The following is a 69,992-nucleotide window of genomic DNA, read 5'->3' on the forward strand; positions in this document are numbered from 1 at the left end:
ATAATGCAGATAAAACGTAAAAGCCTGCCGTGTCTATAAATGTCACACTGGGAATGGCACAGAAACTGAGGAAACATTCTTCCAATATTTGGAAACTATTACCTGGTTCAGCAAAGCAGTCACTCACATCACTGGTGAACAAACGGAGTTCCAGCATATGCTCTTGTTGTTTCACTTCCATCTTGCTTGTTAGTGTGAAAGAGAATATCAGCCAATATCCACGTCACCATTCACCAATTGCTTCCTTGGGTTGGCTGTAGATACAAACGCTAAGGAACAATCAATGAAAGCATTCTGCAAGAATCAATTGGCTGTACAGAATTTATAAGAAATAGTGTCGCATATTATTTGCAAATCACATGCTACACATCCTTTACATCAGTAGAATTTTAGCAAACATATGCATATGTGTACAGTACGCACCTACCTTTTTGAGAGCTGATTATTGAGTGTTGACCAGCACATCTCTCATTGTCTCCCAAACCAAAGCGGAGGAATGAGCATAAGAGGTCACTGGGTCCAAATCAATGACATCGATAGTATTGCAGAAAGACATGCCAATGGGAGGAAGCTGAGCTTCACAGATCCCGAGATGATACTGTGAAGGGGGATTCCACTCTCTAGCCAGTCCTGTCTAAGTGAGGGGACACACGCAGGCTGGCAGCAGCAAGCTTTAGAGAACAAAGGCTTCCTCAGATCTGAGTCTATACCGCACTTTCTTAACCTTAGCATGATTTTGGGTCAGAATACTCTTAGTTGTGAAGGGCTATCCCATGCACTGCATGGTGTTTAGCAGCCTCCCCCGCCTGTACCCACTAGATGCCAGCAGCACCTCCCTGGTTGTGGCAACCAAAATGTCTGCAGACCTTGGCCCTCGGGGTAAAATTGCCCCCTGGTTGAAAATCACTGGCTTTGATCAAATATCACTTCCATGCCAGTCAACTCAACAAGTAGTTATGGTCACCTGCTATGTGTGAGGCACTGTTCTAGGTTCATGGGATGCAGAAGTGAACAAGCCAACAAGGAGGCTTGCTCTTGCAGAGTTTCCAGTCTTCATGCCTTTGAAGATCCACTGGGTTGATTTTCTCTACCCCGCAGTGGGCTCTTGGAGAGCAGAAATTGGGTCTCTGGCTCTCCAGCCTATTTCAGTACAAGGCCTAGTGCCCAGGTCCTCAGTAAATGTTGAGCTGGACTGACCTGAACACTGCAGCTGGGTGAACACACTGCCTGCCTCTACCACCCCACGCCTCTATGCACCACTGAGCCCCAGCAGCCGAGACCTAGTGCAGTTAGCACCCCAATGTCCTCATGCCCTCTTTCTCTTCAATATCTTTAAGGTCGCCCACTGGGTGTGTTGGTTTTCTGTTGGTGCGCAACAACCTACTACAAACACAGCAACTTAAAACAACACCCGTTGATTACCTGACAATTTCCACAGGTCAGAAACCTAGGCACACCACGCCTGGGTTCTCTGCTCAGATTCTCACAAGTCTAAAATCAAGGTGTCGGCTGACTGAATGCTCATCAGGACTTTGGGGCTCTTCTCCTAAGTTCATTCAAGTTGTTAGCACAGTTCAGTTCCTTGCTGGCTGTGCGGGGGCTCTGGGGAACTGCACTCGGCCCTGGAAGTCCAGTCTTCTGTCCTTGTTACATAAGCCACTCCGTCTTCCAAGCCAGCAGTAGAGAACTTGTCGTGCATCAGATCCTCCTCATGCTTTGAATCTGACTCTGATCTCTTTCTCCGGAAAGGGCCTCGTGACTTTTAAGGGCTCACGTGAGTAGGTCAGGCTCACTGGGGATCATCTCCCTTCCTTCATCCAGGTGCCCTGTAATATCACCTAATCATGGAAGCAGCATCCCACCATTTTCACAGGTACCTCTCTCCTCCAGAAAGGGGGTTCCACAAGGGCAGGGGCCTTGAGGATTGTCTTAGAATTCAGTGTAGATGTCACTAATGACATTAGTTTCCTTTTTTAAAAAATTTTTTATTTATTTGAGAGAGAGAGAGAGAGAGCATGAGCAGGGGCAGAGGGAGAGGGAGAAGCAGACTTCCCACTAAGCAGGGAGGCCAATGTGGGTTTGGATCCCAGAATCCTGAGATCATGACCTGAGCTGAAGGCAGACACTTAACTGGGCCACCCAGGTGCCCCGACAATAGTTTCATCTTAATGAGTCATCTCTAAAAGCTGCACGCCGCCCTTTACCTAACAGTATTCGATTTACTTTTGGAACAGCCCTGTGAGGTAGGCACTGTTTTGTGCTCAGAGTTCCCCCGGCCTAAAATCTTCCAGATAATCTTCGTGTTCATTCCTTCACTCCTCTCTGGTCTCCACTCAAATATCACCTCCTTGGAGAAGCCTTCCCTGATGACCCCATCTAAAAACAGTTGGTAGTAGGATAGCAACTAATGAATGCAGAAGGAGTGGTGGGAGGAGAAACTCGCCACTTGGCAACCATCATATTAGTAAGTGATTCAGGCAGGAATCATCAGTGGTTGCTAAACCTGATGAGTAGCAGCTTGATGAGGAGCAGGATAATTACACGGGCTTGGAGTATCTCCCCACAAAATACGTATTAATTATAAAGGAAGGAATAGTGACTTTATGATGGAGAAAGCTGGCAAACACCACCTTAACTAAATGAGTAGAGTTAATATCACCAGTAATTACACAAAGCTACCTTGCGTGCCTCTTAGTACGATGCGCTGAGGATGCGTTACTTCTGTGGTTTTCCTGTATTACCAGATTTGCCCAAACTGAGGAATCATGCTACAGAATAACTAGGCTGTATTCCTCAAAAATGCCAAGACCAAGAAAAGCTGAGCAGCAGCTATTCCTAATTAACCGAGATTAAAGAGATGTGACAACTAGGTGGAACATGTGATTGATCCTGGGTTGGGTCCTGGACTAGAAAAGAGAAGCTTGTTTTGTGTGTGTTTTTTTGTTTTGTTTTGTTTTTTGCTTTTTGTTTTTCAGTATGAAGGATATTATTGGTACAAATGTTAAAATTTTAATAAGGGCTGTAGAATAGATAAACAACATTGTTAATTTTCTGATTTTGATAATTATACTGTGGCTATATATACATATATATATATATATAAACTTAGAAACTATAAAGTAGTTAAGGGTTAAGGGGCATCCTATCTACAACTTGCTGTACTGAATGGTTCTGAAAATAAATTTAAAAAATAATGATAAAGCAGGGGCGCGTGGGTGGCTCAGTCAGTTAAGCATCCCGCTCTTGATTTCAGCTCCGCTCATGATCTCACGGTTGTGAGAGGCTCCTGCAGCGCTCATGTGCTCATGTTCTCTCTCTCTCTCACATAAATAAATAAGAAGCAAAATGTAGTAAAATGTTAACTGCTAGGGCATCTGGGTGAAAGACTTATGGGAGCCCCTTGTACTCTTCTTGCAATTTTCTTGTATATTTGAAATTGCTTCAAAATAAAATTTACCAAAAGAGAGGGAAATAGAAGAATAGCTCACTGCCCCATTCTTCATGCCTTACTCTGCGTTGCTTCTCTGCATGGCTCTTACGACCACTGGCTGGAGCATGTACTTCGGTGCACTTCGACAACACCGTACGAGGCGGGTACTGTTATCATACTTTGCCTTTGTGACCCCCTCGGCCCGGACTGCCCTCTTCCCCGGGTCTCCACAGGTCACTCCCTCACCTCCTTCTGGCCTCTGCTCAGGTGTCACTGGTGAGAGCAGCGATGCTAACATTTCTTCCTTCACTAGACTGCAAACCCCAGGAGAGCAGGAGCTTTGTTACTGATCCTCATCTCCTTCCACGGTAGTTGGCACATGGTAGGTATTCAATAAATACGCATTGAAAGGAACAGCTCCATTTTAAAGAAGGGACTTAGGACAGATCATAGGTGTTGAATCCAGGCTTTGAATTCAGGCAAGGTGATTCTAGAATTACCGTTAGCTGCTCTGGTTCCAGGAAGCCCCCGAGCCTCCCTTACTCCCTTGCTCTTGAGTGGGGCCTAGACCCTGTAATTCACTTTTAATGAACAAAATATGGCCCAAGTGACAGGATGCCACCTCCATGATTAGGTGCGTTGCAAAAAGTCTGCGACTTCCATCTTGCTGGCATTTTTTCTTGCTTTCTTGCTTGTTTGCTGCCATGTTGTGAGCTGATCTATAGAGCCGCCCATTTGGTGAGAAACCAAAGAAGGGCCTCTCACCAACAGCCAGTCTTGCCAACAGACGCATGAGTTTTCACTTTGGATGGGGATTTTCCCCAGTCGGGTCTTCTGATGGCAAGGTAGCTCCAGCAGATGCTCGGGCTGCATCCTGTCTGAGATCCTGAAGCAGGGGACCAAGTGAGCCAAACTCAAGTTCCTGACCCACAGAAACGATGAGTCATTAAATACTGTTTTTAAGCCCCTACCTTTTGGAGTAATTTCTTAACCTGCACTAGAAAACTCACACTACAGCCCTCTGTATCTCCAGAGCTATGTTCCACTATTCCAGGGGCATTTTGCGTGATATTTACCTATATTTTCCACCCTCCCAGCACCTGCCATATAAGGTCTTTATGCACATGGACTGTGGCTAGTTTTATCATTTTATCTCCGTGTCATAGCACATTGCCTGTTTCATACCTGGCACTCAATAAATGATTGTCAAAAATTATTGAGAAGTCCTGCATTAGAAATAAATTATAGTTAGGTTTATACATCAACCTATGCATTTCATCAGATTGAAGGACCCCCCAGTAATGGTCTTGAATTTTCAAAGCTCAAAAGCACAGCCTCAACTATGGGCATTTACCAGGTCTCTCTCCCTTCCTCCACAAAAGGCCCCATCTGGGTGGCCAGCTGGTCCCCTAGCTGGTGTCTCTCTCACCTTCTTTAGGACCATAATTCTCAAAACTGGTATTTGTAATACTAAACCATATAAGAGGACAAAGTGACCTGCCCATCCACCTATTCTGATTGAAACACATTTAAACTCCTCAAGAAAAAACCGTTTCTCCTCCTTTCTTTACACCAAACAAAGATTTAGCCATAAAATTTCGGTTTAGAGTAATCACATCCTGAATCAATGGCTTCTGTTCCGAGTTAAGGAAAAAAAAAAAAAGAGCCCTCTAACATGTTCATTTTAATTTTAAAAATGCTATTTTAAATGGTAGGGAGCCTTTTAATTCTCCACTCTGGGTGATAAAAAAAATAATAGATAGGCAGAAATGTGTTATTAAAGCTATTTTTCTTGGCGTTCTGGTAATTTAATAAACTGCTGAAGCTAAGCCTTGAGACTTTATGATGCAGCAAGAAGACGACTTGTCTGTTGATTAATAGTTTCTGATCATCCCCCACCAAACCCCCCTGCCTCCTGGGGTGATTCCTGAAGGACAACGGGTGTTTTCTGAGGAGTGGAGATGTGGAGAAACGTTGTGCAAAAATGTCTCGTTCAAGGAAGTTTAATCTCCAGGAGCACCCACATACCCTCCTCTAGGACTAGGGTGCTAGGGACCTGGCTGAGGCGAGTCCCACAAGGTAAGTCTTAGGGTGGTCACTCCCATCTATGACAACTTCAGAGCATTTCATCGATGTCAAGGTCGCTGGGGAACATCTGAATCAGCTTGAGTGGCCATGACAAAATACCCCAGACTGGGTGACTTAAATAACAGATCTTTATTTTTCACAGTTCTTGGGGCTGGGAAGCCCAAGGTCAAGGTCACAGAAAGGTGGGTTTTATTCTGAGGCCTCTTCCTTCGGGTGGTAGGCGGCAGCCATCTCGATGTGGGCTCACACGACTTCTTCTTCGTGTGCACGTGGAGAAAAAGAGCAAGTTCTCTGGAGTCTCTTCAAACACGTGTACTAATCTCATCATGGGGGGGGGGGGCTCACCTTCCTGACCTCATCTGACCTTAACTACCTCCCAAAGGCTTCATTTCCAAACAGCACGTTGGGGTTGGGGCTTCAACATATGGATTTGTGGGGGATGCAAACATTCAGTCCATAACAGGAGGTGTTGAGTTATTAAGACTTCATTACTTGGCTTCGAACCCACTCCTAAAGATCCTGAAGCCCCCCTCTGCAGATCACTTTTCCGTTTTGTCTGCTGGCCCTCAGGTTCTGTGGAGAAGGGTATTCGAGGGAGCCCCGAGGCTGGAAGAGACAGAAAGGCCCTGTTCATTCTGGTCTGGATCCTGTTCTGGTCCGCGTCACCTAGCAATGCCCATGTTTTCCAATAGCAGCCATATACCTAGGGTGCCGTTGTCCTCACGCTGGTAGAACCAGCCTCACTGTGCCTTCCTGGACCCCAACACTGGTGGGCTGACGCCTCCTCCTGAGAGGTCTGTGTTTCCACACCAAGGACCCCTTCCTCTGAACCCAGACACCAATACCAGCCAAACAGTCCCTGTTCCCCAGACCCAAATGCCCAAGCCTCAACTCCTCAGGGCTCCTCCTCTGGGCTCCCAACTTTTAATAATTCCACCCTCTTCTCTTGGGATAATATCTGCTTCCTGCAGTTGCTACTTCTGTGCTACCCTTCAGTCCTTTTTTTCTTCTCTTTTTTAGTTTTTTAATAGAGAGCTGATAATTATTTATATTAAACCCTATTAAAATAACTGAAGTGGCTCTGTCTCCTGTCTGGGCTGGGCCCTGACTGATAGTAGGGACTTGGCCTCATTCATTCGGTAAAAAGATGCAATCCCCTAAAATGTAGAATGACTACTTTTGCGTTGTCTAGGCCTGCTTCTTTCCTTGTAAAGTGGAGCAACTGGTGAATACATTTCATGTATTCAGTCATGAGACCGACCTTCTCCTCCTTTTGGGAACCGCGAGGTTGTATGATTATGATAAGGAAAACCTTCCTTGTTGGAAAGTTTTCTTTAATTATAGTCAACTAGCTCTGTTATGGCAGATAATACGATTGTCCAGGTATGTAACTCAGCCCCTCGCCCAATGCCCAATGTACTGGGGAGGGAGTCATTAAAGTGACTAAGTCAATAAAGTCACTAAATGATGAACGAACGAATGAATGAATGAATGAATGAATGAATGAATGAATGAACAGGAAGATGGATGATGGATTGACGGATGGATGGATAGATGGGTGGGTGAATGGGTGGAAAGATGACATTACCTGATCTCAAAAACATTTAATAGCAGGGGAAAAAAGCCTTTTTGAAGAAATGGTGTTACTTCATTTTTGAGTGTGTGAATTAGGATTAGATTAGGCTATGTGGGGGAAAAAAAAACTTAAATAACAGTGGCTTTTCAAAGGTGTTCGCTTTCCTCTCACATAAGCAAAGTCTTTGGACAGACACTCCAGGGCTGGCCTGGCACCCCCCACTGTTACAGGCTCCCTCCTTCCGTCTTCTTGCTCTTCCTACCAGTTTCATACTGTAGCTTTGACCTCCAGAAATCACGCAAGCACTTTGCCTGCATCTCATTCCGTTAGAACTCAGTCACATATTCCAGGTGGCCAAGTGCCGACCTGAAAAATGAGGTTCTATAACTAAGGAATAAGGGGGAGACGTGTGCTTGGTGCCAAATGGAAATCCCGTCATACAAAGGAATGAATAACACAAAGCTGAGGGTGCCTTCCCCAAGGAGGGAGCCTTGGAGGACCTCAAGTCCTGGAGGAGGAGTTTCAGGGCTGAAACTTCATCTTGGGACCTACCTCCACATTTCTAGATAACTATGGGAATCCCATTCTCTGAAATCATCCATTTTGCATACCACATACCGGCTTTCTCTTGCAGCAAGTGAGGAGCTTAGCTTTAGCTGCACCTCTCTCTTCACCTCCATCCTTCCACGGCAGTTATAACACAAGTTTTGGTAAGGTCTATATTTGGGCTTTTTATTGTTTATGACCGTGTAAATATCGTCCGCTGCCAAGTTAACAGTTGTTGCATTTTTCACTTGAATTTACAGCTAAAGTCTTCCCACCCCCACCAACCACTATAAAACAACTCTCAGTACAAGTTTCTACGCAGTCAACTCCGTTGGGATAATCTGTTTTCTTTTCCTCCAGCCGCTGGGCCCCCGTGGATATACCTGCTGTCTTAGGTCTCCAGCTTCCTGCTGCTACCTGGCCTGGCAGTGGTGGTGGTGGTTTCCCCAGTTCTGAGCTGAGCCCTTCCTCTCTCACAGCCTCTGATGCCTCCTTAGCCTCCCTCCTGCTCACGTTCTGTTGAATATCTGCTTCCAGATTCCGGATCCTCTTTCTTGGCCTACCTGCTCGTCTTAGCTGAGCACACCCTCCCTTAATTTGTTGACAAGCATGCAAGGAGGCAACATTTTTTTGAGACTTTGCATGTCTAAAAACACCTCCATTCTATACCCGTACAGATAAAAATTGAGTTTTAAAATTCCAGGTCAAAAATCATTTCCAATCAAAGTGATGACAGCTTTGTCCTGGGATCCTTTATGTTCACCGGGTTACTGTTGAGAAATCTGATGCCTTCCTGATTCTTGCACATTTGTGAGTGAGGTTCTCTGCAGTTATTAGCATCCTGCCTTGATCCCTAATATTCTGAAATTTTACAGGGAAATGTCTTGGGAGAGATTCTTTTTTTAATTCATTTTTTTTTCAGCACTGGTCTGGGACCATTATATTTGGGAAATTTCCCTGTTTATTTTGTGTGTGTGTGTGTGTGTGTGTGTGTGTGTGTGTGTTTAGTACTACCCTCCCCTTATTGTTGCTATTGTGCCTAGAACTCTTGTTAGGTGGATAGCTGGTGTCCTGGACTGATCCTCTCATTTTCCCATGTTTTATCTCCTATAATCCATCCTGTGTCTTTTTTTAGTTCTCTTTTCCATGAGATCTCTCTGATGTTAGCTTCCAACTCTCTTCACTGAAAAACATCAACTATCACTGTTTTAATTTCAAAAGCACTTTCTTGTTTGGATTTTTAAAAATAAGTGTATGGCATATTGTCTTATTTTTTTAAATGTACTATCTTATCTCCTGAGAGTATTATGGTCTTTTTTTTTTTTTGGTTCCTTTTTTACCTTTGTTTTGATCCATTTCTTTCTTATTGGAGTTTGTCCATTCCTGTTAAGACTCAGGTCTTTGAAAGTTGATTGGCAGCTCTTTGTAATGGGCATAATCATAGGGTAATTTTCACTGGTACCCTCAAATGCCTTTGGGGCAGTTCAGTTTTTCCAGAGGACCCTCCAGACTCCTGCCTCTTGGTTAAAACTTAGCGGTGCCACTGGATGTATACGTGTATTTCACTTAATCCCCATTTTCAACCTGGACTCTCAGCTCCACGATCCTTGTGCATGTTCTCCAAGTGTTCCCCGGCCTTCTGTCTTCTATAGAACTGCCCGTGGCCCCTCACTGTGTGGGGCCAGGATAGAATCTACCTCTTACCTCATGGCCTCCTTTTGAACCATCTCCTTCCATGGCGTCCAGCACGGGCACCTCCTGAGACCTTTAGGACTTGGCAGGAGGAAATTGTTTGCTCCTTGTTGATCGTTCTCCTTCAGTGGGCTCGTCAGCACAATCCTCCCCTGCTCCACTGAGGCGCTTACTCTTCCTCCATCCCGTTTCTGCCTTCCTATATAGTGGATGGGGGTGGGAGGGTTGCTGGCTTCTCCTAGTTTCACTGAGAAAGGAGTTTGCATAGGTTTTCTTGCTCTCCTTGCTATTTGAGGGCCAATTTTAAGAGGGACAGAAACATCTTCACTTCACCATTGTAGAACCACAAGTCTGCATTAAGTAGAGATTAAACCTATATTAAGCCCACATGATCTTTTAATCCTCTCAACTCTTAACATTACCATTAATAAAGCCTAAGTTGAAAGAGGTTAAGTTCTCGACCCAAGGTCAGTGTTGGAAAGTGGCTTAGAACCCAGGTCTGGCCAAAGAAAAAAAAAATCAATGTTTTTTTCTCTTACTCTCTCCTGCCTCCAAAAAGCCTGAGATCAAGAGAAAGTAGTAAGGTATGGTCCAGCCTGGGGTTCATACCTGGAGATACAATGTGAGGAAGCCCCTCAGGAAAGAAAAGTGCTCCTGAATTTGTCAGAATCCTAGGGGACTAATGTTTCTTAGAGTCCATGGAGAATCTAGATTGTTAGTCAAATAAAAAAAAAAAGATATACTAGAAACAGGGTCCGGCCTTAGGGGCAGGGGCTGAAGAACTTGGGGAGCATCCCAGACTTAGACCGTGGAGAAAGGAAGAGGGCCTGAGTCTTAAGAGAACTTAGAAGAGAAACTAATTTCCAGGTTCCCAGGAGAGGCCAGTGAGGCCAATGGCCTCATGATGTGAGGGCAGGAGAAAGGCTCTCGTGGGCACGGAGCCACAGCCTGTCCTGGAACATCAGGGATTTCCAGCCCCCAGCCTGTCACTGCTACCAGGATCGGACTCAGCCAGGGTAGGCAGTGAGCCGTCACATAACTAATCGGATCAGCAATAGAGCAACTTAGAACTGATAGTGTCGGTCTATCTTTTCTGTGCATAGCTCATTTTTTTTCCCCCAAGAGTAGGTCCTTACAGTAACCTGTTTAATTTGAACTTGTTGGAGTCTGCTGAAGGATGGCACGCGGGTGTCGCTTCCCGGACCACCCTGGTCAGTGATGGCTGGTGGGACCACCATGGGGAGAGCCACTCTGGCTTTGTCCCGGCTCTGGGCAGCTGCAGGGGTACAGGGGAGTTCAGTACATGCGCAGTCCCCACCGAGGTGACTCCTGTCCCCAGATTTGTGTTCTCTATGCATGTGGTCAGGAGGCTCCCAACGCCCTTAGTCAAGTCGCTGGTAAAAGCTAATCGAGATGGATGCATGAGCAGTGCCAGCTCATGTGGCTTGGAGGCTGGCCCGGAGCTGGGCACCAGCGCACCGTCCCTGCCCTGGGTCTACCACAGGCACACTTGCTTCCAGAATGGATTTCCAGGTCACGTTTCCCCATCTCGCGTGCAAGAGAGGCTTTTCCTGTAAAACAACCGCCTGAGGAGGGTGCTCTGCTCAGTCCGCTCCTAAGATGCATGAACCCAGAGGTTGAGAAGCGAGTGGGAGAGAGAGCAGCTCTCACAGGAGAGAGCAGCTCAGCCCTGGCGGTTATGGCCTCCCCCCACCCCCACCCTGGGGGCTCATATTTAGACAGCAGCGCCACAAGGGCTCCAGCCCGTGGTCTCCTGTCACGTCCTGGGTCAACGCTGTATGTCGTGTGTGGGGAAACGAGCAGTGAAGATGACACAAAGCGTGACAAAAATACACAGGCACATTCCGTTTCAAGCAGCTCACACTTTTATCATAAAATACAAACTTTCTAAAATTAAGCGTCTTACTTCTATTTTACCAACAACAACAGAAACAAAAATCACTCATGTCAGCTAAATACAGGTTCATATGTGGTCAAGTAGGGGGCGGGGGTACGGATGCGAGGGAGGCGTGTGTGTGGGGTGCGGGGTGTGTGACACAGGTGGTCAAGAGATGAGCCCAGTCTTGCCGTTTTCTGTCTGTGACCTGGTCGGAACTTTGGTTTTCCAAACCCCCGGCCACGCGATTACAGAACCCGGAGTTCCAGAGCCCTCAGCCCCGATCTGAGGGCTAAGGTAAGAGGAGGGAGGAGAGAAGATCATCTAAAAGTTTATGCCATTCCCACTGGAGGAAAAATAGGGGCTGTTCACCAGGGGCCCGCCAGCCGTCGAGCCGAACCTGGAAGAGAAAGAAGACGGACCTCATGACGGGACTCCTGGGGTTGGCGGAGATATTGGGAGAAGAAGTGTGTTGTCTTATGGCTGTCGGGGACCGGGAAGGCTGTGACAGGCTTGGAGGCTAAATGCTCAGCATCATTAAAAAAAAAAAAAAAAAAAAAAGCTTTGGCTCTGGGAAAATAAAATACTGCAAGGATACAACTGGAGGATAATTAAGAGCTTCCAGGGCCACTTCCTTAGATCCGGGAGGGCCTAGCGGGCTGCAGGGACTGCCTCCTTGGGCCCAGCGCTGTCCCCATCTCCAGGACCGCACAACAGGGGGCCTGTCTGCACCTGAGCACCTCGCCGGCCCTTCGACCTGCCCGGGAAGACCCGTGGGTCCCCCAGGGGGTCCCCAGCATCACGGGACTCAGAGTCGGGTCCCAGGGTGAGCCCCAGAGTCTGCATGGTCCCGGGGCTGCCTGTCCCCTTATGGGTGCCAAGCTGAACTTGGTTCCCTATTTTAGCACCTGAACCCAAGCACCCTGACCCCTGCCAGGCCCCCCAGGGAACACATTTGAGCGGCGCACCTTCCCGCAGGGAAAGATGACACCCCCTGGGCTCCAGGGCTGCTCACGCCCCAGGGGGGCCCCAACGGCGGCTCCCCGTGACCCGGCCTGACCTTGCCCCATGGTACCAGCTATTCGCACGGCCCTACAGGGATTTCGTCCTGTCCCATCTGCAGGGGAGCCAGGCTCTGTACACACCGCAGCAGGTTACCCGGCCACACGGAGTCTGACCCCAGGGTTCTCGGGCCTTCCTGCAGCTGGTGCACAGAGCAGGAGACAGTCTGAATTAATGAAAGAAAAAAGAAAAAAAGGGGGGGGGGAGAAAGGGCGGGGGAGGGAAGAAGCGATGGGAACAAACCGGCGCCCTAAGGGGCTGGGGCAAGCTGGGCTTCGGGTTAGTTTGATTCACTTTTCATTAAGTAAATCCCAAGAGAGCGGGGACGATAACCGCCCGTTGTGCAGCCCGGGACCTGGCACGAGGAGGGGCCTCTGCTGGCGCCCCCCTCCTCGCTCCCACCCCTTCCTCCCTCTGCCCCAAGCTCACACTCAAAGGGACTGATGGAGACTCAGGTCGGGCCAGGACGCCCCGGATTCTGTGCTGGTTTATGAAACAAAAACTGGAACCCGCACCTCAGCCTAATAACCATCGGTAATGAGTCACTGGGGACACGCCTGACTGCTGATGCCATGTCCCCATGCAGCCAGGCCACCCGGCGGGGGGGGGATGCTCTGGGGGGCTCACCTGCCTGGGGCCTGGTCTGCACACGACACTCGCCAGAGTGTCAGAGGGAGCCGGGGGTCCTGGGGGCGAGGGGCATCAGGGAGGGCTTCCTGGAGGAAGAGCACCAGCGCCCTGGCCTGGGGCATGGTTTCCGGCAGCAGCCTCCCCACTGGCGCTGCCTGTGCCACTAGGACCTGTGCTCCTTTCACCCTCGAGCTTGTTATGTGTGGGAGGTAACGTGCTAATGGATGGAGCAGGGAGGGGGGAAGATAAGTGGGAAGGGAGGGGGTACGGAGGGGGCAGGGGAGAGGCCAGGGAGGGAAGGGGACAGGAGGAGCAAGGGGGGAAGGAGGGGAGAGGAGGGATGGGAGAGGAGAAGGGGGAGGGAGGGGAGAGGAGGAGGGGGAGGGATGGGAGAGGAGGAGCTGGAGGGAGTGGGGGAGGAGGAGCTGGAGGGAGTGGGGGAGGAGGGAATAGGGGGGCAATACTCCTATGGGAGCAGGGGTAGGGGGTAGGGAGGGGTAGGGGGTAAGGAGGGGTAGGGGAGCCACCTCGTCCCTGGAACCCTGCTCCTCCAGCCGGCCTCTCCCCTGCCCGTCCCCCCGCCACGCCATCCCCGACGCCCTCGTCCCTCCAATGGCCTCCCGTGCTTCCCCCAGCCCTGCTCCCCCCACATCCTCCAGGAAATGTCTCCTCCTCTGCCCCCCCCCGTGCCCCGCCCCCCTACAGCAGCCAGTGTGGCCTGCGCCCCTGCCCGAGCCCCGCTCCTGGTGCAGACTCCGTGCAGGCCACCTCACCTCCACCCGGGGAAGTTTCACCAGCTCCCCAGGGCCTGACCCAATGCCTGGCCGTGTCCCCCAGGCCCTGCTGCCCCCGCCCCCAGCGGCCACTACCCCCCCCCCCCCCCCCCCCCCCCGGCGCACAGCGCCCCTATGTACACTGTCGCTTCATTCAGACCCGGCTCCGGAGGTGGCCCTCCCTCATTCTCCGTCCTCCCCCCTTCCTTTCCTGCTGCCTTATTGCTCCCAGTGAAGGAGACAAGGAAGGCCTTTTGCCTCGTTCCTTCCTTCCCTCCAGGAAGCGCTGCCCACGACCAGTCATGCTCTTGGGGGGACTCGGGCCTGCACCGCGCCCCTTCCCTGGCATCCCCAGCCCCTTCGGCCACCGCCCCCCCATGGCACCATCCTCCAGCGCCCAGTGCCTCCGCTGGCAGCCAGGGCCTGGGTGGGGACCCACCTCCCCTCCTTCCCCATGGTGGTGCTCGTCGTGCACCAGGCTGCAGGCCCCAGGCCTCCCAGTCAGAGCCTTTAACACCCAAACCCAACCTCCCTTTCTAATCCTATTTTCCACCTTTTTTAGGGGTAAATCAAATACTTCAAGCACGCACCTCTGCTGCCCCGGCCTCACGCTTGTGTCCGTCTGTGTGAGGGCTGCACCCCCTCCCCTCCTCCCATGGCTGCTCCCTGGGGCCTCGCAGGCCCACACACACACACACACACACACCCCGACAGCAGGTCATGCCACCACCCCGGGCCCCGGGATGCTCCCCACATCTCAGCCACTCAGTCTCTGAAGGGAGGAACCGCGTCCTCATCTGCTGTGGGTCCCCTGCAGGCTACATTCCCATCAACCACAGGACCCGACACAGAGCTTGGGGGGCAGGGGGTTCAGATGACATGCACCCTCGTCTGTGGTAGGAGAAGCAGAAAAGATGGGGAGGGAGGAAGGAGGGAGGAAAACGAGAAAAGGAGAAAGAAAATGGGCTGTGGATTTGGGGCTCAGGTGAGGCCACCGACCCCACGCCAGGAACATTTCCCAGGTACTTCAGCAATGAAGCTATCTGAGGGCCCCGACGGGTAAGAAACCCGTTCACCTGTGTTTCCCTCAGCTCTTCCCAAGCATCCTGACCACAGAAACCTCTCGCTAACGTGTCGTCCTTTTATAAAACACAGGACTGAGAGGGTGAGGGTCTGGGGCCACCCGGGGGGCACCACAGTGGGGGTCTGTGTGGGGACGTGGAAGGCTGGGGACCGACGGCCCTAATCCCGGCAGCGGAGTTTCCCAAGCTCAGACGTGGCTCCCCAGGGTGTGTGGGGACTGGGGTCCCCAGGGGGACCCCAGGCCCCACCCTCCTCCCAGCCTCAAATATGAGCTGAAGGTTTGCAGGTGCGAGTGGGTGACCGCCAGTCCTTTCATTTAGGACAACGGCCATCGTGGAAAGTGTGTGTCCAGGTTTGCATCACCTGCGAAGCCCTGCCCCCGCCGCCGGGCCTGCTACACCCTCTGCAGGACGTGGGGGCGACTGGCCTGCGAGGGAGCTCAGGGTCCCCCGCACCGTGGGGAGCCCAGCAAACGGGCCTCGGCAGATGGGTCCTGCTCCACTGCTGGCCCCGCTGCAGGCCGAGTGCCCACGTCCACGGCCGCATGGCTAGGATCCCGTGGGCCTGCGGCCCTGAGCAGCCTGACCTGCGCACCAGCTCCCTCCAGCGCCCACAGGGCCGGGGACAGGCCAGGGCCCCTCCCTCCCCAGGACTCCTGCAATGCGAGAACCAGCTCCCCCCCGGGGTCCTGCAGCTTCCAGCGAACAAGGTGCGCCCGAGGAGGGGGCTGAGGACTCACCCGTACGCCTGGGAGACCACGTACTGTGGCCCGTCTCCCGCCATCGGGGAAGGGTCGCGGGGATGGCTGCACAGCTTTGGAGGTGTCCTCTGAGGGTGCGGGTAGCCGGGCTGGATGAAGGGGATGTAGCTCAGCAGGGGGGCGTAGGAAGAGCGGAACACCTGCTGTCCCACCTGCTGTGGGCTGTACGGCGTCACCTGCAGGTCACAGACGAGAGGGGCCACGTCCACCAGAGCCTGCTGCTTCCGAACCTCCAGGGCCTCGCTCGGACCCCAACCTTAACCCCGGTGCGGCGGGCATGTGGGAGGCCCCGCGAGGACTGTGGCAAAGCCTGAGCCTCCCCCCTGCGCCTGGCTGCCAAAGTGCCCAGGTCACCCAGGCCTCAGTTTCCCCGTTGGCAGGAGGGCGAACGCTCCCTCCGCGGCATGGACACCGAGTCAGCTGACAGCAGCCTGATGAACAGCAAATGGACTTTATTTCTGTTCTCTGCGCTGCCCTCCCCACCCCATCCCCTGCCAATAGCTGCCCCTGAGAGCCCTCGTTCATTTTTAGCTAAAAAAAAAAAAAAAAGGCCTGTTGAGATTTCTACGGCCCCGGCTTCAACCTGGGGCGTCTGGGACAGGGTGGCTCCGCGGGGACGTCGGCACCCAGCCCCCTGGTACGTGGGCCACCACCCGCCCGCGGCAACTTGCAGCCACTTGAGCTGCGCCTGCCTCGAAGGGTGAGGAGCTGAAGCTGCACGCTCACTGTAACCGGTGTGGGTTGAGGTGGCCGCCCGGGGCCGGTGGCAGCGTCATGCAGCGGGATCCAGGCTCCGTAGAGCTCAGCACCCCCCACCCCCGGATCCAACCTCCACCAAGAGCCAGGGCCCCGACGGTCTCATCAAGCGTCGTCTTCTCGGCCCTGTGACGGGGCCTGGCCCACAGCAGCTGCTCCATAAACATGCGTTAAATGAAGGAGCGCAAGACAAAAAAGAGGGGAGAGGGCAAAGAAGAGGCCACTCGGGGTCCGCTTGAATCCCTGCAATGATGGGGAGCTCATTACATTGCAGGCACTGTATTCTACAAACGTCAGAAGACCCTCTCCTGTACGGGGTGACGTCCGTCCTCCTGCACGCTGAAGGGAGCTGCAATCAAAGCGAGGGAAACTTTTGGACGTCGTCTTTAAAAGCAAGAGTCCAGCGTCCAAGCCGCCCGGGGACCCAACACAGCGACAGCCCTCTCTCACCCTGCGGATCCTTCTCTAATTAAAACAAAACAAAAAAAAAAATGGATCGCAAAGGCTGGGACTTCCAGAGGGCTCAGGCCGTGCCAGGCCCGTGCGGCTTCTCTCCTTCCAGCCCCGGAGCTTGGGCGGCAGGAGCACGAGCCAGAGACGGAGGAGGCGGCTCAGGAGCTCGGACCTTGCAGGTAAACGCTCCACGGGCTCCACTGGCGTGACTTCCTAAGGCCCACGCGGGCCCGGGGCCTGTGCGCTTGCTCCCCCTGAGCCCCCTCCTACCCCAGGCTGCAGGTAGGACTCGCGGATGCTGGACGTGGGCCCCCAAACGCCCAAGATGATGCAGGGACCGTGACAAAGAGCCAAGAACTCAGAGAGAGAGGCCAGGACGGCCCCCCCCCCGGGACGGGTGCCTTGGCGGACGCACAGGGAGGCCCCCCCGGGTCTCCTGGGAGGTGGGACGGTCCAAGGCCCACGCAGGGGGATGCCCGGGGGCTCCCGCGGGCCTCCTAGGGGACGTGTCCCCAACCGCACACGACGGGTGAACCCCGTGACGCAGCGTGCATGGCTCTGGAATCGTCTCCAGGATGCGCTTCGCCGGCAACGGCAGTGACAGAGCCGCGTGCCCAGAAAGCCACATTCGTGTAAAGTGTGTGTAGATAGATTCGGCCGGAAGGACCCTGTGGGAACCGGCGATGGGGCTGCCTCTCCGGGGTGGTTTGTCTCTGTTTGGAACCAAGGGCCTCCAGCACTTTCTCAGACAGACGCGGGCACCTGCGTGGGGCCATCGGCCCCGCTCCCCGAGCCGGGGTCACTCTCTGTGGGCCGGGTAGGGGTGCCCACTGAGGCTCCCCGGGCCAGGCTGGGCCTCAGCTCCGCGCTCCCGGACAGCTCCGCACTCCCCGAGGACGCAGAGCCCCCACTGCGACACGAGCAGCCCCGGGCCTCCGGGCTCTTCTCTGCTTTCTGGAACATTCCAACACAGCTCAGGTCAGAGGTGCGGTTTGCTCCCTGCCGGGCAGGAGGAGGCCCCCAGACGGTGAGTCTGAGTGTGGGGGTCCGTCCATCTGCGGTGGAGCCACGCTGGCTGGGGCCCCGCAGCCGGACCCGAGGCCGCCCCCCATCCTGCAGTTTCCGAGCTGGAGTCCACTCCTAGATGTGGGGGGGGGGGGCGCCCGGCTGAGCAGCCCACAGACAAGACGTGCGTGCGATCAAGTCTCAGTTGCAGATGAACCAGCCAGTAATTTGATTTTTACTGCGCTTCCGGCCTGGGCGCTGCTTGGGGCCCACATGCACCGGGACTGCCTCTGCGGCCTGCCTGTGACTTCGGTATATCCAGACGGCTTGTATTTGAACAACACGCTGACGGGAAAGGGGGTGACTGCAGCCGACCGCAGCTGGGCCACACCGTGCGGCTTTCCTGGGCCACGGAAGGCGGGTGCGGGTTGCCAGGCGCTAGCCCCAAGCCCAGACCCCAGCAGCAGGGCGTCTGCTCCACCACCACCCCCACCCACACTCCTGTCTACACGGCAGGAGCAACAGCTGCCGTGGGTCCAGCAAGCTCCCCGAGGGGGGACACATGACACAGCCTCGAACCCAATCCCAGCCCAGCGCAACCAGCCCAGGGAGCTGTGGCTGAAAACCTCTCATTTATTGTTGGAAGTCCCTGAGACGCCGAGGCCGCCGATGGCCACCGCACAAGCTGGCTCCTACGGTGACTCGGTGGCCCTGACAAGGCCTCCGTCTCCCTAGGCCCTGTGCCGTGAGCGCCTAGCCGCCCCCTAAGGGGGGCTGGGACGTTCGCGTGGGTGGAGCCCCGACACGGGTGGGCACCCGGGGGGGGGCTCCGAGGGGCAGCCCCGAGCCCCAGGGACGCCATCGATGGGGGGCCCAGGGCAGGCGGCGAGCACAGAGAGTGGCCCGCGGGCCCGTAGCAGGACACAGTGTCCTCTGGGCGCAAGGCCATGTGGAGCCGGGCAGGGCTGGGGACGCGGCCTACTCACCTGCTGGGAGGAGCAGCCCAGCGGGGGCTGCAGGGGCTGCTGACAGGGCATCCTGGCTGCGCGCGGCGGGTACAGGCCCTGCGGAGAGAGGCGCGCTCAGCACGGCCGGCCCCACGCTGCTCCAGGGCCCGTGGCCGGGGCAGGGGGGCGGCCGCACGATGGGCAAGCACGGCCCGGGCCCCCGAGGCCCGCGGAGCAGCTCCCCCAGCCACCGGGCGGAGCCTTCTCTGTGCCCCCCACCTCGAGAGTCCCAGCTCTGCCCTCTGGGCGGCCCGTCACCTCAGGAAGGCCCCCTCGCATCTCTGCGCCTCTCTCCCCGCGGCTACAGATTTACCTGCGTCCCCACCGTGAGGCCCGCGAAGGGGCAAGTTCTCTCGGCCGCTGCCTAGACCTAAGGGCCTTGCCCCAAACTCCATCCTTGGGCATCACGTGGGCATCAATGCACGTCTGTGTGTGTGCACGGGAGTGTGGGTCGCCATCCACGTGCTTGTAAGCACGTCGGCCCGAGCGCTCCCAGGTGTCCGCGGCTCCCTGTCCTCGTGTGCGCACCCACTCCAGGCTGTACCCGCAGCTCCGTGTCCAGGTGTGCACACCCACCCCAGCTGCACCCGCGTCTCCGTGTCCAGGTGTGTGCACCCACCCCGACTGTACCCGCGGCTCCATGTCCAGGCGTGCACACCCACCCTGGGCTGTACCTCCTGACAAGCCCAGGCAGGAAGGTAGAGGAGTCCGCGTGTCCCCAGGGCCCCAAGCAGCGCCTGGCGTGGAGTCAGGATCCTGCTAATGATCCCGCTGCTCCCCCACTCTAGGCACCGGCTGCCGCGCAGCCAAATGGGAAGTTGCACTTCTGGTCAGCGCTCCTTGGCGCTGCAGACTTAGTCTTCCGTGGCTCCGCATCACTCCACAGGGGAGCTCTGAGTAAATTGGATTTGGGCCCTCATCTTTATTCCTGATGCCACGCACGAAAAGGGGCGAGGAGGGACTGCTCTCTGTTTCTCCTCTCTGTCTGCTCAAGGTCTGCAGAGCTCCCTGACCCCGTTTCCTAGGAAGATCAGGGTTGAATGATAATAAAAACCAACGTCTGCATCCTACTTTAGGTTTCTCAAAGGCCTTTCTCACCCACGGACTCCATTAGCCTTACAGCCGAGTCAGGTAGAGGCGGCTGCTGATTGTTATGAGCCCATTTCACAGGTGAGGAAACCAGGGCTTGGGGCATTTAGCGGACTTCGGCTTGCCCACGGCCACACAGCTTGAAAACAGTGGATTTCTGTAAGGTCAGGTCTGCCAATTCCAAAACCTGCCTTCTTCTTATTGTGTCAGGCCTCCCGATGAGCTATCCCGAAGCTGGATGATGAAATCACTAGACGCTGAGAGGAGGTAAACTACCCTGGTCTCCATCACAGCCCGGGAGGCGTCAGGGGGCAGCCTTTGTGCCCAGATACGTTGGAGCCTCACTCCCTCTGCAAAGCCAAGTCACAAGCAGTGGACGGAGCCATCGTGAACGGCTTCACACGCTGAGCCCCGAGCACAACAAGAGTGGATCGGTTCACACTGCACAAAATCCTATGCTCGCTTCTCTTCCAGAGGTGGGGTGCACGCAGCGCCCGGCTCTGATCTGCACCCAACGTGTGCCAGGCGCTGAGCGTCCTCCCTGAACGCCCTCACCTGGCCAGTGCCCGGCCTGTGGTCAGGGCGGAGCCAAGGTTCTTAAAATTGCTTAAGCGAATGAGTCAAAATGTGCATAAGAAGAAGGGAACGTGGCAGCGGCGAGGAGGTGAATAAAGGACCGAAGAGCAAAGGGGCAGATGCAGAAACGCAGGAGCAAGGAGTGCGAGAGGAGAGGGCGGCGGATGGACGAGGGCACTTCTCTGAGGACCCGGGTAAGGGCGGGACAGATTCCGGACGGACGCGCTCTGGCCTCCCCGTCCGTCCGTCCGTCCGTCGTCGGGCTTCCTTACAGCCCCACAGGGAGGCTTTCTGTCCTGCAGGAGGTGAGGGAGGGCGCTCATCCTTTTTAGCAAACAAACAAAAAGGCTTGGAACAAAACATGAGAGGGAAAGGGAGGGAGGCTCTGCTTAACTCCCTTAGCTTCTGTTTATGCTCCCGGATGGCTAAGTCTGGTGGATCAGCTCAGAGAGGCTCTGTATGGGGTCGAGAAGATCCACCCTCTGCGCACGGGGCTTCTGGGCCGCAGGCTTTGCCGCCTGGTTGTAGAAGAGGAGGTGACCCAGGGTCCCCAGAACAGCGGCAAGGGCAGGAGCACAGAGGAGCGACTACGGATTGCAGGTGTATTGTCCTCTCCAGGCCTTGCCGGGCCAGCCGGGCAGCAGGCTCCCGAGGACCCGGCTGTACAGGTTGGGGTGTCCGGCCCGCACACCTGTGTGCCATTCTGGAGAGGAGCCGGGGCAGAGGCCAGGGGACCTCAGATGCTGAGCCCCCCCTCTCCTGGAGAAACAGAACACCACCCGAAGGGCCTGCTGAAGCCGTTGAGTTGGACTAAGGCTTAAACCAGAGTGGACGTTGATTTGATTTTTTCCCCTCCTTCCGCCCAGCAGGAGGCAGCTCGTAAGGGAGACCGACTTTAAATAGACAAACTAAAGAAACTGCATGTTTTCCTGCATAAGGAAGCTCCGTGAGTAGAATTTCCAGCCCTGCTACTCGTGTTTCACCGTCCCTTTGTGTCTGGTCACGGATGCCCCCGGAGCATAGAGCCCAAGGCTGAGAATGTGCACTGAGACCAGCTAAGGCTCCTCAGATGCTATTACATCTGAAATAAGGTGGCCACGTAGTTTGGCATCCGCACCAGGACGCTGGACGGTGAAAAGGGGGGTGCTTTTGATAATTATGCTGGGATAAAAACTAAACTGGGACTGTCCTGACTGCTCTAGGACACACATCATCCAACTCTAAAGGAAGTCCTAGCAGGTGGATCAGAAATGAGGACAAGGCCATCAGCCTACGTTGGGAGCCCAAGGACCAGCTGTTGCCCTGCGCCAGGAGTCCAAGGAGCAGACACCACCCTGTGCTGGGAGCCCAGGGAGCCCAAGGGCCAGCCATCACCCTGTGCCGGGGGCCCAAGACCAGCCATTGCCCTGTACCAGGAGCTCAAACAAGCCATCACCCTGTGCCAGGAGCCCAGGGAGCCTAAGGGCCAGCCATCAACCTGTGCCAGGAGCCCAAAGAGCAGCCATCGCCCTGTGCTGGGAGCCCAGGGAGCCCAAAGACCACCATTACCCTGTTCCTGGAGCCTAAGCAGCCCAAGAACCAGCCCTTGCTCTGTTCCTGGAGCCCAAGGACCACCCATCACCCTATGCCAGGAGCCCAAGGAGCAGCCATTACCCTGTGCCAGGAGCCCAAGCAGCCCAAGAACCAGCCCTTGCTCTGTTCCTAGAGCCCAAGGACCACCCATCACCCTGTTCCCGGAGCCCAAGGACCAGCCTTCACCCTGTGCCAGGAACCCAAGGAGCCCAAGAACCACCATCACCCTGTTCCCGGAGCCCAAGGACCAGCCATTGCCCTGTGCCAGGAGCCCAAGGAACAGCCATCACCCCATACCGGGACCCCAAGGAGCAGCCATCACTCTGTGCCAGGAGCCCAGGGAGCCCAAGAACCACCATCACCCTGTTCCTGGAGCCCAAGGACCACCCGTCACCCCAGAGCCCAAGGACCAGCATTGCCCTGTGCTGGGACCCCAAGGAGCAGCCATTGCCCTGTGCTGGGAGCCCAGGGAGCCCAAGGACCACCATCACCCTGTTCCTGGAGCCCAAGGACCACCCATCACCGGAGCCCAAGGACCAGCCATCGCCCTGTGCCAGGAGCAGATCTGGAATACACAGCACAGTTGAGCTGGCTTTCAGACAACGGAAAATTCAAGAGTGCGTGTGTGTGCGTGCCCACGTGCCCGTGTGTAAAGCACGTAGCTGATCTGACGTGGCCACAGTGAGGAAAACAGGCAGTCTGAGCCTCTTTGTGATTTCAGCGCCCTGCAGGGCACACTCCTGGGTGGCTGGGAGCTGGGAGCTGGGATCCAGGCCCGGGACCCACTCGCTCACCTGATACTGTGGGAAGGTGGAGTGATTTGTGAACACGGGCGGAGGCGGGTAGCTCAGGTTGAGCCAGAGTGGCTGGTTCAGGGTGGCCGAGGTCAGGGCCGTGGCAAAGCGTGGGGTGAAAACGTTCCCTGTATACTTGAGGTTGCTCTTGTCGGCCATGGTCCCCGGCGGGTTAACTGTGAGTCACAGAAGGGGTGGAATGTTTCAGGGACTGCGGAAGGGAGAGGCCAGCACCCCCCCCCCCCCGCCCCCTGCGCCGTGACTACCCCGGGATTCATGTTCTCAGATGTCAGGTCTTTGAGCTCCAAAAGGGTTCTTCAAAGTTTGGGTGGCTTTCTAACTACGGGAAAACATCGTTAGCACACACCTGGCCAATTGGGAAGAGGTGCGAGTCCCTGCGTGGCCTGGCTGGGAGCACTTTCTCCATCCCTCACTAGGACAGGAGGCGGCTTAGCAAGGGACAACCATAAACCAGGTGGCCAGGGCCACAGCTGACCTACGTGGAAAACCAGATTCTTCTCTGTGCTTTACGAAAATCCAGTTCTTTAGCAATAACTGCTGTGCCTTTGGGATCCGCTCCTACCAAATTATTAAAGCACCCCCTGCGGACATTTACACGGCAACACTGAGGCTCTTGCACCGGCTAGTGTATATATATATATATATATTTTTTTTTTTTATCTTAAACATTATATAATTGACACAACGTGACCCCCACATTAGTCTGAATGAAGGTTTGGCTGAGTTGTCCTGGGAGATGAATCCTAGATGCTCTCCCCATGTAGTACACCCCGTGGGCTCACGGAGTCAGAGATGGGACCTCAATTTCCCCTTTTTTTGGGGGTGGTGGGGGAAGGACGTTTGAATGGAACACTCGTAAGGAGAGAAAGCAGGGCCGTTGAATCATATTAGGGTAGAAGTCATGTGAAGCGTGGATTTCCCTGTTGTTCGAGCAATCTGGGGCGCTGCCGTGGACCTGGCTCAGGGCCGTACTCAAGCTGACCGCCGAGGATGCCCATGGGGCCCCGAAAGCCACCTGCATCTCTCTAGCACTTGCATTCCTGATACAGGACGTGGGATAAGGTCATTTCCCCGATTTCGTGAGTCGGAGGATGTCACCGGGGAAACCCCGTGAGCTGCCCGTGGCTGAGGCAGCCGTTTGGAGGCAAAGCCATCACAGGCCCGTGAGAGTTTCTGGAATCCCTTCCCCTACAGACTCTCCCCTTGGGCAGGGTCAGCTTACCTTTCAGCTCCAGTCCTTCCACCTCCACTTTGCTGTGAAGCTTTAGCGGCCCGCTTGGGTTCTTGGCGACCCCAAGAAACTCATAGAGCAGGTTCTTCTCGGCAGGCCACGTGGACTTCTTGGCCGGCAGGGCCACGGACACGGAGCCCCCGGGGTCACTGCAGCCCTCCTTGCCGCAGGTGTCCTTCCGGGTCTGGGGCCACTGACTGAGAAAGAGGCTCTCTCGTCCCTTTGTCGGCTCCTTGGTGCCAGGGTTCCATTCTACATCAGGGGGAAACTGAGTCAACGACTCCGGGAGGCCACGTGCTAAATGTGGGGAGCACTTTCTTGTAGACAAAGTGATAGGTCCTCCCTGGAACACGCCTGGGGCTCCAACCACTCTGGGGTCTCCCTCCCAGTCCAAGCCAGGCCTAGTGTCCTCGCTGAAGCTCTTTGCAGACCACTGCCCATTGCAGTCTTCCCCTCCCACCCACGTGAACCCACTCACCCACCCATCCACCCATCATACCTGGACCCACCACTCATCCATTGTATCTGGACCCACCCACCTGTCCATCGTACCTGGACCCATGACCCATCCATCATACCTGGACCCATGACCCATCCATCATACCTGGACCCACCCATCTATCCATCCATCCATCCATCATACCTGGACCCACCACTCATCCATTGTACCTGGACCCACCCACATGTCCATCGTACCTGGACCCATGACCCATCCATCATACCTGGACCCACAACCCATCCATCATACCTGGACCCACTACCCATCCATCATACCTGGACCCACCCACCTGTCCATCGTACCTGGACCCATGACCCATCCATCATACCTGGACCCACCCATCCATATCCCCCCATCCATCCACCCATCCTCCCTTCCTTCCATCCAAACTTCTTTCCTCCCAATTACCTTTGTTTTCGTCTCTCTTCCTTCCTTCCCTCTTCCTCCTTCCCCTTTGCCCTGCTTTCTTTCCTTGCTACCTTTCCCCCTGTCCATCCACAGGGCCAAGCTTGGGAATGCAGAGCTGCCTCCAGGGCACCCCTCCCCGCTCCTCCGTGGGGGGACCTGTGCACCTATAGAGCATGTGGCCTCACTGAGGTCCGGCCCCGCACCACGGACACGACTCCTGCTTCGTCGCTTATGGGGGATCCAGCCCGGTCGCCAGTGCCAGGCCCTGACCTGAGTCCTGAGGACACTGTGATGAGTCAGAGCCAGACTCAGCCCTGCAGGAGCTCACAACAAGAAGGGAGAGAGAGACAGACCCAGAAATAGCTCCAGGACAAGGCAGATGGGGACCGCGAGGTGACAGAGGGACACAGTGGGAGAAGACGGTGGCTGGGGCGGCTTCTATCTGAGAGGGTCAGAGCGTTTCCAGAAGGAAGTGGGCCTACAGTGAGGCCCTATATCCAGGAGTACGGGGAGACGGCGCAGGGGCGCTGGCGTCGCAGGCACAGCGAGGGCCTGTGCTCACGGTGAGCGTGGTTGGGCCAGGCCCGGGGCTCTCTCCAGACAGATGGAGTGGCCCCGGGTGCGAGGGCACCACCTGGACCCCCCAGAGCCCCCTTCAGCCGTGGTTTTTTACCTTGATTTCCCTTTGAGCAAAGGGACTCATTCTTCAAACTGAATGAACTATGGGCAGGATCGCATTCATGTGGGTCTGTTTCGAGGAAGGACCCCTCGCCCCCTCTCAGCCTGGAGGCTTTGCAGGTGTCCCCGGGCCTTAGCTGGGAAGTGCCCTGGGTCACTCCGTGGCGGCTGGACCCTGCTGGGCGTGGGTCTGCTCCCACCCGCTGTTGCCCCAGTGAAGTCCAGGGGTCCCACCGCTGGGTCTGGACGGGCCTGGGCCGGGCCTCCTCATACCAGCAGCACAGGACCGACTGCACCAGCGCCCGCCAGTTCAGACGACAACGACATTTTTAGCAAAACATGTCCCGAGAGTCTCTTGCAAGAGCGTCTCTGGTTGCTGAGTTTAGCCCGCGGCCGGGGCGCTGGAACGACGGTGGCCGCTAATTATAGCCCTTCCCCTGGGACCCACACACCTGCAGGCGCTCGCACACCTCCTGCCGCCTGGAACACTCCTGCCACTCACGCACCCCAAAGCTCCCTTTCCTGGCGCCCGTGACGCAGACGGACACACAGACACGCGCATGCGCTCCCGCCTGTCGCTGCCCCGCCTCACGGGACAGACACCCCCACACCCACATTGCCTCTTACAAACACTCACACCTGGAAAGCTCCCTTGGCCACACGTCTACGCAGACACACACACGGGGTGGGACGGGGGGATGAGGCCACCTCCAGCCCAGCAGCCCCCCCACCCTGCCCCGTCGGAGAGCTATCCGTGCATCCTTCCTGGAGGAGGTGGCGGGAACGTCCCTCGTGGGCACAGCTCCCAAGAGCCCGCTGGGTGCCAGAAGCCATCCCGGGACCTGGAGTCGGGCCAGCGTCCCCGAGCTCTGACGCCTCGGCCTCCCCACCAGGTTCAGCCGTCCCCTCAAGGTCATGGGTCGGGCCCTCCCCACCCGGCGCTGCATCATCTGTCCACGCTCCTCCATCCGTCTGCCCTGGGGCCGTCCAGTCTGAGCGGCTGGGTCAGGACGGGTGCCCAACACGCGGAGCCTAGGAGTGGGGTTCCTGGGGCACCCTGGGGTGGGGTGTGGGCTCTCGGGAGCCCCAGGGAGCCCATCCTGGGCTGCACGCCAGGGCCTGGCACCTTCACCCCCAGAGCCCGGACGGAGGACGCGTCCCCTGTCCAAGCGTATGGGGCTCAAGGCCCCTGTGTTTGCTCCCCAGGCTGCCCCCCCCCGGCACCCATCACGGGGCCAGCGCTCCCCTCGGCATGCAGACGCTGTGCACCTGTGCTGCCCCGACCGGCTGTCCGCCGGTGCCTCCCCACGGGCCTCACTCACCCACGAGCGGATGCCCCTCTGTGGCCACGTCAGCCTCGGGCTGGGAGCAGATCTTGGCAAACACCGGGAGCTGCCTCTTCTGAGTGGGGAGCTCGGGGAGCTTGTCAGGGGGCGCGGACGACGGGGGGGCCGGCGGGGGGGCCGGCGGAAGCAGCAGGAGCGGGCCGAGTGCCAGGGCATCCCTGGGCCCCGGGTCGCCGAGCGTGCCGTTCTGCAGGAAGCCCTCCTTGATGGCCCTCGTGTGCTCCTGCACCGCCCCGGTGTCGGGGGCCTGGCTGGCAGCCGACGGCTTCAGCGGGAGCTGCACCAGGAGCCTGCCGACCTCCGAGTTGGGGGCCCCCGGCGTGCGGCCCCCAGCGTCCGCCCCCTTGACGCTCTTGACCTTGGCAGCGCGCAGAATGCCCGTCACCGTGGACACAACCGAGTCACAGTCCGGCCGGCCGCTGAGGACAGACACGGCCACCTTTGGCTCCCGGAGCGTGTCGCCAGCCGCAATGGGGGCTCCCGGGCCCTCGGTGCTGCCTGTCCCCCGGGGAGGCACGGGCAGGCAGGGAGCCAGCCGTCGGGGCCCCGTGGGCGGCGGGCTCTCTGTGACGAGGATGAGGTGCTCCTGGGTCAGGCTCAAGAACTCCTGCTCCACCAACAGGGAGATCTCGTCTTTGCCATGGCAGGGCTCCGGGGCTCTGCAAACAGGTCAGAGAGGGGCGGCTGGAGCGCAGGCTCACTGTGGTGGCTCCCCGGTGGGGCCCGGGCCCCCAGAAGGTGACGGGGAAGGCACATCGCCACCCGGGGACAGAGGCCTAGTGCTTTCTCGGGGAGGAGCCAGCCGGGCAGTGGGTTCCCAAGGCCCGCAAACGCCAAGCCCGCCCTGGGAGCCCCGATCCAGGAAGCAGGACTTCAGGGTCCCCCCCAGGGAGCCTTCCTTTCAGCTCACCCCCCCACCACCATGTGGAAGGGCAGCCCCACAGGGGTCAGGAGGGAGCCTGCAGCTCTGAGCACGGAGGCCGAGTCCGGGGAGCCCCAGGCCCACGGCCGAGGCTGGGAGACTCGGGGAGAGACCCACACGCTCCTGGGCAGGCGCCTGTCTCCTCATCCGCTTAACGGCAATAGCGCAGGTGCATGCGCGCCCAGCACGTGGGGCGGGGTCAGCACGGAGTCAAAGATCCCAGGTGTCTACACCTGTGTCAGCCGGGCTGCAGCCTGGAGTTTGCATCGTGGCCCCGCCCCTGCCCAGTGCGGCCCCTGACCAGACCTCGGCCTCTGGCGGAGCCCCAGCATCTCCCCGGCCCACGGTCAGCTTCCACCTGTACCCCAAGCCCCAGGCCCCCGTTGGACCCCTGATGGTCAACACCAGCCTGGTGGGGCTGTTGGACCCATAAAGCCCGGGCTTCTGCTGCCCTGCTCCCGCTAGGTGTGGGAGAGGAAGGCAGCCCTGCTGGCCTGGCCCAGGGCCCAGCTGCCCCACGGGTGGCATTGGCAAGGGGCGCCTTCAGCCCGGCACTGCCACGAGGACCTGGCCCCATCCTCTCTGCTGTCCGTGTAGACGAGGTGGTCTACAAGGAGCCTTCTGGAAGCTGCTCCATGCCCCCCCCCGGGGGGGGGCACCAAGGCCCATGGAGAAGGGGCTGGGCGAGAATTGAGGTGCCCATGGGGAGGCCCAGGGTGCACTCCCACCTTGGTCCTTCCCCATGCCGCCCCCCGTGTGGAAGCCCACACCCGCCCCCCCACCCGCGCACAGGAACAAGCGTGCACACGTGGGGGTGGGTCTGGGGCCATCCCAGATGCGGGGAGAAGGCACAGGCCCCGCCCCAGGGGCTTCCAGCGGCACCGGGCTCCCCCCAGCTGCGGGGTCCTCAGAGGCCCGGGGTCCTGGGAAAGCAGCTGGGAGGCCAGGGCTTCCGGGAAACACGGGGACAGGCCTGGCACTGGCCTCACGCCTAAGCCACCCACGCCCCCTCATCGCCGGCCCCGCGTTGTAGCCACAGGGTCGGGAAGAAGCAGACCCCAGCCAACCGGACCAGGGCCCCGGGGCCCCAGCACCCACTTCGTGTCTTGGCCTCCCCGGCCACGGGAAGGCACTGGAAGTGCCGTGTGACCCGGTGTGAGGCTGCGGGGAGGCTCCCCAGGGGTGCCTCTCCTCTTGCCTCCCCTGCTCCCGGCCCTCTCCATCCCATGTCTAGACGGCAGCTATAAATAGGACCCACTCTCACGCGCTGTCCCTGCCGACAGTCAGAATAAAGGGAAGCCCCCCCTTGTCACTCGTCCTCCTCCTCCTCCAAGGGAGCAGGTGAGGCTCAGGCCACAGACGCCGGCGCGGGAAGCACCAGGTTTGGACTCGGCCCTCTACAAAAACACGTGCAAAGCGAACCATGTACCGATAGTTTTTTTTTGTTTGTTTTTTTTTTTTTTTAGGGAGACCCACTACAATTACATCTACCTCAGGACATCGTGGTCGCGGTATTGTGGTTTATACGCAGATAACAGCTACAGCAAGATGAGTCCTTATCTCTTGGACGTACATCCGAGTGTGCCTGAGAGTTGCTGCAGGGGGAAGACGTGGGGCGCGGATGGGGCAACAGGCCGGACGCCGACCACCACTGGGACTGCGTGTTGGCAAGTACGTGGGCTCATTGCCGACAGTTCGCTCTACTTCAGGCTATGGTTTTGCATTTTTTTTTGGTTTTGCATTTTTTTGTGTGTGTTTGTTTTGTTGTTTTTTTTAAATACAGACGTTACACGGTAGCTGCGCACGGAAACCGTGTCGCCGCGGAAACTGCAAGGACAGGTCCAGGTAGATTCTAAAAGACCCTCAGGACCCCGGGGTCCCTGTATCCAAAACCATCCACAGGCGGTTCCTTGTCAGCGTGGGAGACCGTCCAACCCCATCCCCGACCCGGGGTGCAGCAGACACTGAGCGGGAATCCCTGTTCTTACTGCTCTGGACGCATCCCTGCGTCCCAGAGACTGCCGTCCCCAGAGAGGTAGGTGAAGCAGCAAGGACAGAGGGTCCCAGGGGCCCAGGGCGCCTGGCCCTCCCTCCGGCCAGCCTCTGCAGCCCCCTCTTGCCCTTGCATCGCTCACAAATGCAAGAGGAAGAGTCTAGGCACCCCCACACACGCCGGCCCCTCATCCTCTCCACACCTCCGGGCAGTGGACGCCCTCATCCCCAGGTACAGGCGGGCAACACGAGCCTGGAGGAGGCCCGAGAGCCTGCCCCCTAGAGAGCGGGGGGGGGGGGGGAGGCGGGGGGGGGGAGGCGGGTGGGCCCAGCTGCCTTCACCACCTCCTCGGACCCCACCCGGCTTCCTTTCCAGGACTAACCGCTCCCTGGCCCCTGGCTGGGCTCCGTTCTGCAATTTGAATGCAGGCAGGGCCGTTGCTAGCCCCATCCCATCACCCCATCCTATCACCCCAGGCTCTGGAGGCCCGTCCCGGTGAATCCCGAGCCGTCATCCGCAGCATCAGCTCCACATCGGCTGCACATCCCATGAGTGCATCTTCTGGATCATCCTCCAATTTACGGACAGAAATGTTGAAAGGAACGAGCCCAGGCCCGAGCTTTGGAGATGCTGCCAGAGCCTCCCCCGCAAACACCACACACACACACACACACACACACACACACACACACACACACACGGGGTCGGCCTGGCCGTCATCCTACATCCACGGTCCGGGGAATGAATCAGTCCGGTGGCTATCAGCCCACGCCCTCTTCTCCAACGACAGCCTCCATCAAGCACCTCGCCACGGTCAAGACTCCTTGCCCGGGGGTCCCTCATCAAGGGTGTCCCTACCTGCCTGCCACCACCCCACCCGCCAGACAACCAGATTCCTTTGTCCTTGTCTGTTCTAGAGAACCACACGCCTGCAGAGTCAGGGCGTCCTCAGGACTCACATCAATCCATCCATCGCTCTGCTGAAGTCCTCGGGTGGACTCTGACTACGCGCAGGGTACAAATCCAGGCTCCGTTCTGACCGTCAGGGCAGTAGGCAAAGTGGCCCCGTCGCCCCTCCTGCTTTGACCCCGTCATTCATCCAAGCCATGTAGGCCTGAAAAATACTCCTTGGTGTAGTAGGCAGGGTCATTCCCGCCCCAGGGGCTTTGCGTCTCCTACAGAATGCGAGATGGTCCCCTGACTGCTTCTCCTTATCATTCGGGCCTCAGTTCACGGGTCTGACTCCCAAAGTAGCCTTTTCTGCCTGTTTTTGACGTGCACCTCCCCCCCCGCCCCTACTAGGCATGCCGAGCCCCACAAGTCTGCTTCCCCTCCTCGGCCGTGAGCCATCGCAGCGCCTTTCTCTCCACAACAGCAGCGCCTCCCCGTTGGCCGGGGCTCTACTGCTCAGCACAGAGCCCAGGGTCCAGGGCAGGGCCCGGCGTGTGGCTCCAGCCCAGGTGGGCCCGTCGAGTCCATGAGCGCAGAGGCTCATGAAGCCGTCTTCCCCGCGTGGTCCGTCTGTCGCGTCGTGGCATCGAGGGTTCTGTTGCCTGAGGCTGCTCAGCTCCGCTCCTTCCCTGGGCTGCAAAGTGGCCCCGCTTCCGCTTTCCGGCTCCCGCCTGAGGCCTGGCACTGCCTGGGTCAGACGATACCTGCATCGCCCGCCCGGGGAGCTCCCCAGCTCTGCACAGCGGGCTCCATGCGGAGCCCTCCCGACCTTCGCAACCCCCCCCCGGGGGGCTCCCAGCAAGATGCTTTTGTTCTTCCTACGACTTCACCGGGTTCCATGTCTGCTCCCCTGCGTTTCCTGGAATCTGCCTTTTCTTCTCTCTTCCTAAGAAGTTTTGCCGATCCTGGAGCCTCTCCCATGCTATTTGCTTTCTCCTTTGAGTTGGTTAAAAAAAAGAACAACAACAACAACAAAAAAAAAACACCGTAAAATCTGCCACAGTGAATCATTCAGGAGGTTTACCCCAGCTCCCAGATGCGGACAAAGGAAGAGGCCGGGATGGGTGCTGTGACCGCAGCAGCTGCCCCCACCTCCAGGAGTGACAGTTGCCCCACGGCCGCTCCGGACGCGAGCGCTGCGCGTGGTTTCTGCATTTGCCGCGGACGAGGTCGTGTAAAAATAAAGGCTATTGACTGGTTGGCACCCCTTCCCAGAAATAATGACTAAGCAAGCGCACTGCGAGCTCCCAGCAGTGGTTCTGTGTACACGATAACGCAGAGCAAAGATGAAAACTGCTATTCATCAGAGCCAGACAACAGAAAGATGCGGGCGGAGAATCGTCAGCGCCGCAAGAGGACACCCAAAACAAATAGTTTTCTCCCCGCCGTGGCATTCCAGACCGACGGCAAACGCGGTACCCGCACCAGGTGTCCGTGCAACGTGGCTCAATGTGAAGGTCCCCAGGCCCCGCACAGACCGGGCCTGAGTGGTGGGCGCTCTGCAGACGGACCTCCTGGCCGAGGCTGAGCTCCTGACCCGCGTGGCCAGAGCAGCAGGGGGTAGCGGCCAAGAGCTCAGTCCCTGGCACGGGGCAGAGGCAGACGGACACCCCTGCGGGTTAACGGGGACGACTCATCACGCACGTTGGCTGACTGGTCCAAGCTGCAGGTCCCGGGTCACCAAATAATAAGGCTGATTACCAGTTAGCTCTCCACGAGCTAACTCACCGGCCCGGCCCCACGCTACGTGCCGTCCACGCCAAAGTCTCCTTGTAATCCCCACAACAGCCCCAGTGAGGCCGACCGATCGTACTAACAGCCCCCGTCTAATCACGCCTTCCTGTGCCCGGGCCCTTTGGCAGCTTTCACCTGCCTTGACCCAGGAATAAGCAGAGATAACGAGGGATAAACGTAATCAAGGAGGTGGAAGACCTGTGCTCTGAAAACCATAAGATGCTGTTGAAACAGATTGCAGGTGACACGAACAAATGGAAAGATACACCGTGCTCGTGGATTAGAGGGATTAATGTCATTAAAAAGTCCGTAGGACCCAGAGCAGCTGGTAGCCAGTGTGACTCCTGCTGAAATAATATGACGCGGAGACAAAAACAGCCCTAAAAGTCCGAATGGGACGGGATGAGCGCTGGGTGTTATTCTGTATGTTGGCAAATTGAACACCAATAAAAAATAAATTTATGAAAAAAAATCCGTATGGAACCACTGAGGACCCCAAATAGCCGAGCAATCTTGAGAAAAAAAAAAAAAAGGAGGAAGCTGGGGGTATCATGCTCCCAAATTTCAGACCATACAGCCCCGAGCCATCGTGACCAAAACAGTACGGACACACGGGCCAGTGGAACAGGATGGAGAGCCCAGAGAAAAAGTCACGCTTGCGTGGTCCATCAATCTGCAGAAAGGAGGCGACAGTGGACAACGGAGAAAAGACCGTCTTTTCGATAAATGCTGGTGGGAAAACTGGACAGATACGTGCAGAAGGGTGAAACCGGACCACGTTCTTATACCGTCTGCAAGAATAGGCTCGAGATGAATTAAAGACCCTCATGGGGATGTCTGCATGGCTCAGCGGTTGAGCACCCGCCTTCGGCCCAGGGCGTGACCCTAGGGTCCCGGGATCGAGTCTCGCATCGGGCTCCCCGCAGGGAGCCTGCTTCTCCCTCTGCCTGTGTCTCTGCCTCTCTCATGAATAAATAAATAAAATCTTAAAAAAAAAAGTGCTGGGGAGGACCCGGGGAAAGGGGGGGCCTTGCACATGGCTGCTGGAACGCAAAGGGGCGAGGCCACTTTGGAGAACAGTGCGCAGGCTCCTCGAGAAGCAGACCAAATAGCTGGTGCCTGGCAATGCTAGTACCGGGCACTTACTGGAAGAAAGTGAGGATGCTGATTTGGAAAGATGTGCACGTGCCCGTGTTGACTGCAGCATTCTTTACGACCCCAAGATAGGGACACCGTACAGGTGTGCACCAGCAGATGGATAAAGATGTGGGCCACGCACAGGGCTATCGCTCGGCCGTGAAAGAGAATGGGATCTTGCCATCTGTGGCCCCACGGGTGGGACTCCAGAGACTTCCGCTAAGGCACGTCGGGGAGACAAACACCAACGCCGTCTGATTTCACGCAAAATCCAAAAAACAAAATGAAGGAACAAACCAGACAACCTGGAAACGGGCTCAGACGCCCGGAGGCTGCCAGAGGCGGGGAGGCAACGGGCAACATCGTGGAGGGGGGATTAAGAGGCATGAAGTCTCCGTCATGAAATACGCGAGTCACAGGGGTGCAAAGTGCAGCGTGGGGAACGCCGGCCGTGCTGTGCGTGGTGACCTGGCGTGGCGACAGGTGGTGATGGGATTCTGGGCTGCCGTTTTGTGGCGTCCGTGGGTGTGGAAGTCCCTAGGTCGTACCAGCCGAGGCTCGCGTGGCATGGAGTGTCGACTACATCGCAATAGGAATATAATCCGCATCCAAAAATACATTAAATACAGCAAAGAAAAAGCAACGAGCAGAGACTCATAAAGCACGTGGACGGCGGGGCTTCCCGGCTGGTGTGACCTGGTAGGCACCTCCGGTGGGAAGGAGCGAGCAGAGGCTGCCAGAGGAGAGCGCACGGGAGCCTCAAGGGAGTGGAAAAAGCCTCTGACAAGTGACAAGCATCGGGAAAGCTGTGGGGGAAGGCGCAGAAGGAGCCCCGGGGGCAGGCGGGGAGCAGCTCTCCAGACACGCAGATGTGGCCAGGGCTCTGCTGCATGGGCGGGCCTGCTGCTCAAGCACGTGGGGCGTGGGGCGACCTTGCAGGTGGGGGCAGGGGCGCTGGGGTGATGCTCCAGGACTGGACTCTAAAGGCACAGACATGTCAGCAGGGAAGCGCCAGGCCCTGGTGTCCACGGAAGAGGGAACTTCCTCCAGGGAGCAGCCCCTGGGGCCTGAGCCATGACCGGCGCGGGTCTTCGAGGTGCCGCATCCGTGCCGCACACTTGTCCTCACAACCACTGTGACGCGCGGGTGGCATCTTTGTTCCCGGCTTAGGACAAGGAAACAAAGGCTCTGGAAGTCCCGGGGTAGAGTCAAGGTCCCCCAAGCGTCCGGTGTTGTAGCAGGAAGGGACCCGAGGCCCCACGGCGGCAGGCCTCACCCATAACCACGACCCTAAAAGGGCTGGAGACGTGGGCGCGGCGGCTGGGCCTTTGCAGTCAGGCCTGTGCCCGGGGCAGGAGCCAGGCAGGACGTAGGAGCGTGGGCACGGGGTAGGACCTGGGGGGGGGTGCAGGGGGGTGGGGGGGGCCCAAGGGCCCCAGACCAGGGGAGGCCCTCGTCGCAGGGGCAGAGGCTCGGGCTTGGCCGAGGGTGCTGGACACTTGGGGTCTTCCTGGCGCCGTCACCCACTCAGGGCGCCCGGCCGGAAGGGACGGCATGTCCGTGCACGCTGCCTGTGTCCTCCTCAGCCTCGCCTGTCCTCCTCTCCTCCTGTGGGACTCACCCAGCTGCCCCGGGTGTCCCTCCCTGCACACACGGCGCAGCACCCCTTGCGCCCCATGCACACACACCGCCACAGCCTCATGCACAACCTGCAGGAAGGAAGGAATGAGGGTGGATTCACCGCGCACGCCGGGCCTGGGCTCCCAGCGTGTTCAGGTTTGGGGCCAGAGCACCTGGGGACCCGCCTGGCTCCGGCGGCAGAGGGGCCTTCAGAAGGCTTGACCTGCTGCCCGCCTCCGTCCTCGGGCTGGAGAGGATTAAGTGAGGCGCCACCGAGGCAGTGGGTAAACTGTGAGGAGCGCTATGCAAATGTTAGCAGCTCGAGGAGAGCGTGTGGGGGGAGCTGTGGGGAGCGGCTGCAGGCCTGGAGCCCTGCCGACCCTCCACCGCCCAGCCCCACCCCTCGCCCCAGGCGCCTCAGGGTGCAGGGGGGGGGGCGGGGGAGGCCTCAGGACCTCGGTCTTCTTGCGCGCTCGGCGGAGGAGGCCACCCTGCGACATCCCCCAGCTACCCCAGGCCGAGGCCCGCGTCCCGCTCCCGCCTGAGCAAAAGCCCATGCCCTGCGTAGACCCCACGCTGCACCACGTCCTTGGCATAGCCGGCAGCTTGCTCAGGGACCTTCGGGCTCCTGCCTCGGGCTCCTCGGAAAGCTGTGTCCCTTTTAAACCTGAGCTTCCATCCTCTTTGACCCCAAAGCCCCGGGGGACTTGCGTGTACGCGCACAGGAGTCTCGTGGGGCGACTGTTCCAAACGCAGACCCCAGGCCCTCCCGGGAGGCCCAGTCCCCTTTTGAGCAGGTGACCCTCCTCCACCCCCATCCCTCGCGGCCTTGAGGCAGGTGAGACACCCAGACAGGTGCAAACTGCCCCGAGGTCGGGGGGGGGGGGGGGGGGGGAGTGGTGCAGAGGGGAGCCACACCTGCCACCGCCGCCCGCCCCTCGTCCTGCCCCCCCTCGCTCCAGGGTTTCAGGGCAATGCTGTGCACTGCGACTGCAGGTGCCGGGGCGAGAACATGGCAGGAAGGGAGCTCCGGCGGCAGCGGCGCAGCGACAGAGTGATTCGTATTGTTCAAATTATCTTTAAAACTTTTCATTTGAATCTGTTTAATAAGAGAAGGCTTACCCTTAGGAAGACATATATATTTTTATTTATTTATTTTTTTTTTAATGTGACTTGGGAGCTGAATTGGAAAGAACGTTACAACAAAGATATTAAAAAGGGGATTAAACCAAACCACCAGTGGCCCATCTCCGCAGGCTCCCACAACCTGCGACGCAGCTCCCGAAACCATGAAATTAAATTAGAAAAGGGGGACACGGGACGTGGGATGTTAATCAGGAGTTGCCTCCCCTCTGCCACTCCCGGCTCCTGGCACTGAGCAGACACGGAAGGGCCACCCGGGGGGGTGGCTCCTTGCCGCCCCACAGACCTCCTATCTCTGCTCCGCCCCCCTGGGCAAGCCGCCTCAAGCCTGAGCCTCAGTTTCCTCACCTGTGAAACAGGAACGACATCGACCCTCTATGGGGAAGGGCTACTAAGACAGGGAGCTAAACCGAAAATTAAAATATAGAGCCTGCCGGGAGGAGTACTGGGTGTTTTTAACTATATGCTGGCAAACTGAATTTAAATAAAAAAAAAAGTTAAATAAATAAATAAAAAAAATGTGATTAATAAATTAATTAATTAAATAAAATAGAACTCAGAGCCTGGCATGTGTCGGATGTATGAGAAAATGCCAGTTCCCCTCTCCACAGCTTAAGCAGAAGGAGGAAAAACCCCTGCGACGTCTTGCCTTATTGCTATTCCATCCTTGGGTCACTCGACGCTTCGTCTGAGGACGGTGACCCCTCGCTTGGATCCCGGCCCCCTCCGGGCCTCACCCTCCTGGCGGTGGCGTTTTTATGGCCCATCCATCACTCCTTTCCTCATTCATTCATATATGCTGCCCAGCGGCCACCGGGTGCCAGGAACTCCGCTGGGCACCGGGGAGGAAACGATGAGTAAGACACAGTCCTTGCCCCTCGGGAGCCGTGGTCAAGTGGGGGAGGAGGGACCGAGGCCCCGAGGCAGCGTCCAGTACGCACCCGAAGGTCGGAAATCTCCCGCCAGGACGGTGACGACACATCCCGGGGACGCCGTGTCTTCCCCATTGGCCCACGGTCAACCCAGCAGTTGAGCCTCAACCGACTGTTCCGTCCCATCGTGATCAAGCCTGGAAGCTGGGGAGCGTCCGTGTCTCCTGACGATCCCTCCCGTGTTCTCCCGTCAGACGGCATAAGTCCTGGAAACCAACCGCCGTGTTCCCGCCGGGGCCCGGTGGCCGAGAGCCTCGAAGCGAAACGCCAGCCTTGGTTGAGTTGGTTTCCATTAGCTTAGGTTTTCCGGTGTAGCGTCTCCTTCCCGCCCCCTCCCGGATTGTTCTTAATCACCTAAACCTTGTTATTTTATCCTTGATCAAAACAATAATGGTGGCGATGATGATGATGACGACGACGACGATGGAGAATAACCTGGCGTCCTCATCTCATGCCAGGTGCTGTGGGAGCTGTGCACACATTCTTTTTGTTTGTTTGTTTCGTTTTTTTGTTTTTGTGTGTGTGTGTGTGTGTGTGGTTTTTTTGTGTTTTTTTGTTTTGTTTTGCTTTCTGTTTTGGGGGGGTTTTTTGGTTTTTTTGTTTTTTTCATTTTTTTGTGGGTTTTTTTGGTGGGTTTTTTTGTTTTGTTTTGTTTTCTGTTTTTTTGTTTTTTTGTTTTTTGTTTTTGTGCACGCATTCTTTCATTAACCTCCACGGCAGTCCTTTCGGGTGCTGGGTCGCTACGATTTTTTTTTTTTTTTCATTTTTCAGGTGGGGAAAATGGGGCCCAGAAAAGTCCGAGCAACGTGGTTAGAGCTGGGGAGTGCACTGGGATTCTAACCCATCTGCTTCCTCATTTTATTGTTTTTCTAGCCACCCTGAGACTCTTAGGAAGAAAGAGAAGCTGTACGTACTTGCTTATATTAAAAGGAAGAACACAGAAGAGGGAGGAAGGAAAAATAAATTGCTGAATGAGTGAGTGAGCAGCAAAATATCCAAAGGAGGAGACGCTTACTCTAGGTTTTTAAGGATCGATGGGCTTTTGAAGGACGGAGGTGTGTGTGGAGGAGAGGCAGTGGACCGACACAAGCAACAGCGGGGAGACGTGCACCTGCTGGGGGTTCATGTGGGTTTACAGAGTGTGGAGAAGGGCGGCTGGGGTGCGGGCAGGGCCAACGCGAGGCTCCTGAGCTCAGGTCCGGGGGTTCAGATGACGAAGGGGAGCTGCGGAGACATTCCTGAGCAGCACGGTGCACAGGTGGCAGGCGTGGGACGCGGGCGGAGGGCAGAGTGCGTCCGGGAAGGAAAGGAAATAAATTTTAAAAAAAAATCTTAAGTGTCCAGGAGCACAGGGTTCCAACCGGGGGCCCACGCAGGGTGTGGGGGAGCCTGACGCCCACAAAACGTGAAGGGATAGACGCATGTGCGTGAAGCCCAAGGGCGCACAGCAGCTTTCCTCAGAGTCCAAGCCTCTCCAGAGCCGGCTTCTGCTCCAAGACACCCATCTGCGTGCCCGCGTGTCCGCATGTGAGGCTCGTCCCCATCACCCCCATCGCCAGGTTCCAGGCTTTTTGCAAGAATCCTACTAGTACGCAAAAGTGAGCACATATTCCAAGCAGCTTTCCCGGGAAAGAGGGTTCACCCAGCTGTTCACCTAACAGTGACGCAAAAGATTGGTTTGTTGGGGGAGCAGCTCAAACCAGGCGGCACGTTGGGTTCCAGGCCCCGGGGGCCCCGGGGGCCTGGAGGACTGGTCAGGGGGGCGAACGGTGAGGATTTACTAAAGCCGGTGCCCAATAGGTGACTCAGGAAGTCGTTTTTTTCTTAAATCCTTAAATGCATTCGTGTAGACTCCCCTTCCCTGTCAGGTCCGGCTCGGGGTGACGCCCACCAAAGCCTTTGGACTCCGCAGACCAAGTCCTGTCTGACTTTGGGGAATGGGAGGTTCCCAGGGTGCAGCCCGAGAGTCCAGAAGCACCCGGCGAGCTTCCAGCCACCTCTCCACCCCGTCCACCCCCACTCAGGATGCGCCATCTCCAGGGAGCTGCCTGGCTTTTCCTGCACCTGCAGGATGCTCTCTCTCTTCTCAAGACCTAGCTCAGGAGATGCCACCGCACAGCCCCTCACAGTGACAATCCCACCACCCTGGGGCCCAAGGGGCCCTCCCTGTGCCCTTCATCCCATGCATATGGCAGGGGTCTCATTGCTCCACCTTCAAGCTGGTCTCCCGCAGCCTCCTCCAGGAAGCCCTCCCTGCGCCCCAAGCCCAGACCTCGAGTCTCCCTTTGCATCCCCCCTTGCACCCGTGGTAACATGTTGTGACCTGCCTTCCTCGAGATGGCGGAGGTCGGCGGAGGTCAGAGACCGTCCCCATCGTTCCCACTGTGGCATCCACGCAGCAGGCACATGATCAATATGGCGAAGGTCGTTGCCTCTGTGTCTGGGTCGGTCCCAGCCACTAAGGTGAAGCTCTTAGAGAGAAGGGCTCCTGCCCTGCTCATCTCTGTGTCATGGGACCCAGCACAGGGCCTGGCAGCCCAGAGAGCAGCCAGGAGTGTTTGTTGAATGAATCTGCAAACACAGGAATGGACAAATGCCACTTCCTGGTCAGGGCAAGGGGGTCACTGCAGACCCAAAGCCCTGTTCCGAGGCTGTGGATTGTCAGCGGTGGGGTGGGGGTGGGGGTCCGAGAGGGCCTCGGTCCTAGACTAGGAGTCAGGCGGTGGCTTCCCACGATTCTTGAAGCCCAAATTTGAGTCTAATTAAAACATAGCTCAGTAAGAGTCTGGAGTTTGATGAACACTAGATAGAGTCATCGGTTTCTCCCCAAAAGCCCATTTGTCCCGTTTCTTCCCCACCTCAGGGAACAGCCCACGGTCCAACCCACGGCGCAGGCCGACGGCCTCGGAGGAGCCCTGCTGCCTCCGCACTGGCCGCTCTCCCAGAGGTCTTCCCGCGTCCTCACGCAGGCCCCCACGCCCCGTCCACACCGCAGCTCGAGAGGCCTTTGAAGACCAGTCAATTCGCTCATGCTACAGCCCCATCCCCAAGGCCTCCGCTCAGGTCCCGCCCCACAGAGATTCCCATCCGGGCTCCGATGGTCATCCCCCGGGCCGCCTCCACCTTGCCAGCCTGCTTCCCATCGCTCTGTCCCATGTCCCCCCGACCCCCGGCACCGGCCCGGGTCCCACGCTCCCTCCCCGGGCTCACCTCGATCTTGGGCTACTCATAGTCGCCCTTCCCCAGATTTCTCCCAACCGGCCCCAATTTCAGGTCACATGACCACGTCTCCCCAGAGGGCCCTGCCCTGACCCCCTCCCCTACCCCGCTGCCTCGGGGTGCTGTGCTGGGACCCGCGTTCTTTCCATCAGAGCACTCGTTGCCACCTCACGTGATTCGGTCTCTTTTCACGTGTTTGGTTCCCTCCAACTAGCACGCCAGTGCTTCTCGCGTTCCAGAACCACCAGCGTCTTTTGTTCACTTGCTTTCTGCTTCTGTCCCCTGCTTGAGAGGAAACTCCCAGACGGAAAGCCCCACCCAGCCTGGGGCTCCATCCCATTCCTTCTCAGCGCGCTGCTGGGCACACAGTTGATGCTTATTGAGGATTTGCTGAGTTAATAGCTGAATGAATGGATGAATGGATGAGCTCAGAATGTGCGCACACCATGAAGCTGGCTCGTGGAGGAGAGCGAATGTGTCCTATTCATCGGCTTTAGCGCAAACACGGAATACGGAGACGATCCAGTTTGCACAGACTGGGGTCACCCCTGGGTTACCGTGCTCGGTCCTGGTCACTGCGCTGTCACGGGGACCACAGTGAGCGTAGAAAGCTGACCGGGTTGGCGCGGGAACCAGCAACGACCAGCTACGGAAACAAGAAATCCCAGGAAGGACACCGGCGCCATCCTTTAATAGCTCAAGAGCGGCTGGAAGAACGAGGGGGTTGACGTAGTTTGCAGCCCTAAGCCCGTGGATCTGAATCCAGATCCATGGGTGTTCGTTTGATAGAGACAGATGCCATGTAGGAAGGAAACGGTCCCTTGACAGCCTGCATTCTTGTCTCGGGAGGTGGTGAGCTTGTCATCTAAGAAAATGTACGGGCGGGTAACGTCTTGGCGAGGATGTTGAGGGATTCAAGCAGCAGAAGACGGCCTCCGATACCCCTTTCAACCCTGACACGTCTGGGGTTTTGTGATATACAGGGATTGAGTCCACAAGACATTTCTGGCCAACAGGGGATCTGGAACTTACTTATCTAGCCACCCCGATAGCAGAAAACATCACCCAAACCAGGTCTGCATGTTAAGCAGTGGGAAGACGCGCTGAGGGGTATCTCAGGGGCTTGCAGCCATCCCACAGACACACCGGGCAGCTCACTGGGTTCGAAGCCAGCCGTCTGTGTGTGACCATTCAGCCCACGAGGCTGTCAGGTGGCATGAGGACCCAAACACTGCTTCCACTTTCCGGGGAACAGCCTGCACTCCCTACGGCACGGTCGCTCAGGTGAACCTGGGTGTGCTTTCTGAAACCCCAGCACCCCCTAACCGCTGGGGCCTTGGGCAGAGACGCCAACCCCCCAGCCTATGACCTCCTCTGCAAAACGGGTTTCATTAAAACCCCGGGGAAGGGAGGAATCGGACCAAGAATGGCACAAATGTGACACTTCATGAACCTCAGAGACAGACCTTGTTCTATTGTATACATGGGAACATCTGCATAATAAAAAGGGAGTTTAAAATAGTACCAACCTCACATAATAATTGCATAATAATTCACATAATAATTTAAAGTCATCGTCGTCATCGTTATTGTCCCAAGGAGTTTATACGGATCCTAGTTATTACCATTATTGCCAGGGACGTTTAAATATCCCGCTGAATCATCCCAACAGGCCTCTGCGGTGGTGGAGATGGTCTCCACATGGCAGATGAGGAAACTGAAGCTCGCAGCGGTTAAATCCCACAGCGCGGCTGCCTGGGTTTCAACAAGAGCCCCTCGTGTTCTACTTGGGTGATGGCCACACACTTCTGACATGGGGTGTTCATCTCAGGCGGGGGTTTCTGAGCTTTCTCAGTGCCAAAACCATTGTTTTTTTGTTGTTGTTGTTGTTGTTGTTTTTCCAAATGCTGCTTTTCCTGCAAACTCCAGGGAGCAAAACCCCAAAAAGCCAAACAAGCCCTCTGGCCGAAGTGGGTATGGGGCCCCAGCAACCTAGCCCCTTGATTCTAGGGTGGCCCCTGAAGCCCCTTAGGGTCCAGGAGCAGAGTGTGACAACCCCCCCACTGAAGCCAGCAGCGACAACAACAAAAAAAACCTAAGCTCTGAGAATTCCGTGTGAGGACAGCCTCCTTTGCATAATGCAGCTTTGGAGGTGGGGGGTGGGGGGGCACCTGTCTCCGAGGCCTGTGATCCTCATTATCAGCTCTGAGGTGGACCAGGCAGGGCAGATGACCCTCAATTTGCAGATGAAAGACATCAAGGCCAGATGGAGTTGAGCCACTGGGCAAAGGTGCACCAGTTCACTTTGGGGCCAAGCGCAGACTGGAAGCAGACCTGTGTCCATTAGCTCAGTGTGACCTGGCAGAGAGGGTGCCATCTACTGGAAATTGCCACTGACCCTTGGTCCACAAAGTGAACGATCAGCATCTTGGCCACCGAGTGCTGAGCACAGCCCCGAGGCCCCCTGCCAGGGCTCCATCCCGGAGCATATGGCAACGGGCAGCAGAGGGGGGCTCAGCGCCACTGGGGGGCTGGCGGCAGGATTCGGCCGGTAGACGGGCCATTCCCATCCCAGCCGCATGGTGCTGGGCATGGGGCAGGGTGAGCAGTGACAGCCGGGTGCCTCCCACCTTTGTCGGCAGCCTGAGAGGGGACAGCAGGGAGTGCACCTGGGGCACCTGCACACGCTTCGCCTTTCTTCCCAGCTCTTTTCTAGAAATCCCCAAAACCAGACACCGTTGGTGATTGCCTAGATGCCCCCCCACCCCACCTCCGGCATCTCCGAGTTGAACTGTAGCATGTGTTGGAGCAGGTGACACTTAATTATCACTTAGTCTTCAATTAGCACTTAATTATTAACACTTAATCCATCTGTAAAATGGGGACACCAATACCTGCCTCCTAGGGACCCTGGGAGGATTAATTAACGTCTGCAGCCCACTCTGAGGATGCCAGACGTGACTGGGGGCTCACAGTGGCACTGACGGCCGTGGCACTTTGCTCGCTTTTCCTGACGCGCTCTCTCCTTCCTTTCCCTGCGAATTTCCAGCCCCAATCATATCTGCCCAACATTGAGCTCTGTGTTTCCCAGGCACAGGATTCCCCAACTAGGAATAGGGCTATTTACAGCCATCCTCCCGCACTTTAATTTTCTATTGTGCCCTCTGAATATGTCAATGCCTTCCCAGTAAATATTTTGATGTGCGCTCTTGCAGCGGCTTCTGTGGAGGCTGAATGGGACAGCTGCTCCCTGTATTAGGGAATTCCAGATGTGGTTTAAAACCACCAGACTCATCTGTGCCAGTGCCTAGCCTCTGGGAGCGGGAAAGGGAATGTATCGCAGAGCTGCCTCGAGGGAGAGCCACGGGCATCCGACCCTCAGCCTAGGCCGGTGCGGATTTTCGAGGGCCTCGGATCTACACCTGGGTGGCCCGGGCAAAGGGAAAAACATTCCCCTTGGTGGGCTGGTCAAGAGGCAGCAGAAATACAGCCCTGGTCTGGCTCTTCACCGGGGAAGCTCAGGATCCTGGTCACCCGCCCTATAAAGATTGGACAAAGGACCCCAACAGGTGGAGAGAAGGCATATACAGCCTTTAGGGTTTAACCAGACTCAACAAGGGGCCAGAACATTCCCCCAGAAGGTCAGACCTCGGCTCCTCCCCCCTCCCTTGGTGCCAGCCACGGACGGGGACACTCACCCTTCTTGGAAGTTGAGCCCGTTGTCTCTCGGAGTCCCAGCCACCTGGGCAGAGAGCTGTTCCTTTGCGGTCCTGGGCTGCAAGGCCTTGGGCAGGCCTTGAACTCTTTTCCAGATTTCGTGGCAAGTCTTGTCTAAGCTGTCTTGGGGTGTGTCCTGGTGGATCCAGATGTATCTGGGGAATGGGCCCAGGGCGGAGGGGCGCTTGGCCACCAGGGCTGAGGATGAAGGGAGCCCATTTCCACTGGCCATCCTCCTCCTGTCTTTCCAGAGGCCCCTTCGTCCGCCCAGGGCTTGAAGACAGGGGGACCATCCACCACCACCCCTCATTCACCGGAGAGGGAAATGAGGATGGGCAGACGCAGGTCAATTCTGTGTGGCTGTTGCTTCAGCAAGGTGGCTGTGCTCAGAGGCCTTCGCAGTGGGTGTGAGGGGAGGACAGAGCACCGCTCTCTTTTGGGGAGGGGGAGCTTATTTTGATTTGCTTTTATTTGCTCTCTTCTGACTTTTGCCCCCCTCCCCCTCTCCCATAGAAGAAAATATTTGAAAGTCAACAAAAACCAGTAGCTTAGTAACCGTGGAACCCCCCTGAGCTCAGGAACCAGGCACCTGGGCAGGCAGAATGACATCTGGGAACAGCTGGAGGGGGAGGGCGGGCTCTCCCCCCAGCCCCCGCTGTCCCGTCGCCACACCCCCGTGACACCTGCGGCGCTCAGCCCAGTCCAGGGCTGGTGGGCAGGTGCTAGGCCAGGGCCTGGCGCAGGTGCTAAGTCAGGGCCCGGTGGGCAGGTGCTGGGTCAGGGCCTGGTGCAGGTGCTAGGCCAGGACCCAGTGCAGGTGCTAGGCCAGGGACCAGCAGGCAGGTGCTGGGTCAAGGCCCGGTGCAGGTGCTAGGTCACGGCCTGGCAGGCAGGTGCTGAGTCAGGGCCTGGTGCAGGTGCTGGGTCAAGGCCTGGTGCAGGTGCTAGGTCAGGAACCAGCAGGCAGGTGCTAGGTCACGACCTGGCAGGCAAGTGCTAGGTCAGGGCCCAGGGCAGGTGCTAGGCCAGGGCCCAGGGCAGGTGCTAGGTCAGGGCCCGGGGCAGGTGCTGGGTCGGGGTGCAGGGCAGGTGCTGGGTCAGGGCCCTGGGCATGTGCTAGGGGCGGCGGGGGCGGGGTCAGCCCTCGGGGTCCCGCCCACCGTCCCGGGGCCTCCCAGGGACCCCGCCCCCTGCACCCTGGGGCTCGGGATGGCAGACCCCGGTGCCCCACCCCGCCCGGTGCCCCCAGCAGATACCTGCCCGCAGGCCCGCTGCCTGGGCCGACTTTGCCGGCGCCCACACCCTGGGCCCAGCGCCGGGTTCCTCTGCGGCCCAAGCGCAACGGCTCGGAGCGGAGCGCGGGCGCCGGGTTCGGGGTGCGGCGCCCAAGGCCCCGGGTGGGTGGGGGCGGGGCCGGGATGACCCGGGGGCACCTGCACTTGCCCCTGCCGCCCCGCCACTCGTGCACAAGCTCCGCACCTGCCGGGGGCCCTGCCCGGAACCACCGATGTGGCCCCAAACTGACATTTTTGGGGGTCGCTTACCGTGTGCCAAGCTCTGGGCTTCCCGTGTCCTAGCCAACCCACCAAGCTCGTGAAGTTAGTACCTTTGTTACCGGTGGGGCCTGGAGGAAACGCAGTCTGCGGGTCAGAGGGGGTCCGTCCAGAGCCCACCAGGAAGACGGGAGCTGGGATTCACACCCAGGCCCCCACCCTCCAGGCCCCACCCAACCGTCGCGGCCTTAGGGATCTGCCTATCCCTACTGAGCTGGGTTCAGCAGGTCCCCAGGGTGGAGGGGGAGCAGGGGGCAGTGGGGTCAGGGGCTCCCAGCCAGAGAGAAGGGCTAGGTTAGCAGTTTGCGGCCCAGTGAGCTCACCTCTCTCCCTGGATGGGCTTCATTAAACTCAGAACTGATGCGGCACTTTGCCTGCCCAGGGTTCCGGGGCCCCGGGGGTCAGGGGTCCACCCAGGAAAGGGAGAGCGAGCCAGATGACTGGGAGAAGAGTGGATGGGAAGAGACCAGCCACGGCCACCTCCTGGCTGGGGGGCCCAACCCCTCTTTTAACCTCCCCCATGCACCTTCCTTCCTTCATTCCCCAGGATTGGCTGAGCACCCCAGGTGAGATGCGGGCACCGAGGACGCATGCAGGTGAGCAAACTGGCACAGTCCCTGCTCTCCTGAGGCCTGTATTCTAGTGCAAGGAGAAAGACCGCACACTAGCGAAGTAAATAAGCACTAATTACAGAGGAAACGAGGGCTCTGACAGAAACTAACCATCACCACGTGTGCCAGTGCCTCGCCTTTGGGCATAGAAAAGGGAAAGTATCACGGAATGGCCTCCAGGGAAAGCCACGGGCATCCGACCCTCAGCCTAGGCCAGTGTGAGTTTTCAAGGGCCTTGGATCGACAACTGGGTGGCCCATGCAGAATGAAAAATGTCCCCTTCGTGGGCCGGTAAAGAGGCAGCAGAAATATGGCCCTGGTCTGGCTCTTCACCCGGGGAACCTCAGGACCCTGGTCACCTGCCCTATAAAGACTGGACAAAGGACCCCAACTGGTAGAGGGAAGGCATAGGGGAGGACAGGGGGAGGGGAATGGTGGCAGCATCAGATGGATGGCCAGGTAGGCCTCCTTGAGGAGCTCAGGTGTAACACTGTAGATGAGACAGAAGGAGAATCCTTTTTTTTTTTTTTTTTTTAATAAAATGGTGTTGAAAATTCTTATGAAAACCACATTTCTGGCACATAGTAGGCACTCAACAAATACATGTTGGATGAATTAATGCTATATCATTTGTAAAGTACCTGGCATACAGTCGGCGCCCAATACACAGCTTTGCTCTTTAAAGAAGGCCTGAGTTCCTGGGAATGTTGACTCTCAATTTTGAAATCCCAGCTTCATTCGCCTTTGATTTTCATTATAAAATTGAAGATGTGCTCCTTTGGGGAAAATTCTGAGGACCTAGACTGAATAAAATTATAGTTAAGAATGTAGAAAACCTTTTAAGATAGTGTATTTAAAGGAAAAGTGATCATTTCTGATGAAATATTAATAGTTCTGAAAATGTCACTCAGTGTTTGTGCTGCTTGGCATTTGGTTGGCTAACACCCATGCTTAGAGCAGAAGGCCAACAGCCCGGCCCTGCCCCGGCCACAGGATTCTGGAAAGTTAGCCAGCTCACTGGCTCCTGTTCCTTCTCCCCCCACAGCAGGAGGCTAGGCAACAGGGGCTAAATTGGAAAGGATTGAAAAAAAATAAAATAAAATAAAATAAAATTCAGCAGGGATAGGGAATAAAGATAGGGGCATGTTTCTTGGAGCACACAGCTGAGGTTTCCAGAAGATTCTGCAGAAAACATAAGCGAAGTAATTCGAAATTGTATAAAACTATGTCTGATATGGTAGCTGCTAGCCACATATGGATGGCTATTTTCATTTTAATCCTATTTTAATGTAAATTAAGTTAAAATCTGAGCTCCTTAGTTACATCGGCCACATTTCAAATGCCGCATGTGGCTCGCGGCTGCCATTTTGGACTGCGCGGAGGGCGGGGGGGGGGGGGCATCTGCGTGGTCATGAGACACATGGGCTCTAGAGCCAGACTACCTGGACTCGATTTCTGAGTTCATGGGTTCTGGCGACAGATTACCCTGTGCCTTGGCCTGTTAGTTCTCTAGGGATGCCGCAGAAAGGGAGGCTAAACCCGAGAAATGCATTTCTTCCCGGTTCCGGAAGCTTGGAATTCCAAGACCAGGGTGTCAGCAGGGCCTCTCGTGGGCTCCTGGCTGGCTGTCTTCTCCCTGTACCTTCATATGGTCTTCCCTCGGTGCACCTGTCCTCCTCTTATCAGGACCCCGGTCATACCAGATTAGGAGCCAATCCTGAGTCTCATTTTACCTTAATCACTCTTTAAAGTTTCCATCTCCACCTAGAGCCATATTTTGAGTTTTTTGGGGGGGGTTGTTAGGGCTTCAACATATGAATTTGGAGGGACACTATTTAGCTCCTAACACTTGGTCGTATCTATAAAACGGGATGATAACGAAGAACACCTGCTTTGCAGAATCGTGGTGGAAGTGCTATTCCTGAGTAACGACTTAACACACGGGACGCGTGGCCCGTAAGAGACGCACAGCAGTGCCGTATATCCGTCCCTTTGTTGATTACGCTGAAATGTGTGCTACCGGGTTTCTAAATAACAGCTTTTGTGCAACGCGTAGGGAGGGGAGGACTTGAGCTGCACTGGGGAAATTGCTCTGTGAGGAAGGGACAGACTCAAGTCATCAACTAAGCCCTTCCAGGCTTTGTTCATTTTTGAGCGCCTGCCACGGGCCAAGATTGTGCAAGACACAGGGTGAAGAGATGAATAAAACCTCTAACTTAGACGTCATCACAGGCGCGTGAAGGGAGCGAAGCTTTCCAGAAGTCCCCGGCACACAGCAGATGTGGGGACATCAGAGCCTGTTGGGGTCCTGCTCAATGTATGTCGTGGTGTCCCTGCAGCACGCAGGCGTCTCGGTGCCCAGCGCATGGAGTGGTGTCCGTGGAATGGGTGACCGTTGAATGCGGGGACCAGGCCGCCATTGGCACCTTGAACGGTGGGTTCGATTGGTTTGAACAAATCTACTGCCTGTTACTGCCCTCGTGATGCTGGGTGGATTGCTTGCCCCCAGTATACCCCCGTTTGCTCATCTGGTGAAACGGGGACGATAAAATGCTGACCTCGTGGAGCTGCTGGGTGACAGGTACAGAGCTCAGGACAGGGGGCCAGTGAATGTTAGCTACCATTATCTAGGATTCCGAGAGCCTCGTTTTTCAGTCTGGAAGCAGGAAAACCTCAGGAAGAAGCAACTCTCCCTCCCCACTCCCCAGCCGAAGCCTCCACTCACTCACGGGCCTTGGTCGCTGTCACCTGCGTGGCCAGGGTGGGGAACGCGTCCAGGTGGGTGCAGCCTGCGCTCTGTTAAGACCTTCATGGCCCAAAACCAGCTTCCTCTTGGAGGGCCCTATCCCTCATCTAACATAGTTTAAACACACCCACCTCTCACCACAAATATAACTTTTTTGGCTGGAAAAGAAAATTGAAAGGATTTTTGCCATTTTGCTTTTGAAAATGTTTGGCCATGAGTGATTTATTTAATCTACGGTCGGCTCTCATTTCTTACCGCTCTTGGTGCTTTACCTGGGAAATCTTGCACAGCAAGGAGACTCCAACCTACAAATTGTCATCAAACGTGATGAAATTTTCATGACTACTAAATCCAGCCATTAATGAAGCTGACGTAACGTCACATTTTCCATTTAATTATTTACTGATTTTATTTTATTTATTTTTGTATTTACTGATTTTAATGTTGCAGTTTTCTATACTTGGTATTGTGGAGCTAATGAAAACACGTTTAGGTCTCAAACTTCCTTGCAGGCCCCCCAAGCCCCATAGAGGACCCCCCTTCATCCCCAGGCCAACGGTGCCCTAAGGGGTCCGGCTGCCCAGAGAGGGGGCCGGGGTGGGGGCGGATGCTGAGGGGGATACCAGGTAAATTTCCCGAGGGACAAACCATCAGAGCTAGAGGTAGAGGAGGGTGCAGCCATGTGTCACAGGTGCAGGCCTTCCTGGATGTTGTCCCTGAAACCGAACCCAGCCACAGAGCACCCGGCCACCTCCAGGACTTTGGAAAGGACACCAGAATGCTCTAGAAGCAGAGCTGACTCTGGCTTCTCCCTCCCGGCAGCAACATGAGCAATCCTCGCCCTCACCCAGGGGATTTCTCCTCTTGTTCTCATCCCCACTCCTTGCCCGCATGTGAGGAGATCCTTAAGAGTTCAGGCTGTGGGGTGGACGTCCTTGAATTCCCGCTCTGCTGCGACTACAGGGCCTTCACACACGCTTAACTTCTCTGGCGTCTCGTCATCTGCAAAGCGATCGAAACAAGAGACCGGTGCCAGGTGCCGAGGGGGAAGAGCTTCGGATAGGAAAATGCCAGGTTCTCGGCACAGATGCCGACTATTGTTTATTACTAGTTATTAAAGTAAAAGCGGTAGCTTATGAGGGGTCCACTTGAAGTTAGGGAAAAGGCGGGCGCCTGGGTCGGTGGAGCATCTGCCCTTGGCTCAGGTCATGATCTCAAGTTCCTGGAATCGAGTCTCAAGTTGGGCCCCCTGCTGCTCCCCCTGCTTGTGCACATGCTGTCTCTCAAACAAATAAAATTTTTAAAAAAGATAAAGTTAGGGAAAAGGAGAGCCATAGTTGATGGAGGAAAAGAATCTGGCTGGCTTGGCAGTGGTGGCCCCAGGAAGGTAGCAAAAAAGTCAGCATGCGTTTGGCCTTTCACCTCCTGCTCTGGCTTCCCCACCAGGCTCATCGTGACAGGTGCCCCAAGAATTTCTGGAGAGGTTGTCTCAACTAGAAGCCTGGTGCTCTGCCCCTCCTCCCATAACTTCCATGCCAGGACATTGGTCCCCAATATGCATTCATTGAAGATTTATACAAGCGGATGGCTGAGATGATTTGAGGCAGCTTTCAGATTAAAAAGTAAAAATCATGGCATTGAAGAGTAAAGCAAGAACTGACTTCATCTAAAGAAAACAAAGAGTTGCTACTTTCAGGCACCTGAGCTGGTCAGAACGCACGGAGGTAATAAGGTAATAAAACTGGGTATCCCTATTTGTCAGCTAACACAAAAATGGAAACACATCAAAGGCAGAGTTTTTATTTTCTGACAGCAAAAAAACACACATCTTCATCTGTGGAGACAGAATGTTTCCTGGAAATAACCCCAAGCATGAATTTATCATGAGTCCTTGTAGAAAGGACACTGAGTGACATAGTGGGCAATATATTCAATTCTGTTTCCATAAAGACAGAAATGCCATTAAGTTGGTTAGTTTCTCACATCAGGGTTCTCTGAAGACATAAAGCATAACATTAAATCATAACTCAGAGAAGGCATTTCTTTAAGGAACTCAGATAATGAAGTCTACGGGAGACCCCTTTGGGACCATTCCACAAACATTAGCGAGTACCCAGTCAAGCATCTGTCTGTCCATCCATCCATCCATCCATCCATCCATCCATGTATCCATCCATCCATCCATCCATCCATCCACCCATCCATCCATCTGTCCATCCATTCATCTGTCTATCCATCCATCATCCATCCATCTATCCATCTGTCCATCCATCCATCCATCCATCCATTCATCCATCCATCCATCCACCCATCCATCCATTCATCTGTCCATCCATCATCCATCTATTCATCTGTCCATCCATCCATCCATCCATCCATTCATCTCTCTATCCATCCATCACCCATCCATCTGTCCATCCATTCATCTGTCCATCCACCCATCATCCATCCATCTGTCCATGCATTCATCCATCTGTCCATCCATCTATCCATCTGTCCATCCATTCATCCATCCATCCATCCGTCCAACCATCCATTCATCTGCCTATCCATCCATCCATCCATCCACCCATCCATTCATCCATTCATCCATCCATCTGTCCACCCATCTGTCCATCCATCCATCCATTCATCTGTCTATCCATCCATCACCCATCCATCTATCTGTCCATCCATCCATCATCCATCTATCCATCCATCCATTCATCCATCCATCCACCCATCCATTCATCCATCTGTCCATCCATCCATCCATCTATCCATCCATCCATCCATCCATCCATCCATCCATTCATCCATCTGTCCATCCATCCATCCATCCGTCTATCCATCCATCCATCCATCCATCCATTCATCTGTCTATCCATCCATCATCCATCCATCTATCCATCTGTCCATCCATCCATCTATCCATCCATCCATCCATCCATCTGTCTATCCATCCATCACCCATCCATCTGTCCATCTGTCCATCCATCCATCCATCCATCATCCATCCATCCATTCATCCATCCATCCATCCATCCACCCATCCATTCATCCATCTGTCCATCCGTCCATCCATCCATCCGTCTATCCATCCATCCATCCATCCATTCATCTGTCTATCCATCCGTCACCCATCCATCTGTCCATCCATTCATCTGTCCATCCGCCCATCATCCATCCATCTGTCCATCTATCCTGCAGAGCTCCACTGAATGCCCACTATGTAGCAGACCCTGTAGGTGGCACTGGTGAAGATCGCCTGCAAGAGCTGACACCTGGACTGAGTTCTGAAGGACAAACAGGAGGACACCAGACACAGCAGGAGGCAAGCACTCCAGGCCAGGGAGCCACAGCCACAAAGGCCCAAAGCACAGGAAAGAGAAAGCACGCCTTTCTCAAGAGCACAAGGGCATCTGAAAGGCTAGAGCATGAGGTGGGCGGGGGGAGTGGGGGATGGGGTGTAGTGGGGGGGCTAGAGGGGCAGGTAGGGGCAGATAATGGAGGCCCTTTTAGGAAGACTTTAGCAGGGAGCTTGGGTTTCACTCAGTAGGTCCTGGGGAAATGTCAGGGGAAGGTGGGGAAGCTGTGAAATGAGGGCAGAGCAGGGCGGGGGCACCTGTGACGTGGCTGCAGTAAGAAACTGGAAAGAAAGACTGCAAGACCTGGGAGATATTAAAGAGGCAGGACTTAGAGGACTTAGGGGCTGCCTGGGGGTGGGGGCCGAGCGAAGGTGTCCAGGGTGAGCTGCTCAGCTTTACAGCTCAGGAGCGCGCGGTGGTGCAGGCAGGAAGCAGAGGCGGGTGCACTGACTGGTTAGAGGCAGAGGGGTCCCAGTGTGAGCAAGCTGGGGCCTTGCACCCCTTGGGACATCCATGAGGACAGGATGCCACCCACCCCGCAGACACTAGGGGCTGAGACCTTTAGAAGGAGGTTCCCGCGGGAGCCAACTCCCAGTCCCGGGAGAGTAGGCTGGGGGGAGAAGTGGGCCCATTACAGAGCCTGAAGGGTGCAGAGGGAGGCCCCTGCCCCTTGGGCCCTGCTGCCAGTGTCCTGAGCGCACCAGCACCGTCTCCCTCCCAGCGCGCATCCACACTGCTTGCTTCCTGGGCCTGTCACCCTCAGCTGAGCCCGGGGAGCCCTCCTCCCTGCCACCACATGCTGTTTAATGGCTGTGGATCCCCCTCCCCAGTAAACTACCAAGCCCCCCTCTGCCCCCCCAGGGCAGGGCCTCCTGACAATGTCTCATTCTTCTTTGCTCCTTCTTTATTTGCTTCCTCAGCACCCAGGTGGAGCCTGGTGCGCAGAGAAGCACTGGAGATGGGGACAGTGAATGGGCGAGGAGTAAGGCCACAACCACTCCAGAAGGAAGCCCCACGCGGGGGGCTGTGGAAGGGCCCTGCCCGCCCCTGGGGCCTGCCCCCATCCTCCATGGGCTCAGGGCCGTTACCCAGCAGCTCCCACATCAGGGGCTGGCCCTGGTCTCTGATGGGTGGTGGTGTTCCTTCACACAGCCATTTGGGATCCAGGCTTCCTCCAGCCTGTGGCTGTGCCCCCCCCCCCCCGGGGACCCAGGCAATCGGTACCAGCCGGCAGCCGGAGGGGGCAAGGATGGGAGGATCCTATGGGATTAGCCTTGGAGCAGCGCACACCCCTTGTGCTCACACTCCTTTGGCGGGGGACACCGTCTCATGACTTCTTCACCCAATTACAAGGGGGCCTGGGAAATGTGGCCCCTTCTCAGTGACACTTAGCATTATTGACATTTTGGGCCAAGTTGGTGCTGGAGGTAGGGGGCAATCTACCCCCCGGGGCATCATAGGATGTTCAGCAGCATCCCTGGCTCTGCCCCCCAGATGCCCACACAACCTCCAGGCCAGACACCCCAAAGATCTCGCAGACATGCTCAACTGCCCCTCGGGGGGGCAATACTGCTCCTGGTTGAGAACAGTTGCTGCATCTGTGGACGGGGAAGCGTGCACTTTTGAGACCCGGCTAGCAGGCGGGCACTGCAGGGGACCCCCAGCGGGGGAGGGGGGCTAGGAACGACTCCCTGGGAGAGATGACATGGGCTGAGGGGTGTTGGAGGAGACAGGGGGCCCCTGCCCTGCGCGTGTGGCCGCTGAGCACAGAGGAGAAATCCCACCTGTTGCGCCACGGACGCGAGCGCTGTCCCTTTCCTTGGGTCACCGACAGATTTTTTCCATGAGAAATGTCAGAACGTGGGGCCCCAGCTCGGCCCCCGGCCCGCTCCCTTCTCCCTCCTGATCCCTGAGGCCACAGCCGCCCCCACCCTTCGTGCTGGGCTGCTGTCACCTTTCCGGGAGAAGTAGATGGTGTTGTCCCCACAGTGACAGCCTTGCTCTTGGGACGCCCTAACTTCTGTAGGGTCCTGCTCGAGCTAAAATCCCCATCTCCCCGGGGGCCAGGCTGTGCTTTGGAGCTCTCCCAGCCCTCGCTCTGGGGCCCTTCCCGTGGCCCCATCCACTCTTGCCCTCAGGGACGGCCTCCTGTCTGCCCCCTCCGCCCCCACCCCTGGGCCTCAGAAAGCTCCTTCATTTTCTCCTTGGGTCAGAAGGAAATGTGCAGACGGCCAGGCCCACAGCCCCTACTGCGGCGGAATTCTCCAGAGCATCAGGTCTTGTTTTCCTTCCCAAAGGAGCTCTGATCTTATCTGGACATCAGGCTTATCTTGCGAGTCCCTGTAGTGCACTGGGCTTTTTGTGCAACGTGATATTGTGGAGACACCCTGCCCTGCCCCGATGGCTGCCTGCAGCTCCAGGGAGAGTGGAAGGGGTGAGTGGGGGGCCGGCCCTAGGGGCTGGGCTGAGAGCCACACTTTCCTAGGCTGGGGGGGTAGCATCCCCGGGGCTCCCACCCGGCCCTCACCCTGCGGGTGTCCCCAAGGCTCCAGCTGTCCCTGTGCCCACAACACAGGACTGCTGGGGTCGCCTTCCAAGTGCGCTCCCTTTTCCCGCCATTCATTCCCACCCAGTCCCCACAGGGACGTCCGTGCACACACGCGCCAGGCTGTGCCCCTTTGGCTTCCACCTCCTGGAGATAAAAATCCACGTCTCTGGTATTCAGAGCCAGCCACCCTCCCAGAGTAGCTCCCGCTGACGCAGTCGTGCTGGGCTCGGCGCTACCACCCCGCTCTCTAAGTACATGTTCAGACCATCATGCCTGTGTTTTCTTTTCTCCTCTCCCACCTTCAAAAGTTCTTACTTCCTGTTGTGGGTTGACCTGTGTCTCTTTCCCCAAATGCATATGTGGAAGTCCTAACCCCCAGGACCTCAGAACGGGACCCTATTTGGGCACAGGGCTTTGAAGAGGCGATCAAGTCCAGATGAGATCAGGCCCTAATGCAATGACTGGCATCCTTCTAAGAAGAGGCGATGTGGCCACGGACGTGCACGGAGGGCGATGTGAAGGGACACAGAGGAGGCCGTGGACCAGCGAAGGCGGGGGGCCTCAGAAGGAGCCATGTGTCCATCAAGGTGTGGACACCTCGGTCTCCGACGTCAGGCCTCCAGGACGAGGAGAAAATGGATTTCTGTTGTTTAAGCCGCACCGTGCGGTACTTCGTCACGGCAGCCCCGGGAACCCACACACCTTGTGTTTCCCGCGGCCTAAGACTCAAAAGCAAACGCCTCACCACCCCCTGTGCCTCCCGGTGATCTGGTTCCTCTGCTCCCCTCTTCCCTCATCTCCTGGGTGCCCCCTCTTGATGCAGCCCCACACTCTGTCTCCTGTCCGTGTCCCTTTTCAGAACCCTGCTCATGACCCCTGTACCGAAAACCCCTTTCCCACCTCTCTGCAGGGCTGTGTTGCTTCATCCAGATCCCCACCCCAGAGAGGCCTGCCCAGGCCGCCTGTTTAGGTTACTCTGCTCCCCCCCCACCCGGTATTCTTTCTCAGAGCACCGTGAACTTTTCCTTCAGCATGTCCTTAGTTAGTAATGTTATATGCATTTATCTGTCACCTGCCTTCATCAGGCCAGGGACTGTTCACCTGGGTGTATGTTCCTTATTCAGCGCGGTGTCCAGTGTGTAATGATGCTCACTAAATATTTGTTGAGTAAATCTTCATCTTGCCAAAAATCTCTATCCAGGCCTCGGGGTCCAGCCAAAATCCTACTTCCTTCCTTAAGTGAGCCTTTCGATCCCCCTAGTCCAAACCAAGGTCTTGGTTTGTCTCTGTAGTGTGTCCCTTGTGTCACGGTGATCACCACTGCATACGTGTGTGTGTGTGTGTGTGTGTGTGTGTGTGTGTGTTGCGTGTGGGGCGCCCACCACTGCCCCACATCCTCCCACACTGGCCTGCACACCGTGGATCTCTGCATCGCCCACGGCAGAGGCTGGCACACGGCCCAGAGCCCGGGAGGCCTCAGTAGATGCGCGTGGACCCAAATAGATCACAGAGAGGCACCAACAGTGGAGGAGGAAGTAACCGGGGCCGTTTGCAGGGATGAAAAGTGCGCCCCTGCCCTCCAAGCCCCCGAAGAGGATGACAAACATTGCTTTTGCCAGGGGAGGTGCGGGGGCAAAGCTCAGCTGTGGGTTGCAGCCACTGGCGAAGTTCTGGGGCGAGGAAGGGTGGGGGCAGTGCAGTGGTCTGGAGCCCCAAACCCTAGAGCAGCCCAGACTCTCTCCTGGCCAGCTATGGGCTGCTGGGGCAGCCGGGCATTGGCCGGGCATCGCCAGCTCTTCTCTAGGGGGGGACCCAGCAGGCAGGGGAGGGGGCCCAAGCTTAGGGGCCAGGAGCCCCCCAAGGCTGTTGCCGGCTCACCGCAGGGCCAGTCCTCGTCCTCCCGGGGCTGCTGGGAAGGCCTGGCCAGCCTGGGCTGGCTGAGCCCCGTCTTTGGGGGGCCGGTACAATGGGGAGCGAGGAGGAGCCCCCTCCCCGCCGCCCTGGGGACATAAAGCAGGCCTTTCACTGGGTTGGTCTGGCTGCCTCGGGGCGTCTTGGCACCGGCAAGGGCGTCGGGAGGGGAGGGGCGGGCCGGGAGTGTGCAGGGGGTGGGGCCGGACTCGCAGGGAGCTGCCCCCGGGCCACCGGGCAGGCTCCCCAGCTGTGGGATGAGCTCATGCAGGGAAACCGGAACGAGTTGGGCTGGGGGATGGGCGGCAGGGGAGCGAGGCCGCGGCTCCCTTGCAAGTTTTCGCGGGGAGCGAGGACGAGCATCGCCCCCACCCCGCCCCGCGCCCCCTTGCAGGCCTGAAATCCTCAGGCCCCGCCCAAGTCCCCCAGACCCCCGGGCCCCCGACTCGCGGAGGTGCGCCCAGCTCTGCGCCCCGGGCAGAGCGGACCCCGCCCCCCTCCCCTCCCCTCCCCTCGCCCCCCGGGGCTCGCCCCTCCCCCCGGAGTCGGGCAGGCGGTGTAGACCGCGGAGGAGCCCGCGTGCCCAGCGGCGGCCCCGGGAACCCCAGCCCGAGGGGGGAGGCAGGGTGGGGGATGGGGTGGGGGATGGGGTGGGCCCGGGGGGCAGGCGGCCTGGGAGCAGCTCCCGCGCTGCTGGGGCCGCCGTGGGGGAGGGGGGAAGCGGCGGGGCCGCCCGGTGAATTTTGAGGATGGATCATACAAGTAACTCTTGCATCGTCCTTCCGGCACCCTCCCCTGCCCCACGCACCCCTCCCTCCTGCAGCCCGACTGTGTCTTAGGGTAGGGGTGGGGCGCGCCGAGCCCAATCACCGCCCCCCCCCCATTCTTCACCCAGGGCGTGAGCGCACACACCCTTCTCCCGGGATGGGGATGGGGATGGGGATGGGGATGGGGATGGGGGGGAGATGGGGATGGGGATGGGGTGTGGAAGGGGATGGGGTGGGGAAGGGGATGGGGTGGGGATGCAAATGGGGATGGGTTGGAGATGGGGATGGGGTGGGGATGGGCTGGAGATGGGGATGGGGAAGGGAATGGGGAAGGGGTGGGGAAGGAGATGGGATTGGGGTGGGGAAGGGGATGCAGATGGGGATGGGGTGGAAATGGGGATGGGGTGGGGTGGAGATGCGGATGGGGAAGGGGATAGGGATAGGGTGGGGATGGGGTGGGGATGAGGATGGGGTGGGGATGGGGATAGGGATAGGGTGGGGATGGAGATGGGGATGGGATAGGGATGGGGTGGGGATGGAGATGGGGATGGATATGGGGATGGGGTGGAGATGGGGATGGGGATGGGGTGGGGATGGAGATGGGGATGGGGTGGGGATGGAGATGGGGATGGGGTGGGGATGGGGACGCGGGGGGCAGGGGAGGCTGCCGTGAAGGGCGCTCCTGCACTTCCGCCTTGACCCCAGGATTGCAAGTTCAAAGCCGCCACCACCCTGATGAGCTCCCGAGAGAGCCGTGACTCGGGGAGCCGCGTCCTTCCCCGGTTACCTTCTCCCAGACAGTATTGCAATTTGCAAACGTGGGAGAGGCGTGTGCGCGCGTGTGAGTGTGAGTGCGTGTGCGTCCGTGTCCCCGTGTGTCTGTGCGCGCCCGTGTGCACGGGGAGGGGGGGCGCGCGTATTAACGGGCGATCTTGGAAACGGAAGCGAGAGGACTGAACTTAAAAGAAACTGGTCCCTCGTAAAACCAACGGGGATAAACAACCGCTCCGCTGTGCTCTGCGGCTCGTCTGGGGGCGGAGGTGGCGCCGGAGAGGACCCCCCACCCCTCCCGGCAGCGCCTCCTCGGCTGCGCCTCCACCCCCGGCGTTTGGAGCGGCGGGGAAGCGGCTCCGGAGTGATTAATCCGGGGATAATTCACCCCCCCGCCCCCCGGCGCGAACCCCGCGAAGCGGGATTGGAGCGAGTCATTTCCGAGAGCGCGGCGCGCCTCTCCCCGGCCGGCGGACACTTGGTTCATTCCAGCCGCAGCAGCTCGGGGCTCCCGCGGACCCGGGCTCCGCTCCCGAGCACCGACGCTCCCCAGCTCTCCTGACCTCCTTTCTCCTCGGCGGCGAGCGGAGCCTCCCCCGCGCCCCGGCCGCGCCATGCCGCGCTCGCGGGCTCGGGAGCTGGGGCGCTGCGGCGGCCGCCCCGCGGGGATGTGGGCGCCCCCGCCGCCGCCCCCGCCGCCGCCGCTGCTGCTGCTGCTGGGCTGGGGGCTGCTCGGCGCCTCGGCCGCCGCGGGTGAGTCCCCGCCGCGCCCCGCCCGCGCCCCCCGCGCGCCTCCGCCCGCGCCCCCCGCGCCCTCGCCGCCCCCCCTGCCCCAGCCGCAACTTGGCCGGATCCGGGCGCCGCGGGGGCCTGCGAGACACGCGGCCCTGCCCGCGGCCGGGGGCGCCGGGACCGTGGCTCCGGCCCCCCCCCCCGCGGGTGCCAGGCTTTTCCGCGGTAAACTTTCCTGGAGCCCCCCCTCCCCCGCCGCCTCCCATTCGGGGGGCGCCCGGCCTGGGGGCGCAGAGCCGCGGCGCACCCCCACTCCCCGTGTCCGCGGCGGCGGGGTCGGCCCTCCGTGCCCGCGCCCATCTGCTCGCGGAGGGAGCCCGCGCCCCGGCCCCTCCCCGCGCGCCCCCTCCGCAGGGCGCGGGGCCCGAAGGGGGGGTCAAGGGGGGCGCGCGCCCTGCTGGGGGGCCATGGGGGACGCACGGCCTCGGGGATCCGGGCGGGGGGCGCACGGCCTGCGGAGGGTCGGGGGGGCGCACGCCCTGGGGGGGTCAGAAGCGTGCGCCCTGCGGGGAGTCAAGGGGGCGCGCGCCCTGGGGTGGCCAAGGGGACGCACGCCGTGCTGGGGAGTCAGGGGGGCGCACGCCCTGCTAGGGGGGCTGGGGGGCGCACGGCCTGCGGGGAGTCAGGGGGGCGCACGCCCTGCTAGGGGGCTGGGGGGCGCACGGCCTGCGAGGAGTCAGGGGAGCGTACAGCCTGCGGGGGGGCCAGGGGGTGCGAGCCCTAGGGGGGGTCAGAGGGGCGCACAGCCTGCGGGGGGCCAGGGGATTGTGCGCCCTGAGGGTGCCAGGGAGGCGCACGCCCTGGAGGGGGTCAGGGGGACGCGCGCCCTGCGGGGGTCGGTGTGGGGGGGTCGGGGAGGCGGGGGCCTGGCGCCCTTTCCCGCGCCCTGCTGCAGCGGGTGCGGCGGGACCTGCTCCCCAGACCGGGAGGGGGGCGCCCCGGAACTTGGCGGCGAGCGGCGGCAGACCGGGACGCGGGGACCCAGGCCGGGTGGGGGCCGCTGGCCGCGCCGGTGCCCTTCCTCGCTCCCGTGGCGCCCCTCTCAAGCTCAGCCCAGCCGCCGCCTGGAAAGTTCCGCCACCCGGGTGGGGACGGGTCCAACAGGGGACGCCTGGGGCTGCATTTCCCTTCCACCGGGAGGCTGACACTGTGGGGGGGGGGGCGGGGGAGAAAACCCCAAACACCTGCTGCCAGGCCTGGACTTCGGGCTGGATCCGTGGAGGGGGTGGTTATGTTTTGTATTTTTTTGTTTTTTAAACCACCGACTGGAGCTCTGGAGGCTTGGCCTCTGCCACTACACACCCCGGGCGCTCTTCTTGGAAAGCGCACCCCTTCCCCGGAGCCTGGCCACCCTCTGTGGGTGCCAGCCTGCTGTGAGCCGAGCCCCGCAGACCTGGGCCGGCTCCCTGGCGGGGACGTGGGCGCTGCGGAGCGGGGAGGGCGCCCCAGCCAGCCTCCGTTCCCATCCCGACTTGACAGGACTTTCTTGGTTCTCCTAAGAGTCATAGCCGCCGACACCCAGAGAGGGGCGCCCGCAGCTCGCTGGCCTCCGAGCGTTGGCCTCGCGCACACCCACACCCACTGGGTGGCTGCGCTGCTCGCCACCAGTCGCAGGTCACCCAGACTTGCCGCCCGGGCGGTGGGGGGATGGCAGGTGGGACGGGGACCGTCAGGGCTCCCCCTGGTCGTCCAGGTGTGGCCCGTGCTCTGGCTCAGCCCATACAGACCGGCTGCGCTGTGACCCAGCTGTTTTTCGGGCTAGATCTGTCACTCTGTCCCCTGGGCACGTCATGCCCCCGGGGAATGAAAAAGACCGGCTCACTGGAGCTTGCACACTGCTGGGCGGAGCTGGAATCCTGCCCCGTAGACGTCCACTGGCCTCCAGCTCTGTGGTCAGTGGAGCAGTTGGCAGCGGCGGTGGGGGGGCCGTGAATGGCGTGGGGGAGGGGGCGCGGGCTCCCTGGCAGGCCCGCTCGGCTTCCAGGGCTTGGCCTTTTAAGCCTTTCCCGCATGTAGATGTGCCGCTTGGCCTTGCAAGTGGCAGAGGTTTGGAAATGGACTTGGTGACAGATGATCGCGGGGTTCAGCACTCTAGACAGAGGCACGTTCATTTTGTGTTCTCTTTACACGGTCGACTTTAAAAGACGCTCAGGGCCATGCTGTCTCCCCTCCTTGGACCAGTGATGACCAAATAAGAGGAAGAAGGGATGGGAAAGGGGGAGCCTCCTCACTGCCCTTTCCCTGGGACCCCAACCCTTCAGTGTGGGCCCCGCCTCCCACCTGCCCCTGGCTCTGGCCTCCACAGACACCTCCCATCAGTCACCTCCTCTACTAACGGTGACTCAGTCTGTCTCCCTCCTTCTGGGTCCCCTTGGCCACAAACAGCCTCCTCTTCACTCTAAAACCAGCCGAATGGCCTTGACCTTCGAGCCACCGCCCTGTCTGTTTGCCTTTACAAGCTTCTTCCAAAGGGCCCACCGCTCACTTGCTCCTGGTGGCTCCCTGCAGGCGGCCTTCTGTCCCCAGGACTGGATCTCTCTAGGAAGGATCCCCAGGGACCGTCCTGATTGTCGAGTTTGTGTCTACCTTCCTCTCCCTCTCTGCAACTTGGAACCACTTGGGGTTGCCCCTTTCCCAAAGTCTCCCTCTGGCCTCGGGATGCTGTGCTTTGCTGGTTTCTCTCCTACCTCTTGGCTGTTCCTTCCCAGCCTCTGGTAGTAGCACTTCTTCCCCTCCTGCAGCCTCCTATTCCTCGTGGCTTTCCTCACTTCCTGTCACCACTTAGTGGGTGAGCTCATCCGGGCCCATCCCTTCCACCACCACACTCTGAAGCTTCCAGACAGATGTCTCCTGCCAAGACGCTTCTCCTGATATATCTATTGGCTCCCCTAGACAGCCCGTATATCCAGCGGATTCTTGGATATCTTCACCTAGATGGTTCCCTTCCAAAGCAAACTCATTAGCTCCTTTCCTGAGCTCCAGTATTCCCCGTGTAGGCTGGTGGTTCCCCCAGTTACCCAGCCCAGAAGCCTTCACGTTGCGCCTTCAACGCTTCCCTGTCGGGGGGCCGTCCAGCGCATGCCCTCCGTGGTTATGACACATCGCCACTCTTCTCAGGGTTCAGAGGCACGGGCGGCACTGGTGTGCCTCCCACGTGCTTACTGGGTAATGCAAAATTAAAAGCAATATCGACCTGTAGATATAAGGAATTCCAGCAAAGTTCTGATGTTTCCTGTGCTAACCACGTCATTGCTTTTTTTTTTTTAAAGAAATCAAATACCAAATTATGACTTGTTTTTAATTCTCCCTGCTTTGCTTGCTTCGGGAGAAGTGCTTGTTTCTAGAAGTCTCTTGCAGACTGGAGCACTGACCGTACCCGGGGTTCCATTACGGGACTAATTGGATTATATTTAAGGGATTTATTTCTTTGCCTCACGTGCTGAACTGTGAGCTTCCTGAAGACAGGGACAGTGCGACTGTATGTCTCCAGGTATCCCCAGCACCCGGCTCAGGACCTAGCATAGAATTAAGCCCTGATGGTTGGTTGTTAAATCAGTGAATGGTTTTTAAACGCATATATTTTATTCTTGGGTGGTTTTCCAGGGGCTGATAAGGCAGAATGAAGAGTTTTAGCAGTCAGGACAGCCAGAGGCAACAAACACGCCTGGTCCCCGGTTGCTCCCCCCCAGAAGTAAATGTCACAGATGGGTAGGCTGGCTCCTCAGCTTTCAGAACCGATGCACAAGCCTCTAGATACAGCTCTTCCCCACGCCCCCAAAGGAAAGGTATTTAAGTGCCTGGTCACCAGTGTATGATTTGAATTTTCATTTGCAATCGAGCTGCAAGTGTATGGTTTTCAAGAAAGAAGCTGACCAACGCTGACGGTATTGACCTTGTCTCAGGCTGGCAGGTGAGGCTGGAATCATGTGCAAGGGGACAGGAGAACCAGATCGCAGGCTCTTAGATGGCAGGATATGGGTTTGTCCAGAAGAGTCCAGCAGGTGGCTTGGGCAGCACCACCTTGAAGCGTGCATGTGACCCGCTTCCGCCTCCTCATCATTTTCCTGCCTGCAGGGTTGAGGGAGTCGGACTGCCCAGCAGAGCCAGATGTTCCTTGTGGAGAACTGGTCCATCTGCAGATCCCTCCGAGGCTCCGGTTCCTCGCTTGGGCAAGGGGCAAGTCATTCCTGTGTTGGGGGAAGGACTAGAATCGGAGCTGCACCTGACGGCCCAGCCGCCGTGCCCTTGTAGTGGGAGCTGGGGCTGCAGCAGGACCCCTGAGGGTAGAGGACTCGGCCCCCAGGTGCCCCCGAGGCACCCAGGGGAGTGACACGAATGGGCGGTGGGGTCACTGAGTCCCCACCATGTGCCGGCACCGTCCCAAGCCCTTGGTCCTATTAACCATTATCCTCCCCATTTTGTACGGGAAGAATTAGGCTCCGGGAAGCTACGTAAGTGGACACACAAGTCAATGGCCAAGGCAGGGCTCGAGCCAGTTTGTCCAACTCCAGATCCTTTACTCGTAACCGCACTGTTGTCTGACTTCTAAGGGGACCTGGCTGGTGTCACACCCTGGGAATCCTCTGCCCAGGCTGCCTGCCCTCTCCGCCCCCGGGCTGCTCCCCCTCCAAGTGATGCTGCGCTGCTGTTGGTCCTTGAGCCCAGGACCCCAGACTTCAGCGCCTCGAGCGACTGTGCTCCGTGCATCTTCGCTCTGCTCTGCTGGTCCCAAACACCCGTCCCGATCCAAGTGCCCCAGTGGGCTCTCCTGCTGGTCCCCTGAGCTGCTGCAAGAGACTTTTCTCTCTGTTCTTCCCTTTGAAAGTGCACCCCTAAGTACCTGGCCCAACCCTGTCAACCCCGTCACTCCCCTTTGCACAGGGGGGAAGGGGGAGGGTCTTCTTGCCCTCCCCCTGCAGGTTGCACAACCTGCAGGTTGCACTCCCCTCCCTGGGGAGTGGCCCCTTGAGAGCCGGGTATGGCCTCCCAACCTCTCCCCGCCGCCTGCCGCAGAGATGTTCCACAACAACGGGGAAACATCTGGGTGAACCTGAACGTGGGGGGTTATTCCAGAGTCCTTGGGTTCACCGGCTTCGACCAGAAGACCCTGGCTCTCCCGTGGCCCCACAGAAAGCCCAGGGTAGTAGGCTCTGCAAAAATGTGCAGTTTTCTCAGCTTGAAAACGGTGATGAGGTTCTTCGAGCTCCTTCCTGGCTCTTGGAAGTTAAGGGAGACAAAGGCGACTCATTGGGTTTCTTTCCGGGCTCTTGAGAGCTCGGTTCCCTGGACTGTCTTTGCATAGGCCCCCTTTAAAGATGACATCCTGGCCTTTTTCCTCCGCTCCCACTCACCTACACGTTTAACTGTTAGATGTTTGGGGGAGACCCTTTGGCTTTTCCCAGGTGGCTTCAGGTCGCCTGAAGAATGGTCTCACCCTGTGTGCGACCATGGATGAGAACTTTGACAAAGCAGGGCACGGGAGGGAGGGAACATAAGGGAAGACCGTGGCTTGGGATTGGAGAAATGGAATCGTTTGAGATGGACTCAGACTAAGTAGGAAGGAGTGAGCTGGGGTAGGATCAGGAGCCTCTGGGGGGTATTGGGATGGGATAGATCGATGGATTGGGGTGGTGGAATGGAAGGGAATAGGGTTGAGTGAAATACAATGGTTGGGGTGGGATTGAGAGGGCGGGAGATAGAGCGTTCGGGGGGATCGACTGGTGAGATGGGGTAGGAATGAGTCAGAATGGATTGGGTTGGAATGGGGTGGGACGGGATGGGTGGAGTTTGGGTGGGGTGAAATGGGAAAGTTGGGGTTTGGTGGAGTGGCAGTGAATGTGTGCTGGTGGGATGCGGTGAGGTGGGGCTGAGTTGGAACGTGTTGGGACAGTTTGAGTTGGGTGGATGCATGGGATACTGGGACATGCGAAGTTTACAGGCAATCATGGCAGGAGCCCCGTGGAGCCCAGTGCAAGAGGAGGGCACCGTGTCCTCCCTAAAGTGGGCGGGGTGGCTGTACCCACAACAGACAACCTCCTCAGTGGCGCAGGGCTTCATCTCCACGGCGCCCCTCTTCTGGGGCGTCTCCCCACTGGGAACTGCCTTTTACTCCCCACCTACTTTGTTTCTGTAAAACGTCAGGACGTTTATAAACTGAACCGATGTCTATGAGGATGCCCATCCTACTCTTGATAGTCTTGACTATAAGGAACTTCTATGATGCCAGAAATAAGGTATATATGGTCAAATTACTGACAGCACCAAGATAACCCTTAGGAATTCATTTGAGCATTCCCCTGGGGTCTGGAGCCGAGCACAGGGGCCCCGCATCGCACAATTAGCCAATTTCTAATTTATACTCAATTAAGTGCAATTATAATCCAGGGACCTCAAAACTTGATGTGTCCACCTTCTGGGTTCTCAGGCTGGAAATCACCTAAATTCCATTACGAAGCAGCCACATCTATTGAATGGAAGCGAGTGAATGTGACGGATTCGGGTTGAAAGGGAGGGAGAAGAGACCTTGGAAAGGCTCCCAGGGGCGTCCGTGGGATGCGCAGGTGTGGGAGGGCAGACTCAGCTGCGGGCAGGGGGGCTGCTGGGCGCCCCGCTCTCGCCTACACCTGCTGACCCTCGCCGGCTCCTCCCTGCGGCTTCTGGGACGGGGGTTGAGCGTGGAGAGAGGCCGAGAGATTGGGTGAGGCTTGTGTGGGCTTCCGGCACATTCCTTGGCAATGGGAAGGAGGTGAGACTGTGGGATGATTCATTTTCAGTCCCCGAGAAAGAGTCCCAAGCCTGAAAACAGCCCCTCCGGCGGGGCCCTGGGGGCCCTGCCCTGCTGGCCCTTGTCATCCGAGCAGCCCCGGGCGGGCTGAACCCGCGGGGACAGGGATGTTCCTCTGTGTGATGCCGGCCTTGATGTCTGGCGTGGGGGACAGGCGACGAGTCGCCTCTGCAACCTCCGTGAGCGTGAGCATTTCCTCTTCCTTACCTGTCACATCCTGTTGCCCACCGGGGCTACGTCCTGCTGGACTCCGAAGCTTTTGAGTGAACAAAACAAACGACAAGGGCCTGGAGATTCCAGGGCGGGCCACCAGGCTCAGCCCTGTCCAGCAGGAGGCCCTGTGCAGTGGCCCAGCTGGCTCGGCTCTCCAGGGGCGCAGAGCCCACTGTCCCTGGAGGCCACCCACGTCCAGAGGGGGTGTGTGAAGAAGGCTGGGTTTGCTGGGTGGCCCAGCCTCTTCGGTCACCGTCCGATGGCCTGCGTGGCTGCTCAGGGGAAGTCGGCAGGGAGGGCACGAGCGGTCGTCCTGAGACTGCCTGTTGGTTGCCCAGGCCTCTCCCTCACTAGCACATTCATCCGGGGGACAAGCTCTGCATTGAGGCCTTTTAACTCTAGCGAGATGAACATTCCTTCTGTTCCAGGGCCCCCGGGACTCACGTCTCCTCTGACATTTTGTTCCAGGGAACACGGAAAGAGGAAAATGTTAGAGACGGAGCTTTCCCGAGTCACGTGGAAAAACACAGGTGTTTTTAATTTGGTGCCTTCTTTTTTTTTTAATTTAAATTCAACCTGCCAATATTTTATTGGCCTTTTTGTTTGCTTTGAGCTCAGGTACACAGCATTGAATTGATCCCACCCCTCAGACCACGATACCCTGGGCTCCTCGGTTGGTGCAAGGCTCCTCTCTGGTTTCATTTTACATGTTTTCGTCCCCTTTATCTTCAATCCTAAAGCATGACTGCATCCCTCCGTCCACGCCCACTCTGCCGAGGCTGATAGACGTCCTAAATATGCCCGGATCCTTATAATACTTATAGGGCTGTTTGTGCGTATGATTCACTTTTTATTTACATAGATGATGGGGAGCTACACGTTTCGTGCAGTTTCTTCCTGACTCAACGCTGCATTTGAAAGGTCTGGCCCCGCTCCTGTTTGTCTGGTTTGTCGTTTCTCGCGACTGTGCTGCCCAGAGTGTCGCATCCATCACATTCCAGGGAGTCCCGCCCCTAACCCCCCCCCCGCCCCGGGGAGAGACTCCAGCTCCTGGCCACACGTGAAACTCTGAAGAACACCCTCATTCATGCTTTTTGGGGCCCCGCGTGAGAGTGACAGGGGGCTCACCTAAAAGGGGGAATTAGGATCCTTAAGTTAATAGGTTAATTTTCTGTGTTCTGCTGTGGTGTTTTCCCGAATGGCAGAGTCAGAGCCCAGGTCCCCCAAGAGCGTACGAGGGTTTCCATCTCCCCATGTCATCACCAGTACCTGGTATTATCCATCTTTCTAATCTTTGCCATTATGGTGAGATTCAAGTGCCATCTCATTGTTTTCATTTGCATTTCTCTGATTCTTGGTCAGTTCGGGGGGGTCCTTTATATGCTTGTTAGGAGTCTGAGCTTCTCTCTTTGCAAATCTTCTATTATCCTTTGCCTGCCTGCCTTTAAATAGGGCTTCTTGTGTTGATTTAGGACCACTTCCGGTCAGCCTGCAGAAGCTCTCTCTACAGTTCAGGTATTATTACCCTCTGTCGACTTTAGAGCTTACAAGTAACTTCTCCCAGTCTTTCATCCATCTGTGTTGTTTATGGCGTTTTTCTTTGGACGGAAACACTTCAGGTTATTTGGTCGGATCTATCAGTGGTTTTTGTTTTTTGTTTTTTTTAAAGATTTATTTATGAGAGAGAGAGAGAGAGAAAGAGAGAGAGGCAGAGACACAGGCAGAGGGGGAAGCAGGCTCCATGCAGGGAGCCCGACGCGGGACTCGATCCCGGGACTCCAGGATCGCGCCCTGGGCCAAAGGCAGGCGCCAAACCCCTGAGCCACCCAGGGATCTCCGGATCTATCAGTGTTTTGCAGAAAGGCAGATGTTGAGACACATGGGGACGCTGGTGAGCCGGGGCAATGCCGGTTCCCAGGCCCCTCCCACCAGGTCCACGTGCTCGTAGGACCTGCTCTCTGTATGGAGGGCTCTGAGCATTTCCAGAGCCTTCCTGTCCATACGGGGCTCCTGGATCTTGCAAAAGGTCCATTTTCTGGCTCAAAGCCCTGTGCTTTCTGAAGGTGTCAGCTAAAGTAGGATTTACTGAATGCCTTCCACGCTTAGAGGGTGTGAGGGTTTCCTGGGCGCTTCAGCAAGGCTCTAGAGGGTCTGCTGCACCCGAGCTCTTGGATGCTCTGGGCATGTAGGCAAACTTCACGAATGAGCCTACAAAAGAGAGGCTATGACAAACATGCTCATAGCCACATTTATTCAGTTTCCAAAAAGTAGAAGCAACGCAAGGGTCCGTCAGCAGATGAGTGGATAAACCGGATGTGGTATAGACTCACTCAGTGGAATATTATTCAGCCTCAAAAAGCAAGGAAATTGCAGGACGCCTGGGTGGCTCAGTGGTTAAGCACCTGCCTTCAGCCCAGGGTGTGACCCCGGGGTCTCGGGATCGAGTCCCGCGTCAGGCTCCCTGCATGGAGCCTGCTTCTCCCTCTGCCGTGTCTCTGCCTCTCTCTCTGGGTCTCTCATGAATAAATAAATAAAATATTAAAAAAAAAAAGCATGGAGATTGTACTCACTGCAGCATGAATGGCCCTTAAAGACATTACACGAAGTGAAGTCAGCCCGTCACAGAAGGACCAATACTGCAGGATTCCACTTGGACGAGATACAGAGTTAGTCTGTAGAGACGGAACGTCGGAGGGGGTTGTGGGGGCCGAGGGGGCCGGGAGAGTGTTTAGAGGGTACGGAGTTTTGGGTTTGCGAGATGAGGGGTCCTGGAGGAGGTGTAGGGACGCCACCCAGCTGTGCCCAAGGGGGTCAACATGGTAACCGCTCTGCTACATGCATTTTGCCAGAGGTAGTCAAAACACTAGGTCTGGGAGGGCTCCTGGAGCAGGTCGTGCAGGGTGGAGGGCGAGGAGCAGGTGAAGAGGTTCCAGGGAGGCACGGCCTGGGCGCCCCGAGAGCTCTTGGCGGAGGGGAGCAAGGCGGGGAGTCTGAAAGAGGTTCCGCGTGTGTCCCCCCCCCCCCACGCCCATTTCCCACCTTCCGGAGGCCAGGAGTCCCTGAACCCTGGGCTGCTAATCCCGCCTCCGTGACAGCAGCACCTCGTGTCCACTCACACATCCGCTGGCCGTTTCACTCCCGCGGCCTCCCCCTCTCCCCAGGGGTGAGCCCCTGGGTGCCCTGGATCTGGGGCAGGCGGCCGGGGAGGCCGGGGGCCTGTGCTGAGGCTGCAAGTGGCCAGTTGCGCGCCAGTTGCGCGCAGGGGCCTTGGTTTGCCTTCCGCTCCAGCGGCACCACTGTCTGTGTCCTTTTGGGAACTCTGGGCCCCAGGGGGAGAGCTGGGTGTCCTCTCCCTAAACCTGGTGCTCCTGGAAGTCAGCGGTTTGCTGTTGAGGACAGTGGAGGGAGGTGGGGCTCCTCCCCCAGACCTCACGGCTGGGCTGGTCTGATTCGGGCCTTATGGGGCAGCAGGTTTAGTCCCTGCAGAGAGTCCCGGGCCCTCCCTCCCTCCCTCCCTCCCTGGGTCCTCTGTGCTAGAGCCGCAGGTGCAGCCTGCACCCCTACAAGTTCCGATGATGATGATGATGATGATGCATGTGAGGTTCCTCT

The 69,992-nt window shown here is 57.5% G+C and overlaps 1 protein-coding gene across 1 annotated transcript; it reads right to left on the reverse strand.

Moving 5' to 3' along the window:
* Window positions 1-11,553: 11,553 nt before the first annotated feature.
* Window positions 11,554-44,650, reverse strand: CUNH1orf94 (chromosome unknown C1orf94 homolog). Its single transcript, XM_055341936.1, has 7 exons — window positions 44,322-44,650; window positions 26,949-27,631; window positions 24,033-24,293; window positions 22,790-22,965; window positions 18,738-18,815; window positions 15,517-15,713; window positions 11,554-11,629 (listed from the first exon to the last, which is right to left on the reverse strand). Exons 1-7 carry the CDS (start codon window positions 44,648-44,650, stop codon window positions 11,554-11,556), a joined length of 1,800 nt encoding a protein of 599 aa, XP_055197911.1.
* Window positions 44,651-69,992: the final 25,342 nt, after the last annotated feature.

Source organism: Nyctereutes procyonoides, unplaced genomic scaffold (genome assembly GCF_905146905.1).
Source record: "Nyctereutes procyonoides isolate TBG_1078 unplaced genomic scaffold, NYPRO_anot_genome, whole genome shotgun sequence".
Taxonomy (NCBI): domain Eukaryota; kingdom Metazoa; phylum Chordata; class Mammalia; order Carnivora; family Canidae; genus Nyctereutes; species Nyctereutes procyonoides.

Bases quoted from the DNA above. Each gene is read 5' to 3' on its own strand.
- CUNH1orf94 (XM_055341936.1), bottom strand. From the start codon at position 44,650: ATGAGGGGTGGTGGTGGATGGTCCCCCTGTCTTCAAGCCCTGGGCGGA. The intron at 27,632-44,321 runs GTGAGTGTCCCC...ACCTGTTTGCAG, and splicing joins GGGCTCAACTTCCAAGAAGG to AGCCCCGGAGCCCTGCCATG. The intron at 18,816-22,789 runs GTGAGCGAGTGG...CTCTCTCCGCAG, and splicing joins CCACCTTCCCACAGTATCAG to GGCCTGTACCCGCCGCGCGC.